General features: G+C 42.9%; 1 protein-coding gene across 2 annotated transcripts; it reads right to left on the bottom strand.

Moving 5' to 3' along the window:
• Positions 1-1765: 1765 nt before the first annotated feature.
• mast3a (microtubule associated serine/threonine kinase 3a) lies at positions 1766-40367 on the bottom strand. 2 transcript variants are annotated; one of them, XM_080010939.1, is made up of 27 exons: positions 39975-40367; positions 36967-37055; positions 33783-33855; positions 30704-30724; positions 30506-30584; positions 24461-24618; positions 22595-22670; positions 22147-22356; positions 20220-20321; positions 19378-19510; positions 15803-15873; positions 15420-15505; positions 15046-15254; positions 12777-12915; positions 12367-12499; positions 12113-12278; positions 11900-12001; positions 11654-11776; positions 10627-10739; positions 9322-9503; positions 7712-7833; positions 7109-7300; positions 6514-6737; positions 6290-6412; positions 4272-4408; positions 3369-3553; positions 1766-2881 (listed from the first exon to the last, which is right to left on the bottom strand). In XM_080010939.1, exons 1-27 carry the CDS (start codon positions 40058-40060, stop codon positions 2076-2078), a joined length of 4140 nt encoding a protein of 1379 aa, XP_079867065.1. In that variant the 5' UTR covers positions 40061-40367; the 3' UTR covers positions 1766-2075. The 2 variants fall into 2 exon arrangements, with proteins under 2 accessions (XP_079867065.1, XP_079867066.1); XM_080010940.1 differs by having other exon boundaries at positions 3369-3550.
• Between the last annotated feature and the right edge of the window lie 11835 nt (positions 40368-52202).

Raw genomic sequence — 52202 nt, 5'->3', positions numbered from 1 at the left:
GATTTATTTCAAGCATTGTGAGATGATAGAAAAACTGACCGTCATGTCAGTTTGCACCGGAAACCCACTGTAGCAAATTCAAATAAGACCAATTTGGAGATTTAGGAGTGGAGTGGAAAGGGCAGGGGGACATTAATTATAATACACACAGTCTGTTGACAAATAATAATAACAATAAAAAAAAATGCATAGAATGCCAATTAAAGCACCCTTTTCAACCAGTCCCCTTGTAATCATACTAGTGGCCTATGGCAAGTAGGCATTGTGATCTTTTTAGGTGGATCGATGGAATAACATATAATAAAAGGAGTGCAGTAAAGATCCCTTAAAGAAAAGATACCTTGATATACTCATTACCAAAACATTTACAGCAGTAGCAGGCACAGAAGAGCATTGTCTAATTGAACCATCTGATAAATCCTTCGTAATTATAGTGAGTTTAACAATAAATTCCGAGCCACTGTCTAAAATGCAACTGTGGTCCATAATGTTAGAAGGTGCTAAATGGCCATTAATTATGATATTCTAAAACATGTTGTCATTCTAACTTTTTTTTTTCTCCCCGGTTTCATTATGACATTAATGTGGACGACAAAACCGTATTACTTTCATGCCTCCGAATGGAACTTTGAAGCTCAACTCCGACGCCGCGCCCGACTCAAAACAAACTCAACGACATTTGTGAACGTTTTTTGAGGAATAGCTTTCCCCCGAACTTCAATGTGGAAGGAGAGAACATGTTAGGGTGGGGGGGGGGGGGAGTCACGACGCTCTACCACTCACTACATTTCTACCAAAAAACGTCCGTCCTCAAGCCTGTCTAACTTATACAAGGTCACTTTTCAAAACACCACCGACGTCTCACATGAGGTCCGTCGTTTCTGTCCAGATTGCGCTCATCGACGGCAAAGGCTGATTCGTACTGCACCATTTCTGTATCAAAACATACAAAAGAGATCCGTCTCCATTCGTCTTCTCATGGATGCGTCGGGGCTCTGGTGGAGTTCTGCCATTCGTTGCCATTATTTTTTCCCCCCAGAATAATTTTACAGAAATCTTGACAAATTCACACATCTACACGTACACTGCACTAAAATTGTAAACATTCATTCATATTACACCCAAAAAACACCCAGGGGAATCCTTTTCTTTTTTCTTCTGCATACACTGTACAATTTTCTTTTTTTTTTTTAATAAGTTGGCTACGACGACATCGGCCTCATGTCGGCTAAAGGAGATTTGAGAAGATTCAGGGGAGACCTCACTGGACAAGCGGGTAGATAATGACGCTGGAGGGTAAAACGTGGACAGTCTGAAGGTAGTCACAAACAGTTATCTCCACCCTTTGGCACAAGAGTGTTTTCCTATGCATGCGCGGAGCCTCATTACAGTACCTGGTAGAAATGGATCTCCTGGCTAGAAATGCGGCAATGGCACCTTAGTGGAACTTTCTGTCTAAAGGTCTTCCGTGGCAAGACACTTGTCACGAGAGGCATCTCTGGATAACACCTACAATGTAACACAATACAGTACATATCGGATACACTGAGATTCTTTTTTTTTTTTTACCAAAAAGGCTGCAAAAACGTATGGAGAAGTTGTTGAATGACGGATTTTAATCTAAGAATGGCTTCTGCCATTCCAGAAATAAGAGTAGGCAAAGCCCTTGAGTCGCGGCACGCAACAAAAAACACAGATGTACATTTAAAAAAAAAAAAAAAAAAAAAAAAAAAAAAAAAAAAAAGTCATAAATAAGTGTCTTCATCTCAATTAAGATATTTACAAAATACGCCAGGTTAGTAGGTGCCACAGTGATTTGAGAACCGAGAGAGAAGACGAACGACCAGAAAGTAAACATCGCTTTTGGAAGCCGCTGTTCTGTTAACGGTGCAGCAGGGTGCAGAAGTAACCAAAAGAAACTGTAGTCTTATACTCTTTTTTTTTTTTTTGATGATCAGCGGCTTGGTCACTGTTTTCTGGACACTCATGCAAGTCCTTCATAGTTAAAATACAGTAGCGGGTCAGAGGAGTCAAGGAGTCTTCATCATCTGTCCGAAATCTCTTCACCAAGGAACCTAGAAGCCCTCCTTCTCCTTGGACTTGGTTTTCTGCAGCTTGGAACCCTGCGGTCCTCTTCCCTCCGGCTGCGGCCCACACTCTGAGGAGGCGGCGCTGATCCAGGAAGCCTTGAAAGCTCGGTACTGCTTGACGGGTGGCGTGGGGCTGGACGCGGCCTCCTTCTCCTCGAGGTCGTCGAAGCTCACCTCCTGCACGGCCTCCTGCTTCTTGAAGGAATCCCGCCGATCCGACAGCGCCAGCTTCCTCATCACCACCACCTCCTTGGAGTGGCGGCCCCCGATGTACAGCCCCTGGCGGCCATGCTCGCCCACGCAGACGAACCCGGTGGCGCTGTCCGCCTCTCCCTCCCCGTCCTCCGGCCCCTCGCCCTCGCCCTCGGACAGCGGCGCCTCCACGGTGTGCCGGCGGGTGGCGTAGGCCTTCTTGTCGCCGTGGTAGCTTCCCCCCGACATCTTCTCCCCGCAGAGCTTCTCCGCCGACTGGACCCTCTTGAGGAGCGGCGAGCGCGGCGGCTCGGCACTGCGCGGGCGCACCGAGTGGCGGGCGATGGTGGGCGGGGACAGGGTCTTGCCGTGGAAGCCGTGCAGGGCCTTGGGGTGGGCGGGCAGACACATGGAGGATGGGGAGCACTGGGGCGAGAGCGGCTGGGGCGGGGGGATGCAGGCCAGCGGGGACGGCGGGATGCTGCTGGTGGACTTGCAGCGGCCGGCCTTGGTGTAGCGGCCCAGCACGTGCAGGGAGCTGGGCCTGGCTTGCGGCACCGGGGAGTTGGGGGAGCTGGAGCATGGCGACGAGCTGGAGTCTGCGAGGGAAGGGGAGAAGAGATGTGGCTGATCAAAATGCATGCTGGATGCTCAGTGAGCATCCAGAAATATTATAGTGTATTGTATATTATCATATAATAGTTATATACAATAACTCTCCTTCCAGGGAGTGTCGGTCAGGATGGCAGAAAAAATCACATAAAAAAAAAAAAAACACAACATTCTACATTTCCCATTCCATTTTGCTCGTGTCAGCTTCATGTGGCTGTGAAGATTCTCTTGAAAAATCTTTACGTGATAACAAAGAGAACAAAGAGCACCTTACGATACAAGATGGAGCAAACATATTTGCGGTTTAGCTATACAATGTTGTCACTGGAGCAAAACTCAATCGTAAGAGGAAGATAAATAAAGACTAAAGAGCGCTAAACACCCTACCGCAAACAATAAAAAAAACCTCAATGGAAATAAGAAATAAGAGTATCGAGCACAAGATCTTATTGGACGTTGACGGTGTGTACCCACCTCCGGAGTGGTCTGGAGCGGGGGAGCGGCAGGGCGTGGACGGCCCAGGGGACAGGGACTGCGTTGGGGAGCCGGAGAGGCTGTCGCTGGAAGACTGGTGGAACCCCGAGGAGAAGCTGCGGCTGCTTTGCATGGGGGCGGAGGGTGGGTGCTTGGAAAGCTTCTTCAAGATGCTCCGCCTCCTGCTGCGGGAAGAGGGAAAGGCGTGTTTCTGGGCCCATCGGAAACATCTTCATGGCAGATTAAAAGTGTCTTTTATTTTTGCCAAACATGAGTGAGAATATTTGGGTGAAACAAACGTAAAAGCAAAATTCTTACTTAAGAAAATGTCTGGTTCGTTCTGACATTACAAAAGGAAATCAGAGCACTATTTTTTCCATTTTCCAGGACTTCACACAAAACAAATATGATCCCTTTTCAATGTTATCATTATTTATCAAAACATAATATAATTTTAATCTCATTGTCTATGTCTATTTATATTAATAAATCTATTATATCTATAGATCTATTATTGATCTCATTGTCAACTACTATTATAAATGTCTATTCCAACCATGCTGGATTACATTTACATTTCCCTGGCATCATTTATGTCATTACGGTTTGAATAACAAAACCTTGGGGAATATCACAGGTTGTCAATGATCGCATTTTTTTCCCCAAAGGGCTTTTCAAGCACCTCAGCACAATATTTTGCCTATTTTCAACGTATTTTAGTACTTACATTTCCGAGGACAAAATTCAAGCGCTCAAAGTACCTCAAGGACCTGGTTAGCACCCTGCCTATGTATAACTGGATATGTGATTCAAATGACCTTCATTAAAGCACAAACAGTCCCCCCCCCCACTCTTCTCAGTGACCATTTTTGAAAAACATGTTTTTGCCTTTTTGTTTTGTACCTGTCCTGTCCCTCCTTCCTCTTGCTCTTTTTGCTGCGTCGCGCCATTTTAGCCTTGTAGCTGGTCTTCCTGGCGGGTCCCACCTTGATGGAGGTGTTCTCCAGTGCGGTGGTCTGCAGCGTCACCCTGTTCCCGCTCTGTTTCAAACACAGCAGCAGTAACGTTCAGTTTCTCCAACATGGCATCTTAATGGGGGAAGAGCTGTTTATAACATACATATAAAAACATCACCTTTAAGGCCAAGTTTGTGGGGGGAAAGTAGCATTATTCTATTAGTATTATTTTGAGACATTCATTTTGACATTATATATATAGCCAAGATTAATAATAATCCTATCAATACAGGGGTTATTTACTCACAGAGTAAAAGTACCCAAACATGAGGAAATGTGCTACCTCCTTGCCTGCATTATTCGGCTCTCCTTATTTATGCGAGTCAGCCTTTTCCCACATGAAGTTTATTAAGTCCAAATAGCGTTCCACCATGACTGATGATCATTTGGAAGCTGCTTGAGGCTGGCTACCAGCAGCTACTGTCCGGACTATGCAACCCTGGCCGACTCCATTCAGTGCAAGTCATCAGAGTAAGGTAGTGTCCATAAATGTATTTAATTGTATTGTGCCGTAAGGGTTCATGCAGTGATGCAAGGTACGCCAACATATATTGTAAAGATATAAATAAATATATTTATTTATTAAATTTATTTGGAACATTATTTTTTTTAATGCAGGTAGATCATTTTGACCTGGTCATTTTTTAAAAGTAGCTCGCAAGCCGAAAAAATGTGGGCACCCCTGGCCTAAGATGTTTATAGGTCCCAAAATTCTCACAGAGTGTGAGAAAATGCATTATTTTTTTCCCTCCAATTATAATTTTGCCGTTTAGTGTTTGGGGTATTAACGGTCACAGTACAGTAGGTCCCCATTGCATATGAGCAGTTTCATGTGAATTTGAGTATCGCACGGTATACTTTTATTACATCCTATAGCGTGGCGGGAGCTCCAAATGGATGATATAGAAATGAGGATATATTTCAAAACTATTTCGGAACTTTTTAATATATCAATCAAATATAAATGTATCAGTCTTAGAAATGTCCTGCGATGGAATAAAACGGATGTCAATGGAAGTGTGTAGGAATAGAATCAGTAACATTGTCGTAAAGTTGGGGTGGAGCCAAATCCACACAATAAAGCACACATTTTTACAAATATTTATTTCTTACAGATAGAGCTCGACTGCAAAGACGAGAAACTGAAACACATCCCGTCTCTACAGGGAAAGGTCTTCATATTGTTAAAATTGATGGTGTTATTTGATAAAAATATCACTCAGACCCTAGACGTGTGTTTTACAGTTAGGGCTGCGGTGCGGGGACATCAGGGGCAAGCTCTTGCCTTGCCCGCCGGCTTCACCACAGTGTGGAGCCGGAGGGAGCGAGTGGACAGTGACCGATAGAACGGGTGGAGAACATTCCTTCTCCGGAGTTAGAGAGTGTAGGACAGGATGAAAATGATCACACCGATTTAATAATATTGGGTTTAGGGTTATTGCGTCCGGGGACGTGGTCTCTGCCCCAACTGGTGGAGGAAAGAGTCCGTCCGGGAGGGGCGGGGAGACAGGAAACAAACTGGATTCTGGTGTCAAGTCTCGTGTGATATTAGACACCTCTCGTGTGAGCATTACGTAATGTATCTGTAACAGTCATCTATGTGGGAACAGACTCCATACAGAACATTCTCCGTAAAGGATGTCAATGTGGGAATGACTACCTACTGCCTTTGCCCGAAATTTTTTATCTAGCAATGTCTAAGGATTCCATACAAATAATGGGCTTTAGATCCATAGACCGATAGATAGATCTGTTCTACATTATGTTAGATGGATGGATGGATAGATTTGCCAATATACATCAAGTCTAATGATTTAAAACAACAGGTAAACAAGAAAAGAGAGAAAGATGAAAATATGAAAAGACCTTCGAAACCAAAATAAAAAACAACAACCGTAAACACACCTTGAGCAGGAGCTCCACCACCTCAGTGTGGACCAGGCCCTGCACCGACTCCCCGTTGACGTGGGTGATGAGGTCTCCGGCCCTCAGCCCGGCATCCTGAGCCGGACTGCTCTCCTCCACGCACTGTCCCCAGAACGACATCAGCGGCACGTCAATCTCGATCCATTCAACAAAAGCGGACAGACACACAGCACAGACTCCGCCCACGGACACCATCAACCTACCCAGACCATGTGGTGCACCGTGTAGACGTCGCTGTCCCCCATGTAGACCCGGATAGCGCGCAGGGCAAAGCCAAACCTCTTCCCCGAGCTGTGGATGACCACGGGCGGCCGGAGGCAGCTGATGCCCAGGCAGAGGTCCCTGCTGGGGGAAGAGTCGCGGGACGAGGGGTTGGAGGATAGGGAGAGCGACGACTTGGGGCTTGTGGGAGGACCCGCTGAGTCGTCTTTGTGGGGAGGGGCAGGGGAAGGGGACATTATAAGGACATTTGTACTCGTCCCGTCACAAAAAAAAATTTGGGTTACACTAAAAACAAAACCAGTAAAATAGGCATAAATAGGACTGAGAACATTTGAATACAAAATGTGAAGAAACTTTTAGAAGTAGAGTAAGTAAACTTTAAGTAGATCTGGCTGTCGAGGGCACTGTGAGAGTGTCAATTCAGTCCCAGCGAATAGCCTCCTCCTCCCTGGATTGTCCAAATCAATAAAAGCTATTTTTATACATGGCTGTAATGACGACTTCAATGCACTTCATTATTATCTTAAAGCTCTTCATTGTAGCTACTAGTTGTCGTCGCCAAGGCTCTCCTCCTACCTGGAGTGATGATGAGGGACAGCCCGGACACCGAGGCCGACTTGGGGACCTTGCAGACAGCCGGGGGACGGGCTTTCTCTGGCGTCTCCAGCTGGTGGGCGATCCGCCGGGAGGCACCCCGCCGGTAGGACGGCCTGGTGCCCGTGCTGTTGCTCCGCAGGCGAATGCGCCGCAAGTTGGACACCATCCCGTCTAGGAGCGTGAACAGACAGAAACAGAATTCAGTGTGTGTTGGCAATGGCATTGGCAATATATGGAAAATGTGGAAATATACTATATAACTATACTATATAACACATGACAATTAACACTAACAAAATAAACAACCTTAAAAAAAACAGCAACAAAATAAATAAACCGGAAAAATTTGGTCATATACCATAACTAATAAAATAAAGTCAGCAGTGAACTAGAAAGCTGAACCTAAGATGAGAAAATTTAAAATAAAAATGGCAATGGACAATAAACCGAATGACAAAAACATGAAATATAAGCCTAAATGGAAAAGGAACATAGAAAACATAGAAAATAAAAACCCTAAATTAAATTAAACAGTAACTGAATAATAGATTTTATATTTTAAATGGTGTGTGTCAGCCTCACCTTCCTCCTCGGCAGAGATGGCAAAGCGAGGCATGATGTCGAGGCTTTGCGTGCTGTTCATCACCAGGGGGCTGGCGCTGCGCTCAGACTGGGACGAGCTGGACGAAGCACGGGGACGCAGGCTGGAAAACAGATTCAACCAGTTTGTAAACGGTTCTTTGTAGGAGGCTAAATTCCTGTTGTGTATATATATATATTTTTTTGTACTATGTTGTACTACTATTTGTTTATTTGTACTATGTTGTTCTGCTCAACAGCAGCACTCTGAAAAGCAGCGCTGAAATGATTATTTTCTTAACTTTGCTGTTTATCACTTTCTTTTGACGCCTAATGACTTTCTGTAGATCTGATTATATTTTTTTGAAGTCTGATTGACAGATGCACTTCGACGTCCATTCTTGTGCGCTGCTGAGATTTTCCCAAATGCATGTGCGCGGGAACGTATTTTGAGCAGGGGGGGGCTCCACTTGATACATGCATGCGCATGACAGCTTATACGCACGCGCTTATTAATGTTTCAGTCCAGACAAAACCCCCGAGCAAAAAAATTACATTTCATCAGTCAGTCACCGATCAAATTTTTTCACGTTTCACGTTTCTTAGTGGGCAGCAGGGCTGCCAAGTTTTAACAAAAGTTTGGAGTGAGATTAGGAAGAAAGGAGGAAATATATACATAGAATATTATTATTATAATTATTATTTTTTAAGCAGTTTTACTTTTTTGGGATCCTTAGCATGAGAACCGGTGAATATGCGTGAGTCTCATGGTCAAAGCGTGAGACTTGGCAGCTCTGGTGGGCAGTGTACGCCAACAGAAAACATATGACATATGAATCAATCTAATGGAGATTTATGCAAGGAGATCCTGACTGGTTGTTGCATTGCATCACAGGTTGGGAACTTTTCACTTTTCTCTGAAGCCGAGTCAGACCGGAGTCAGACCTCCGGTGCTGTCCATCATCCGGTCCAGACTCCCATCACCTTGGAGGTCTATCACGGTTCGGACGGACTCTTGACTCAGTTGTGCTACTCAGCATTTCGTGCTGCGTAAAGCTTAGTTCGAATGGAAGGCGAACACACGCTCCTAACTCGACTGGTTTTAAATGCCCCGTGCAATGCATCTCCGCGCCAACCCCATCACCTCACAGCCTGTCAAGGAACCAAGTCAGGACATTCAAAATCTCGAACAGAGGCGATGGAGGAATGTAAAGCGGAATGTGAACCTTTTCCTTTCCGAGCGGCGGAGTTCCCCGTTTCTCCCACTTTACATCTTCATTATTTGGAGAACAACAATCCGTGAACGCATCCGTTCGTCAGATCCAATATAGGTGGAGGCTGGAAGGGGACTCCCCTCCACCTATTTTGGATCTGATGCCCGGACGCAGATTTTAACACACTCTACCAAGTTTATTTTTTAATTTTTTAAGTTTAAGTTTTATTGCCAAGTGAAAAATGCAGGGGCTGCAGCCACCACTAGGGGTGGCTGCAAACTTTATTTATCATTTATTATATAATATTGCGGCAAATGTTTTTCGCTCATTTTCTCTAAACTCCTTATTTCATATCGGTAGTGGCGATATGTTTTCGCCCCCTCGGGTCTGTGCCCTCACCTCCCCCGGTGTCCTTCCATCCTCCTGTCTCCGACACCGGCCAGGATCTTGTGTCCGTCGGGGGAGAGGACGCCCCGCGGCTCCCAGCGCTCCTCCTTCTCCTCGCTGTGGCTGCGCTCCGATGACGACAGGCTCTGGTTGGACGGCGTGGAGGTGGAGAGGTGCTCTGTGCTGCTGTATACCTGGTGAGGGAAGGCGGAACGGTCAAGTCTATGTTTTCCTTATTCCATCTTATACCGCATACTTTTAACCTTTTTTCTTCTGGATTGGGTCCAAATGTAAAATAAGGGTTTTTACAATGTGAACCACATCTCACAGTAAATGCTTAAAATAATGATTTGAAAAAGGGAATTTGAATTTACAGAACAGACTTGGAAGAAATGGAACATAATGTTCATAAGTATGTTTTAATTTGAGTATAATTCCAAGAAAATAAGAATTGTTGTGTTGGTGTTAGCTTAGAATGAACCGTTTATATCTACATAGGGAGCGGGTCCCCTTTCACGGAGGCCGCCATGCTGCACCACCATGTTTATACAGTAGCCCAGAATGGACAAACCAAGCACTGGCTCTAGAGAGGTCATAATGCGAGTTTCGCGGGCAACGGCTCTTCGACAGAGGCCACCATGTTGCACCGCCATGGGGAAGGGTATTCAGTTGGATATCTGATCTGCAACCTCATCGCTAGATGCCACTAAATTCGACACACTTCACCTTTAAAATACAAAACTGAATGAATCGCACTCCCAACCAAATTTTGGTTGTAGGGTTTAACAGTACTGTTGTTCAGCTCAACCACAATCGTACTTTGTCATGGTAGATTTAGCCAAATATGGAATTGTTTTCTGGAGAATAGAAAACGTAGGGTACAATGGCAAAACCGAATGATAACATCCCTAATACACATATATACGACATTGGTTCTCCAGGAAGTAATGTTGTGTTTTCTATCAAGGATTTCTAATAGGAGTGTGTTTAATTGTACTCAGTGCCATCTGGTCATTATCAAAATATAGAACATTTGTAGCGCAAAAGAAAGTGACATTAGCTCCTCCATTGGTTGGGTTAACATCAACATGTCACACCAGGCTCACACGAAAGTTTTTGAAGTTAAAAAATAGAAAAAAGGCTGCAATGTTCTATAAATATCAAAAGAACAACACTAACATGTACCGGTTTTTAGACCCTTTTAACTTTTTTTAAGAGCATCCGAGGGCGTTTTGAATACCTTGAATTTCCAGAAAAAATAGACATGAATTAACAAGGGAAGTGACAGAACAAAGTCTGGTCAGCAGCGTCGCAGACCTTGCTGAAGCGATGCGCCACGGAGGAGAACTGCCGGAGCTCGAGGAACGACTCCTCGTCGTTGGTCTCATCGTCGTCGTCGGAGCCCAGGTGGCTATAGCGATCCGACCGAGCTGGAAGGGACAAGCAAGTAAACATCACACGTATGTGTCAAGCAGTGGTGAAAACAGTGGTAAAACTAGCTGCTTAAAAAAAAAATGTCTTTTTAAATCAGTTAACAAAGAAAAAGAGGCGTCTCATGGTTCCAGTGTGATGGGGAAAAACAGTAGAGGAGACAGAAACTTAAACAAACAACATAAAACTGTAAAACTTTGGGAAAAAAAAAAAGTACTTTGAGCCGTTCAAAAGAATAGGATTGTTCATGAACGACCCAACACTACAGTAGAAGCAGCATGGATACTCCATACTGCCATACTGGTCTTTTGGCGGCGGGGAGCGGAGACCGGCTTAGGGCGATGCTGGAGTGACTTGGAGCCCGGGGGCGTGGGGGTTTTCCACTGTGGTCGCCATACTCAAAACATTTCATGGTCACCCATGCGGGAAAAAAGTCATTAGCTTCTGATTTTGATTTTGGATTCTAAATGGGATATGAAATGATGGAATGATACGCGGGTATTCCTGTCTATTAATGCGCCAACGTCCGGAACTTCAACGCACCCCGCATGACGCCCGTCAAGGGCCAATATCAGCGGGTGGACCGGGGGGTCCTGTTCACTATTAGAGCCGATTGATTAAAGCCCTTGTCTATTGCCGGGTAATTTGACCCGGGACTGAAACCTGGGAATTTCCTTTCCCACTGACAACAAATGGCAGATGTGAGCAGGTGTTACCGGGTTTTTGGCGCAGTGTGAAAGGGGTATAAGAAGTGGACAAAAAAGAAGAAAAAAGACATGGTGTTTTGAATTCAGGTGAGCCAATTGTCAGCCCTTGAGTCAACAAACTGCCTGTAGTATACTTCCTACTTTATACTGCGTCCCCGGGCTGAGATTTACGAATATGTCCTGATGCAAGTGAGTCTGCCACCTACTGTCAAAGTAACTGGTGTCATCCTCTGTCTCCAGTTGGGGGATGAACTCGGCTTTCTGTCGCAGGAGGCCTGTCCAGTCCAGACCCAGGAAGAAGCGGTGCAACTTCACCTCAGTGGTGCCCCCTGGAAAGGACAAGAAACATGAGGAAATCCGACGACACTCCTTGCTGTCCACCACATCTATATCTTTATCTTAATTTGTCAGTCATTGTTACTTTAAATAGCGCCATTAAATGTCTCATCAACCTGTTCCCAGGCGATCCAGCGGGCTCTGCCTCAGCAGCCTGGTGATCAGGTCCTGTGCGTCGACCGGCAGGGCGTCCTCCCCCTCCGGCCAAATGATCTCATCTGGGACAGAAAAGGTTGGCGGTCATTCACTGAGTCAAACCATTTTCGGTGTCAGTGTGTTTGCCCATACCATAAATGGAAGAAACCTCTTATCTCTATGGATTGTCTTACCGTTGACCACTTGGCCGAAGAGCTGCTCCGGCGTGTCTCCGAAGAAGGGCACGCAGCCGACCAGGAACTCATAGAGAATGACGCCCATGGCCCACCAGTCCACGGGTTTCCCATAGCCCTGTCGCAGGATCACCTCCGGGGCAATGTACTCTGGAGTGCCACACACCTAGAGTTGAGGGAAAATGAACAAGTCAAAAAAGTATATTCAAAGAATAGAGTTGGTATGAAATAGAAGAGGAAAGGAGAGGCCTGACCTGTTTGTCAATGAACTCCCGGGTATCTTTCTCGATATGTCCTTCATACAAATTGGTGGTCATGTTCATGAGACCGATTTTGGACAGACCGAAATCCGTCAGCTTAATGTGGCCCATGGAAGTGATTAACAAACTGGAAGGGGAGGAAAAACAGAGAAATATTTCATAGACAAAAGGGCCAACTTCAAAACATCAACTCAAGCTGAAGAAAGATAATCTTAATGCGTCATTTGAGGAAAAAAAAAAAAAAAAAGCTTAAAAAAATAATAAAAATACTCCGGTCGGCTTGAAGACCAAAGGAAATGATTCTCTTTGAAGTGCACAAGAATGTCACCCCTAAAAAAAAACAAAAAAAAAAACGAGCCACGTCGGTGGAAAGGTTGACATTTAGACTGGTTTTCAGAACTCACTTGTCAGGTTTGAGGTCTCTGTGCACAATGCCATAGTTGTGGAGGTATTCCAGAGCCAGGACGGTCTCCGCGAAGTACAGCCGGGTCATGTCCACGGGCAGGGGGCCGATGTTCTTCAACAGGTTGGCACAGTCTCCCCCTGGAGCACGGAGAAGTCCTCAGCACCAAGCGATAACAGTGTGGGAGAGGAATCCGTGGGTGTGTTTTGTGCAAGGATGAGGTTCATCAAAAGGCCAACGGATTGACAAAGATGTAACTGGAAAATATGTTTTCACCCTTTTATGACTATGAGCGATTGTGTCACAAGGAACAGACCAATACAATTATTGAGAGATGTATTCACAAAGCGTTTGAATGGCTCTTGAAGCCGCTAAACGGGCATAAATAACGTAAAAATCAAACGTCTAATTCACAAAGCACCTGCAAACGGGTAAAATGCACCGCAAACTGTGCTACCATGCAAATACCGTCTTGATGCGCCAGTGCTATTTGCACGTATTTAAATGAGATGCAAATGAGCGGTGGTTTGCAAATAGCGTCCAATTCACAAACACCGGCGCTAATAGACACAAACAGTTAGAGTGATGCTATTACTCTCTGAAGAGACCTGGTGCTAATTGCGCGAGACCAAAAATAAAGGGCAAAAAAAGGGCTCCGCTGTGTGATCATTATCAGGGAGCTGGTGCAACTGAAGCTCATTTATAAGGGTGTCACGCCCAGAATTTCTAGTGATCTGTAAATTATATTGTGACATTATTATTATGTCACGGCATCTGTAGGTAGGGCAATGCGCAGCAGTCCGTGGTGGTTTTCAAAACGCACTCGGTTTTATAATTTTATAAACGGTTTTATAATTCCTATTCGAAAAAACAACTAAAAGTTAAAGGGAATAGTAATAAAGTGGTCAAAATTGGCATTTAACCACTGATGGCATCGAACCTGCAGAACCATGGACAGCTCCGCAGGTCGCAGCCTCAGGGCGCAGCAGCAAAATATATTCAATCAACTGTCATCGTTTCTACATTGTAGTATTAAGATTCAGTGAGAACTGGAATCTCTGTTCAGTAATTTTTTTAATATAGCAGTGCTCCTCACTTTGCGACCAAGTTCCAATCCTACAACCAGGTCGTTAAGCAAATTGGTCAATAAGCGAGGACCCTTACTGTTATCTTAGTCTTGGAGATTGCGAACGCTAGTGTAGTTAATACTGACCGACTGCGAAACGAGACTGAGAACGGTGATGAGATGAGATGCTTGACGCTGAGACGCCGTGGTATTGTACGCAGCGTACAATAAAGACTGGTCAGAGAGCTGGGCCTAAGTCTGAACGGCCATTAAACAGGTAGCTCATTAAGTGAGGAGTACCTGTATACACATTTTATTCATGCAATAAATGAACTGTGTGGGAATAGTTTTATTATAGATTTACTCATACTATTTAAATGTTTCATAGTCACTGCACACAACTATAAAATACTAAGTGAAACCCGGGGTCCCTTGACCCCACCCCCGCCGGACAATTCCCATTATTTTCAAATCACACCGTCAGGATTTGGCGCAGCCCCTCCAAGGATTTCCTTACCAAATGCCACTGAAAAAAATCGAAATACCTACTGATCAAAACAACTACTGTCCGACAATGAAATAAAGTTTTATATTTATTAAAGACTGATAAGTTGTTAAACAAACAAGTGTAGAGCAGCGGCGTAAATGCTAAATGACTCCCCAATAGGGACTCCTTTTCCCACTGACGCACGGATTACTTTCTTTGCCACATAATTAATTGCGATCAGACACAAAACAAGGGCAAAACTTTATGGGCGTGTTTGCACTGGCATATCATTAGTGCAATATGTTTTGGACGCTAAGATGGTGCAGATAGCGGGCACAATTGATGCGCAATTCACGGTGCTATTAGCGGCTCTAATCCATTCTTTGCGAATTTGCCCCTCAGCGTCTTATCAAACAACAACATTTTTGTCCTTTTTTGTTTTCTCAATATCAGGAGAGTGATATCAAGAAACAGGAAATATGTTAAATAACATAAATGTATGTTTTGGTTATATATATATAACTTTTTTACAGTTTGTTTTGTTTAAAGGTAAAACATTTTCAACATTTGAAAAGTGGTTGACAACAGGGAAACCAGAGCACAAAAGGTAGTTGACAAAGGCCCAAATCTGGTTGCCCAGGGCAACCGGACAACCTGAAATGTCAAGCCCTGATATAAAATCATTTTTTGCATGTTGCATGTCCACCCCGACCGTACCTTCCACGTACTCCATGACCATGCAGAGGTGCCTCTTGGTCTCGAAGGAGCAGAACATAGAGACCACGAAGGGGTTCTCCGCAAAGGTCAGGATGTCCCGCTCCACGAACACCTGCTGAATCTGGTTCCTCAGCATCAGGTTCTGCCGGTTGATCTTCTTCATGGCGAAGCGCTGACGCGTCTCCTTGTGGCGGACCAGGAACACAGCGCTGGCGGTCAACAGCAGAGGGCAGGGAGGGTTAAACAAGAAAAATATCGTACCCCAAAGGGGAGATATTGTTCACGACCTCAGTTCAGTCACTTGTGAACCTCTGCTGAGGTCGAGCAACACGCTGAGTCAGCCCAACCCAAACAATGATATGTTTCTGACTCACCCATAGGCGCCGTTGCTAATGAGCTTGATGGTCTCAAAATCACTCTCCAGTGGCTTCCTGCGAGGGGGGGTGCAGGCCGCTCGGCTCTGAGTCACACAGTGCCAAAGAGGAAACAGGAACTTAGCACATAGTTCGCCCCTTCTGGTCCAGACAATAGTAATAATGACGAAGGACGTTGTGGTTCTCTGGTACGCAAGTACACAAGTTGTCATCATAGCGACCGGAGATCATAAAAACCCACCTCGCTAGGGCGGTCGGTGGACTTATTCGGCCCTCACGTCATCAGCCATTTAGCCGGTATTTATCAACTGTAATTCAATGCCTTGGAAATCATTTCATTTTTTTTTTGTTTTTTAAACCCAGAACACCATCGTGAGCCTTACCTCTCCGGCGTCATCTGTCTCTCTGCCTGGAGCCCCGTGACCCGGGCTGGTCTGCTGGAGGTGGACCATCTCTGTGGCGAGAGCGGAAACATCACATACATCCCATTCAACTTCACCGATACCAGAGAGACAATGCAGAGTCCTCAGATTGGAATATATATCTTTAAATCGTCCTGGTTATTAGATCGGGAGAAGGCAAATCTCGCTATCCTCCCCCTTCACATCAGACACTGTAATGCATCCTTATGTCTAGATATTCACGTGCAGATCTAATAAAGATGGATTATAGCTGCAAACAAATAGTAAGGCGGCACAGGAAATTTAATTGGATAACCTCAGCGCTCCCTTCCCAAAACCATTAGTGTTGCTTTTCCCACAGGGTTTCCATCTAGTACCATTCTCCAGACATGTTATTTATTATCCAGGCCGCTTCGCACCGTAGCGTTTTGTATGCACAGTCCTGCTTGTTTACCGGGCAAAAGTGTGTTTCCATTTACACAATTGCCATATGTGGATTTGACACACATTGCGGGAGCACTTTTAGAGTCAATGGGTCAGTTCGTCTCATTCTGCAGCTGATTTGGAAGATCTTTTGATCATTTTTTTCCCTGTATTTCAGAGAGCATTGGCCAGAAAGACAGGCAATATCGGTGTCAAGAAAGCGTAAGTGACGCCACCGATTTTTAGATCTTTAATGTATTTGAATGCACTGACAAATGTGTTTTATTGGCTTTTTCCCCCACCTACAGGGCTCAACAGTGCCAGCGTTTCACTTACATTTGCGACTAAAAATAGATCTGTGCAAATTGTACAATGTATTTAGGAGCACGTCTGCAAATATGAAGTATTACATAATTCAGCCAAAGCAGCCTCTATTTTTTTATATTGTATTTTTTTTTAATAAATATCCCCCTAAAGGCCAAGATGAAGCGCACTTGTTGTTCTTGAAGCCACTGCGCTGTAACCACAGTTCATTCACAACATGTCTTCAAAGTAGTCGCAACATAGCGTGACGTGGCGTAAAGAGAAGTCACGTGGTAACCACCGCCAGCAATCATAGATACCTCATTGGCCGCTACTGTATGTCGCCGCTATGCGTCTGCCATATTGGAGCGGTCAAAATCTGCTCGTAAACAATATGTATTGAGAGATGCCGACTTCTCTACAAAATCAACTGTAATTCGCTTCATTCTGAACCGATTTTCATGAAATTTGGATTGTTATAAACGTGAGAAATTGAACATGATACTGGTTACTTATTGGAATTAAATTCAGTTACTGGGGACGGAACCTAATCAGCTCTTTGCCAAACAAATGTACCTTCTGAACAGCCACAACTTCCTCTGGGAGGAATAGGCAACATCAAGTGCAAATTATTTAGAATTTAGTGAGTTTCTACAAAAATGTAGATTTCTATATGTATTATATTGTTATAAAGCCGCCCGGTTGCTTGTTATTGTATTAAAAATGAAATCACTTCATTAATAAAATAAACTTAGATTTTAAAATGATAATGATGATTATATTATATGATTACAAAATAAATCTTTTTTGTTAATAATCCTCAATCCTTTGTGTCTAAACGGACAGAGCAGACTTTTTTTTGGCATTTAGAACTACTTTATTATAGAGGTGTTCATACTGTTTACACTGTTATACAGTTTAAAGCAGTTTTCAAAGTTTAAAAATTACATAAATATTAAATACAGTTTGAAGCACATAATTAAAAACCTAGTGTACCTTTTTTGAAGATAAATTAAATCATTTTGCTTGTAAATCTGTCCTCGTATCCCTTTGTTCAGGAAAAACAAATTATTTGATCAATTTTCATGGCACCCCTGAAATTCTTTATGCGCTTGCTTGGGGGAAAAAAATAAAGCGTCAAGCCCTGAACTATGTTTCTGTCCAACTTATATTTACCGTTCCAGTCTGATTACCAATGACATCATCGAGTGAACAGGATAGTGAGGAAACCTGACTGGGGGATTTTTTTTTATTTGTATTCCCTCAAGTCGATTTTCTTCGCCGTTTAAATCCTGTTTGCCATTTCAAAGAGCTTTGAAAAACAAATCAACAGGAAACCATCCCGGTGACTTGTTTTTCAAAGCTTCTTTTGACGACAACCCCAAGCCCGGGCCCTTAAATGGCCATGGAGAGCCTCCCCAAATGGGAAAACAGAGATAGTCGAAATGGAGACGGGAATGGAAATCCAAATCCGACTGCCAGACTGGCTCGGCGTGCAAGCGGTCACGCGGAGGTGACACCAGCGTTATGGAACGATAGAGTGACATTCCTTTCAAGATTTGTTTTATTAGGAGTCACCGCCTATCTTTTGAGGTGTAGACGAACAAAGATATCACGGCAGTGCGCGACGGTGTGCCGCAGAGGGAGGTTTTTATTGCCTCCCTAAAAGGGCTCTTATCAGGCGGGCACTGCCACGGGTTCAAAAGGGTGGAGATCTGGGTCTCAGGAGCTAGCGCTTGTGGAAACCCCAGGGGAATTCAACAGCACTGGACGCTTTACCAGGGAAAGCACAAAAGCTAGAGCCAAAGAACTCAGCATTCATTTGAAGAGGAAACACTCTTTGCTTCCTCCTCTTCAATCTAGACAGAACATGTATAATATTCACCAATTCACTAATTCTTTAAGCTTTGGAGTCCTGGTGGCCGCAGCATCAACTTTTGGCAGTGCGGACAAAGGGAGTGAATTACTATTTACGGCAATGAACATTGTCCAGGTGGCATCCATTGCAGCCTGGCTGTCCTGGAAGGGGGGGAAGCAAGGTTCCTTACATTTTCTCCTACAGTTTTTCCTTTGGCGTTAAGGCTCGGGGATGACGTTGATTTTAAGCCTGTGAAACCCTTTTGAGACTTTACTGTGATGAAGGACTAGATCAGCGTGTCCGCTATCCTTTCGGTTCGGTCGGTTTCCTAATTGCCAGTTTTTGACCGGGAAAATCTGTTAAAGTCCGGTGAAAATAATTCCCTCCAAGCACAATTTGAATTAGTGCTGGGTGCACTTGACTACTACTTTTGATGTGAAATAGCATGAAAATATACTATGCTATGCAAAGACATACTGTACCGTCTCCCCGATATGTGTCAGCGCCCTGGACAATACACAGTTAAGCCCATGGCGTTGCCCGTCCCAAGATTCCAGTCCTATTAATCTAATTTAATCACATTAAGATGTTTTACACCCTTTTCGTCAATGCACTGTGTATTGTTCAGTTGTCGCTCCAGGAATTGCCCGTGGAAAATTCCTTCGGTTTTCTTTGCGCGGTGGGCGGTGGTGCCCCGCTAACGCTATGTGGCTGGTTAGCATGCTAGGTAACTTGCTAACTACGATCAGCGAAACAAAATTCGTCGTCTGCCTCGCGAGTTAACGCAACGCTCGCCTCGTTTATTTTGCCCATCAATTTGGTTTCTAGTTGCGCAGAACCGTACAACAGGATGATTCGACGGCGCTAATGTGATAGCTTGCTCTATTTGTGACCCTCCCAGCGGACTGCCCATTCCAAGGTGAATCAGAGACAGAGCAGCAGTTCCAAGCCAGTTCAATTAAATGCTAAATACCTTCCAGGGGATCTCTGGTGAGACCCAGCTGGCTGATGATGTACCGGGGTATATCGGTCTTGACGCCCTGGCCACCCTTGGCGTGGCCCTCGGCGGCCTCCAGGCGATGGTAGAACTCCTCAGGATCAAACTCCTGCGGCACGAGATGGTTCATAACGCTTGAAATATAAACACTAGGCTGGGGCAAGGTTTGGTTTCAGGTACTATAAATGAACATACACAGACCATAGAAAAGAAAAGATGGAAATATGTCTGGCACTACATTGCATTGTCTTCCCAAACATTGAAAGTACATCCAGAAAAGCAGGCTCCAGCATTTTCAATCGAAAGGAACTTACAGAACTCCTAATTCCAACTGTTCTACACATTTACTACCACCGGGCATTACGATAAAGAGATAAAAGCAATATTAACATTGACAATATGAGACAGTGGTGCGGGGGCGGTTGGGTCTAAGCAGCCACACCTGTCTTGGGTCTACGTAATTGGGGTGCCCGGTACCAGGATGGCTGTTGGGTTGGCTGGATTGAAAAGTATCAGTTTCTATTGTAGGAAGCGGGCAAGGTGGAACCAGCGCAGAGCAGATGGAAAACAGGTCATGACAGAGGCTCCTCTCGTGTGTGTGAGGATGGGGGTTTTACCTGTTGCTCGTTGGTTGCTCTAACGAGCAACAGGTGTGCAGCCCCCCTGGTCGCGGGCCCAATCACCCAGAGCCGAAGCAGGCGTGGCTGCTTAAGCCACACCACCCCCACAGCACAGAGATCAAGCCCCAGTATAAACACAACATGCACGCTCCAACTCACTTTTTTCTACAAGCAGACTGCGACCAAACGCACTCTTACCAGACACTCCAGGAGCCGGGCGGGCCTGGAGATGATGATGAGGAGCTTCTTCACTAGTTTGATGATGATGGTCACCTCCTCGCTCTCCGAACGCTCGTACGCCTGTGCCAAAAGCAAAGGAATGCTGAGATCGCAGTCTCGATAGTGGTCGTATCCAGCTCTGAGCAAAAACAGAATGATTCCGATCCCCAAATAGAGCTGACACACACTGGCCGCGCGATACAACCATAGAAAGTCATCCTAACTGCAAACTAAGAGAAATGTGCATTTAGGGAACTTAAAAAATAAGAGTAAAAGTATTGACAAGAATGCAGCAATGCAGACATACTGCACAACTGGTGTGAAGTGACCCGGCAGATGGGAGAAGAACGGGGCATCGCGGGTCACGAGACGAGGCAGGCGCTCACAGAGGGACCGTTACAAACAAACTCAATGTTCCTATAGAAGAAGAGGTTTTTTTTACGATGACTCCCGTTCCCAAAAGGGACTCTAAACAACTCTACTGGCTAACACCGGAGTCGGGAGAAAATGGAAGTATACGTATGAGAAAACGTTATCTATTGTATAGGCCGCACGTGGGTCACAACGGTTCCCGTGGAGAGTTATGTTATGAATCATTATTTGATCACCCGCTAGAACAGAGCGGTACAATAAAACAAGCGCGGCATTATCAGCCGTAATGAGTCAGAACCAGAGGACTGATCAAATCGACAAATCCAAAATGACAAATCGAATTCAATGTTCTCAGAGCAAACACAGCACACAAAGGCACAATAACACAGTTTCCGTGTTATTGAAAGAAAAAAATATTTTAATTCAATTTTAATTCCAATTGCTTTTTTTACATCGACAATACATGAACCGATGACTAGATAAAAAAAAAAATAATAATCAAACGAATACCGTTTACTACGGTTTAGATGAAAACATTTTGTACCCTCAATTTTTACGAGGCACCAAATGTACTGGAAGTTCTGCGAGTTAACGCGATTGTTAAGATCGCGATTGGTAAGATCGGAATCTTAAGTGTAAATGAGCTTCAAGTGAAGAGTTTAGAACAGGGGAGTAATGACACCCGTCCCCAGACCATGTTCTGTGTCCACAGGTGGAAAAAGAGAAACATATTGTATGCTGTAATACGTAATGCAACGATGGCAATAAAGGTAGATCCTGCAAAAAAAATGAATGAATGGAAAACCAGATACGGCAGAAAACTGCCAAATCTGAAAATAGATTAGAAAGCTAGATAATTAAACTCAATTCAAAAAAATAAATGTGCTGGGTAATGGGCATGATCTCATGATTTGATGTAATTTCGATACAAAGGTTCATGATTAGATTCAGTTTGATATTGATGAGATGGCTCACAATCCAATTTCTGATATTTCTTTTATTTCCTTTTTTATTTATTATAAAGCATATATAATGTGCAATATAACAATGAGAATTGCTACCAATTTTTCCATATACCAGGTGACAAAAATATTTCATAGAACAAATTAATTTGTATCAGGACTAAATAATAATAATATTATTATTATTATTAAAAAAGAATAATAATAATAATATTCAATATTTTAATGAATTATGGAATGGTGGCATTTAAAATAAGTGGGAAATGGTTGCGTAACATCCAAAGAAAAGAAACAACATGACAATATTCAAATCGATTCAGAAATTGAAATGGAATTGAGGAAGAGAATAGAACAGTGAATTACAGTATAGATTTTCTTTAACACAGCACTAACAATAAGTTGATGATTCACACTTAAACCACAATTTTTGTCAATGCATTCCACTCTCGAGTCAGTATTTCCCCTTTTTGAGGTCTTTCATGCCTTAATAATGAACTGGGCTTCTCAAACAACCAAAGGGACAAACAAACAAACAAATAAACAAACAACCAAAAACAATAACAACCGCCCACCTCGTGCAGCAGCTTCTCCAGCTTCTCCTGCAGCTCCATGAAGTAGCGGGAGGTGACCAGGCCTTTGTGGGACTTGTCCAGGCAGTCCCTGGCCAGCTCCACCAGCTGGTGCTGGATGAAGCCTAGCACGCCGTCTGCCAGGGGGAGCGCGCTGCCGGGGGAGTACTCGGCTATCACGTCCAGGAGACGGCCCTCCATCTGGGCCGTGGCCTAGGGGACGCAAGTAGAAAACCGTTAGATTGAAAAATGTTTACAACCTGAAACACGAGGGGAATGGAAATACTGGTAAACTTCTAAAGATGGAAGTATATATTGCGTTCATAGAAATTACACTAAAAAACACCAATGAACCTACTTTGAATTCTACTGTATGTAACAAACATATTCCAGTGGAAGAAAAATTTACCATTAAAGCCAACAAATTTTTTTTTTTAATAACTTGGGATACCTTGGGGAAGCGCTCTTTGTAAACGTGATTCATCATAACAATCTCATTGTCGAACGTCCCGCAGGTCCGCCCGGGGCTGGAAGAGAGACCAATAAATAATAATAATTAAAAAAGAAAATAATAAAAAAAAAAATTAATAATAATAATAATAATGATAATAATATACATTGCCTGTGTAGATGAAGTAAATTATTCATAGATTCCATATCTATATTATACAACCCACATGAACATGAAAAAGTGTGTTTTTATTACTTTGACGTTTTTCAAAACTTATTCCAGTCATTTTAGGTGTTTACACTCTCCGCTTTATTGCCTTATTTTACTACAGTTTGGGCCCAAAAAAACATACCGCGCGCGAACCCGATACGTGTGCGCTACAGATCGATTTCTCATCAGCAGCTTTTATGAGCACGTCTGCTGAGTATGAAGATGTTAAGTTGCAAGGGCGTCCCTTCTGAATCACTCAAAGCCATTACAAATCAATGTGCTGTCATCATCGGCATTAAAAATAGTGACCCCGCGCTGCCCAAGGTATTACATGCTGCGATACAATAACACGCATCTCTATTTCGGGGGAACATCAGCCGGTGGCGAATGCTCTTCGCTAACATTGAAGGGCAACATCAACAGTTGCACATTAACATCTCGGGAACTATTTAAGAGCAATGTGAAATGCGGCGCACACCCTCCGGCGCTATTCCGGCAGTTGTTCGTGGGACTATTTCGAGGCGATTGCCAAACCCGATGTGTGGAGTCATTTTAATGTGCCTCTAAACCCCGTGACAAAATGAATGTTTACTCTCTGTGAATAAATTACCTGAACTGCGTAACCCAAACAGCACGTCTGGCCAAATCCAGGAGTGCCGTTTTTTTTTTCCTGGTGAACTGGTTGGCGTGAATCACAGGAACCTGACTTTCACTTTGAAAGGGATACGGCAGTTCTTTTTGAATCCACTTTGTCTATTTTGCCCAGACGAGCGGGTCCATACCAATTAATTCCTGTGTGTCCGGTACGGAGATGAAATGCATAAATAACTCCGCTTTTGAGATGATGGAAGAATGTATTTCCATAATTTTACAAGAGCTAGGCTAGTTGAACCCCTCCGCAGCAATGCATTAAGCTAACAGACTTAGCATGTTAAAAAAACTGAAGTATCCCTTTAAAACAATGAACAATTTCTATGATATCTGCCAACTACTGTGGCCTAGTATCCAAGCAGTCTAGTGCCGCTTTTCTGATACTGAAGTGATAGAGCTGCCTCCAGTTGATTAATCACTATGTTATTTGTAGGTTTAGGCGTATGCGTGAGGAACACAGCATGTGAAAACTGTCTTACCCAACTAATAACTAAAAAAGAACTTTGATTTTAAACTATTACAACTATAGTCCCATGACATTACTTTCCTATAAAAACTTTCTGCTCAAACTTCCAGAACCTTCTTTCAAGCTGACGGGCACCCTCCATCGGAACACAGAGCGCGTTTTAGATCTCGCCACCGCCCTCCCCCCGCAGAAACCTCATAAACGTGTCCAGTGCTCGCTCAACTGGCGACCGCCGGAGCCATTTTGGGTCGCCAAGACGTCTGTAGAGTTTTTACGAGTGAAGTGAGGAAGAAACGCCTTCATCCGCTCCAGAGGTTTCTCCGTCTTAAAAAAAAACGAAAAAACTCCCCAAGTTTGCAGTGACGAGACGAGGGTTCCTCGTCAACCTGCCCTCGGCGACCCATCGAACTTCAATGTTTACGCGGGCGCTGGACGGTAAAATCCCAAGAGCTGTGAACCCTTCCCGAACCGTCCCGGAAGTCAAACTAAACCTCGCGGGCAAACGATACTGAAGCCTTCCGATCGGAACCCCCAGGTACCTGAGGCTGCGGGAGCGGAGGCGGACGGGCGGCGGGGCGTGGCCGCCCTCCTCGTCCGCCACGCTCTCCGTGCTCCGGAAGTGTTTGAACAGGAAGTGGAGGTCATCCTGCGTGGGCTGGAAGGGCAACTGGTGCAGAAGCTCCTGGGAAGAGGAGGACTGGATGGAGAGAGAGAGAGAGAGAGAGAGAGAGAGAGAGATTGTAAAAAAATAAATAGGAGCTTGTAGATGGAAGAGAGTAATGTTTGGCGGTGCAAAAAAGATGAGGATCTGCAGTAGCCACACTGTCGGCTAAGAAGGAGTGCAACCCGTGCTTAATTTAGTTCCACTTTTTCCAAAGCAGTTCTACTTTCGATACCATTTCAAGATGTCCTTTTGTCTTTCTATTCTGTTTGAATTTCATGAACTCTCGACGATTTCCATTTCAAGAAAAAGAAACATTTAATGTTTCAAAATCACTCAGTCAAAAGTGTCCTACATTTAATGGGTGCGATTTGCCGTTGCCTGCTGCCTACTTCAATTGTCCCCCTCTTATAGCTGCTTTGATTTTTGCGCAGTTGAATGAAAAATGTATGCAGCCCCTTAATCTAGTTTCCACTCTGCCCCACATTGGTTCCTGTGGCTTCAAACATTCATGGCATCTCGTGTTATAAACGCCTCTTCCAAGGCAGAGTCACAACACTCAACACTTCCAAGGATCTCCGAGGCTTTGGCGTTCCTCTACAGCAGTGGTTCTCAATAAGGGGCCGGGGCACCACCAGGGTTCCTTCAAGAGGTGCTGAAGGGGTCCTCGATGCAAACTGATCTAATAGTTAAATTCATTTACAGGAAGTCTCCCGATTCCCTTAGACTATAGACACTAAATCAGTGCTAACCCTTCTCAGATCAGGGTCCCAGAGACCAAATGACATCAAATGGGGTCCGTGGCCCTCAAACCGAGGGTCCTTGTAGTCCTTGAAGAGGTTTGAGAATCACTGCTCTATGGGTCTGAATTAGATGTCACGCTGACGACAGTGGAAGACCGGCGCAAAGCACATCATAAACATCACTAATCCCATTTCAGTCCACGAGAAATGCATATACGTAGTGAGCTTTAGTGTTCTGTGACAACCCGCCCCCGCCCCCCCCCGTCCCTCCCACTTAAAAACTGGATTTGTTTATTCCAACGCGGCTGTCAGCGTTGGAACCCACGCGGGCGCGTCAGCTTTCTCTTGCCGAACCGGAATGCGTAACACGCCACCCGGCATTTACGAGGCCGTCCCTATCTGGCAGGGTGAGATCCAGTTTCAGTTTTGGAGGGAGGGAGGGCACAAGGGAGCTCATCTGACCAGAGGAGAAAGAGAGCTAATTTTATTTAGTAGATACGATATATAAATTATACATAATGTATACCAAATAAACCTAAAACAATCATTTATGCAAAGAATTGGACGATTACGCAATATTACTATAATATAGCAGGTCCGGACAGTAACAGTTGCCCTCTGCAAAGGGCACAATTGCCCTTACCAAAGGGGAAAACCTCTGGTTGCCCAGCAAACAGCAAAATGTGCATCCCAAAATAAACCCATTTGTTGTATTAGTGATATTTAAATATTGCTGCTACAGTTGGAAACAGAACGCTACACGTGCGTTGATGCGTTTACTCACGTGTGCGCCGGTGCACACAGGCACCTGCTTTAGAGACAATGGCAAAGCAAATGAAGTTGTTTGACTGTGGGGTGGAAAGTTCGACTAACCCATCAACATCACAAATGAATGTGTCAATGATTTAACTGACAAAGAACCAGATGAACCTGAACAAAAAACAAGAAGGAAATTTGCATCTTGGGAGGCCAATCTGATTTGGTCCAACTGACAAGCTAGAGGACGGATCAGGCATGCAGGGGGTAACGGTCGCTCTATTAACTTATTATAGGCTCATTTATAGAAACACTTTGGAGATTAATGTCCGGTCTAAGTATGTTATATAGTAGGCCTGTAACCGTCGCAGAATCTTGTCAGTCTTATCGGATTTGGCTGTTCAACGAAGATTACACTACTTGTTCAATTTTTTTTTCAATTCGGCACCACACTTAACTTCTATATCAGCCTACATGAGCCTCATGTTTTGCCTCATTTTAATGCGTTTCTTTGTCATCTGTGATGTGAAACATCATATTTCCACACAGTCAGAGAAAGTAAAAGTGTGCGTACTGCTCATAGCTCAGTGATAAAATCCCAGCGCACCACGGAGCGTTTCTCCGTGGTCTCACAGTGGACTGCAGTAGAGGGCGGTTATTACAGTCAGGGATGCAAACAATTCGCTTTTCAGTAAATGTGGCTTTCAGGTAGCGATGCTGCGTTCACAGGCTTGGAAAACTGTAATGCGTGTCGGAAGTGATCATGGGAACTCGGAAAAATGTCAGCTACCACCACAAGTATAACATATAGCCGTTACAATACAATAACCAGTTCTAATCTTTGTAGACATGCAGCATTAATAATCATGGCTCAGACCTCATCTGGTGGAGAGCTACTATGAAAATTTGAATTTACCATTTTTAAAAATGAGGGGACAAACAGGACTGTTGAGATACTTATTGACCGTGTGGTGAGCATATACATGTGGGTGGAAGAGAGAGACAGAGACACAAGCGTAATTGTGAACAGACCAAGTGTGACTAGAGAGGTTAATGTTATCACAGCTTTTGTATTGAATTGTGTTTCTTCCCCTCTGAAGATTCAAATTCTGAAAGTATCAGATAAAACACTAAACTACAAAGAATATTGTTCGGTTACAGTAATAAGGCTCTTAAAACATTCTTTTATCTCACATTTTCATTATTAAGCTGACGTGTAACTGCATAGTATCGTAATTACTCAAAACATAAGGTGACTAAAACTGGCAACCATATTATGAGTTTCGGCAACGAAAAGCTGATGCCTGGTTGCAGTAACGTATATTTTTATATATACTTGACTATTTCTGTTGCCTATTTCAGTATATTTGGTTATAATTCTCTTATTTCATTTCAAATGTTTTATAACTAGAGGTCCAGCCCACAGAGCTATTATTGCTCTGACTCTTTTTATTTGGAATCTTGGGAGTTTTTCTGGTTAAAAGTATCTGAAACATGCAATGGTAGCATGCGAAGACATGGTTGAGTTCGCATTAGAACCTCATTTCAGGAGCGGCCCACTTTGTGACGTCATCATCCGAAGTTATATAGGTCCAAGCTGCGTCTCTCAGAACTCATTTGCATTCAGCCACTCACTACGCAAACAAAGACAACTTGAGCCGATGCTGCACTTAAAGGAAACTTGGAAAACTGTGACACATGCCACATTTTACAGAAGGTGTTGTCCCACTGCAGGAACACCATTGCAGGAACCGACCCTTTCTTTATTGTCCACAGTGCATGATCCAGGAACAATTGTAATTGTTAAAACATCATTTAAATTGAACGACACAAGAGGAACATTCAGTGACATAGGTCCACGTTGATTGGCGAACACGAGCATGAGGAAAAAACACATTAAAAATTGAATATAAATTCCCTGTGTATGAAAACGTACTGAATAAAAAAAAATAGTACATTAAAAAATATATTTAAAAAAAGAAGAAATGAAATAATAAAAAAAATAGAGGAAGCATAGCAAATGTGAGAATAAAAAAAAATAAAAAAAAAACACGGGGGAGAACAAGCCAGAGGAGGTGAAAGAAAAAAAGAAAGAAAGAAAGAAAGAAAGAAGGGCAGAACAGATACCCCCGAGGAGGAAACCGGAGAGGCGTCAGCGCCAAGCAAGCGTGGCATAAAGGCCCAATTGTGCGCCACGGCCTGACCTCACCGTCTCCCGGCCATGTGGTGCGGCCACAGAAAATTGCCGCCGCGACGCGGGACACGTTTATTATCATCCCATCATCCACTGAACTTTCTAGATGCTGTCTCAAACGACGCCCGCAGAACCCAGCGAGCCAACCGCACCGCGCTGATGAGGGGCATAGTTAGCCTAGCTCTATCTAGAACCCCGCCGACTCCACTCTATTTTACTTCTCCCACAAAGGAAGGGTTGAACGAGGATATGTGCAAAGTCATACAGTCCCTCGGGGAGAAATTATGTCATCCCAGGGGGTGCAGAGGGTGTTATTCTAGCGATTATTCCAATGTCTGTACTTCCCCTAGGTTAGTGTGGAAAGGCAGCCTGAACCACAGCTCAAATGGGCCTAACTGAGTAAAGGGTGAAAAATATTAAACTTGACTTCGATAAATTTAAATATAAGAGTATAGCCATGCCTGTTTTGACCAATGTGACCGATACGGATCAAGTAATGTGCAGTTTTTCCACTACATCTGTGGAGACACGCAACTAGACACATGGAGTCAGGGTAAGATGGAACTAATCTTCCTGCTCCATGCCGTAGGGTGAAATATTGTGGAGAAGTTCATACAACCGAGAAAAAATGGCTAAATGTTTTCCACTGCATATCACTTGACTTTCCAATGTAAAATGTGGCAAAAGCTCTTTTCTCGCAGCCAAGGTCCAGTTGGTCTATACTTGGACGAATGAAAAATACTAATTTGTGGGACGTGATGTATTTTGGGATCATGAGGAGCACATGTGGAATATTTTTTCCTTTGCCTTGTGTTTTTAAGTGAGCCCACCGGAAAACATTGCGATCAACTACGCTCTAATAATTTTCTTGAATCTTGATTTTCCCAGAAAAAATATGTCATGCATGCTATTTGACGCCAGAGGAATCCATTAAGTAAAACACCATGCACTGCTGCAGGTTAAATGGACACATTCCAGTTCAGTTCATCAGTCCAAGAGGAAAAATTTCCATGTGAACTGGTACCTTTTTGTGCAGCTTGCCCTCGCCACTCCTTTAAAATACCCAAAAAAACAAAAAAACAGTAACAACCTTGTTTACACAGGTTAATAGAACCAGCTGCGTCTGCCGATTTTGGAAACGCAACTGCATTAGTGCCACCTCGGAGGGTTTTAGGAAACGCTGGCGATCCGCTTTTACCACATTGCTGATTTTCCATGTTTGTTTAATACAAAACCCAAAATACAAAAACGAAAAAAAACGAAAAAAGTCCCCCAAATTCAAAGTTTATGTGTTATTTGTTGTATTTGTTTATATCTTGTTTTTTTATGAAGATAACATCTCAAAACTTGAGGTGAGCAGACTTAAAATAACCGTATCAACCATATAACCAAATGCAGAGAATCTAGTCTTTTAGCGATGCTTTCAACAATGGATAGTGAACCAATTTACCCCAACACGATCCAACCCAAAAAACGGGGTTAGATAAAACTCAGTTGAAAATCCAAGTTCAGAAAGTAAAATTCCACTGCAGGAGTTTAATTAACTGCGTGTCCATGTAATCTGCATCACCCCAGAGGTCCAATTCATGAGTGAAATCAACTGGATCCGTTTAGGGTTGGAGCAAAAACATGACAGGATTTTTTATTTTCTGCACCTCTCATAAAACTTTTGTTGTGTAAATAATTGTCCCAACTTTAATTTTTAGATACAACAAAAAATAAAAATAAGCAAACTACTGGCTGTCTAAGATTTTCATACACGACAGGCAACCAGGAGGTCCTTCTTGGATAGGTCAACCACGATAGACCTCAAGTTCACTAGTTCATGAATCAATACAGCACCTTGTGGTAAATTTCAAACATAGCGTGGGCGGAGAAACGTTTTAATACAAAACTTTTACAACATCCTGATAGGTTCATATTTAAAGCTTGTGTAGAGTTGTTGTAACGTTAGTCCGGAGTCGATTCAGGGGTTTAAAAGGCGTTCTGACTGATTGAAGGACTACAGGGCAGTATTGACGCACAGCGCTAAGGACCCCCACGGGTTTTAAAGAGGGGGGGCTGAATATTTGATGAGGAGGTGGTTGGAGGAGGAAGAGGAAGAGGGCACTTAAGGAACACACGGCGTAACCCAGGTGACGTTGATGCGGACAAACAGGCAGATGGGGCGAGAGCCAGGAGGACGTTTTAGGTATAAAAGAAAGAGAAAAAGAGAGAGAGAACTACTCACAGACACCGAGGAGCTGGGCGGGTTGGTGCAGTAGCCAGAAGAAGGAACCGAAGCCACGGACCACCGCCTTCCGTCCGCTCTGTTCCGATCAACAACAAACGGCAGGGCGGGCGTGAAACGTCTTCAAAACCCTGCTCCTCCATTCCCCTGTCGCTTAGGGTAATGAGAATTTGCTTTGAAAAAGGAAAGATGACCTACCTCTCTGTACGGGCCAGTTGGCTGCATTGGAGGAAGGTCATGGGGCAGAGGGCGAGGTTGGCGGCGCGGGGGGGGGGGAGAGAACAAAGTGTTTAATGATAGTGACAAGTTGCGTCTGGCTGTCACAGGCCTGTTTGTCCTGTCAAAGCTCGAAACAAGCGCTTTTGGCTGCTGAACACCTGAAAAAAGACTGCTTGGTAGCCCTGTGACCTGTTACGCGCGCACACACACACGCACACGCACGCACACACACACACACACACACACAGACACACACCCCTGACACCTTTGCATACCCACTCCTCCCTATCACCAATTGGAAAACTCATCTGGTCTTTTTGTGTTTTGCCTTGCCCCACGGTTTATTTCCACCTGCGCCCACTGTTTAAACATCTCATCCTTTATTCAATGACCCCTTCGGATGTCTGTCTGTCCGTCCGCCCGCCTCGATCCAATATGGCAAGGACCGGCTCCAAGGACATGGCCCAATTTTCTTTGACGTCTCAAAGGGATGGCTTTTGATACCGGGGCTGATGCCGGCATCGCCAAATGTCTCTCATGTGCCAGGTTCGCACTTGGGTTTGGATTGGAAAGGGGCGGGTCGGGTGGGTGGGTGGTCGGGGGGGAGGGGGTCAGCAGTGGATTCATGGGCAACATAATGAAATTGGGAGGAGATTCCGTTGAAAACCATGAGCCCAGGAGGAGGGATTAGTCAGTTTTATTAGACGTGCATGTGCCTCATCTGTTCCATATCCAATATTGCAGCATCCAGCAATGTGTTACTAAAACGTAATTCCTTGCGACCCCCGCCATGGCAGGAATATTAGGTTCCCGCAGAGATTAGGAAAACTGGTTTGGATTAAAACAGAAGACACAATGGTTTGGGTTGTAAAGAAAGAAAGAAAGAAAAATTATACATAAATATATATACTTTTTTTTTTTCAATATGTAATTTTTTGTATTTCTTGCGTTCATTATATATATTCAATTTCCTCCTTGTTCTTATTTCACTACAACGTACCGTAATTCTATTGAATGTTGAAAAATTGATTGAATGTGACAAATAAAATTATTCTTTCTGAAAAATATGAATGATATATATATATATATATAAACACACATACATACATACATACATATATATATATATTATATACTATTTATATTTACTAAATATATATAATATATATTTTGTTCTTTATTTATATATGTGACCCACCATGGATTTTAGCTACATTTGGTGTCGTTTTACTTACTACATTCGGTTCATGAGAATGTTTACATCCCAAAATAAATGCTCAAACAGCAGTGCTTTATGCCGTTTGAATAACAAATTAAGTAACTGGGAGCTCTCGAAGATGTCGTCACAGCATCTGCTCAAGCAGCTTCAAAAAAAGTGCCTGGATAAATTTTGATGAGTCATGCAGCATCTTGCCAAGCAAATTCCTCCCTTCGATCTCTCAAAAGGTGTAAGATATTGGAAGACAGCAATTCCTAAAGCTCAGCACTTCTCAAAGCTTTAAGTATCTCCTTATAACTACAATGTCTCTCTCTCACCATGTTGCTTTGTTTGAAAATCACATTTGACTAATGAAACTCATGGAACCCTGCAAAGACGAATAAAAGGTAAATTCATTTTCAGTATGAACGACACAAAAGTTGAGCGGGGGGGAGGGGGGGGGGTTCCACTCAGTGTTCATTACAATAACAGGATAAAATAGATAGAAGCTTACAAAATGCACAGGGATAACATTTCAATGAGGAATTATGAGTAAAGTATAAGTTATCATAAATATATTTGTATGTGTGTGAATCGTCCGTGTCAGGACACAGATGCGAACACGGCTCGCCGTGCGCCCGACCGCCGTGTCCCGCCCCCCCCAATTAAAACAACTAGAAACAGTGTGGGGACGGGGCACGGAGGAACAGCACGAAGACTGGTTACGATTATTTTCTGCGTATAAAGCACGGAGAGGTGGTGATCCCGAGAAAGTGTCCCTATTATGCACAGTTTCGTTCCATAACATTCCATAAGCACTTGTTTCAGTCCATAAGGAAACGTAAAATAAAATAACCTACATTTAAGATAATAAAAACACACTGTTTTGGAGCGCCGATCCTGGGCACCCCATCGCTGGTTCGCGCATCGTCTGCACCGTCTGAGAGGGAGACAGGTGCGCAAAATGCACCCCAATCGTTCCCTCGCCACATCTCACCGCGCCCTCGACTGACTATATTCTGAGTCGGGTACAGCCCAGAAAACTACCGCTCAATAAAGACACTAGCTCACAAGCTCTCCCAAGCCCGATCTCACTTCCTAACACCATAAATTATTCTCCCACTGGAAAATGGGCGTTATACATTAACGCGGGAACTGGTAATAAACAAAGCAGGTTGGCTCCAACATTAGGCTACGAGCCAATAAAGGAGAGAGAGAATTAACATGGCCACCACTCTCGCAAAAGTGACAAGGTGGAGGATTTTTCTATGTAGACAGCTGACTCACTCAATAGACTTTAAAAAGCTTTATAATGTGCTGTGTGGGATATTTGATTCTGAATGGCAATCAGCGGACAGTTACTTCCAAATAACAACCGCTGTCTGTAAATAATAACCGTTAACGGCGCTTACATGCAAATGTTACAGAGTGGCATAGAAAAACATTTAAACGCTCAAAGATCCAAAAAAACACCGGCTGCAGCCTTTAAGACCAGTCACCATGCATAATTGTGAGAAGCATGATAGCATGAGAGAACAAGCTTGGTACAACTGTTCTACTATCACGGCAGCCCCAAGTGCCGAGCATGCATGGCGACTTCCTGCCTTAATTGGCTTGACAAATACTCAAACCCCAGTCCAGCAAGTGGCCCCGGGGCCTTCTGGCTGCTTGGGCTTACTTCACTTTCTACTTCACAACTTTTCAACAACAGAGGCCGACAGGCCGTGGCAAAGCCAGCTCATCATTCACGCACGTCAATTTCCTCCATTTCAAAATAAAGGAACTCATGGCAAGGCAATAGGATTCACAAAAGGCTAAAACACTTCCAGAAAAACCCAAAATATATTTCTGAGGTCTTACCTGCGGGCAAACTGGAAGTTGGCAGATGTGCTGGCAGAGACATTTCTGGGGCTTTCTGAGGGACTGCTGCCAGCTAGAGGAACACAATAGGCCACAGCGAGCGTCAGCACAGATGTCAGAAACGGACAAAATAGGTCAAATTGGTTCACGTTGTGTGTGGTCTGATACACTTATTTCTCTGAAACTTGAAACTCACAAAACTAATTGACATCCATCATTGTTTATTCCATATTTAATAGAAATCAGACTTAGCTTTTGATTTTTGATTCAACAGAATATTTTACGTAATAAAACAAATGAAAATGACATGGACAAAAATGATGGGACCCATAACCTAATATTTTGTTGCACAACCTTTAGAGGCAATCACTGCAATCAAGCGATTTCTGTAGCTCGCATGAGACTTCTGTACATGTATCTGTCCAAAGGGCATTCTCCCAGAAGCATTGTGGCTTGTCAATATGCATTTAAGCAAATTCCAGTCTGGCTTTTTTATGTTTGTCTTTCGAAAGTGGAGTCCTCCTGGGTCTTCTTCCAGGGAGCTCAGTCACTCAAAAAGCCATGGATGGTGCGATCAGACACTGATGTACCTTGACCTTGGAGTTGAGCTTCTACCTCTTTGGAAGTTGTCCTTGGCTCTTTTTCTACCATTCACACTATCCTTCTGTTTAATCTGGGTTAGATTTTCCTCATGTGGCCGTGTCCAGGGAGGTTGGCTTCAGTCCCATGGACTTTAAAACTACGTTATAATATTTGCAACTGTAGTCAAGGAACATCAAGCTTCTTGGAGATGGTCTTATAACCTTTACCTTTAACATGCTTATCTATAATTTTCTTTCTGATCTCCTCAGACAACTTTCTCCTTTGCTTCCTCTGGTCCATGTTCAGTGTGGTGCACACTATGATACCAACCAGCAGAGTACTATGTGAGTAGTATGTGTACTACTTTTCTCCATTGAAACAGGCTGAATGACTGATTATAAGATTGAAGACATGTGTGATACCAATTAAAGAAAACAGTTTGAAATATCACAATAATCGAATTATTTATAATCTTTTCTCAGGCGTACCAACAAATCTGTCCAGGCCATTTTAGAATATAATTGATCTCTTTGGCAATAATTTATCTCTTTTCACAGTTTCTTTGCTTAACTCTATGACATACCAAAGGCATGCAGGTATACTGGAGAAAATTGTTTTTAATTTTATCACTTTTCAAGAAAAGCCTTTGCAAGGCTGTTATTCAGGCCTCTGGACCTTCCCAACACACAGGGCAAAGGTTGTGGGATTGTTTACACGGTCTTCCTGCTTTAAGCTGCCTATTGATCCTCTGCTCTCCTAGGTCACTATCTGGAGTTGGAAAGGTCACTTTAAATTCACAAATCTGTGTATCGGGTAAACATGACTCCGAATACAGCGTTTTTTGAAGACTGGATCGCAGAATGGGCAGTTTGAAGAAACACGTATCAACTCGGGATGCAACGGTCGCACCGTTCGGTACGCCCCCTACAGTTCAATACGTACATGTGAACTGTGGTATTTCGCTATCACTGTAGAAGTCCACCGGATGCATTGGCGCAGTATATGGACGCGGCACAGTGTGCTGTAAGTGCACACTTCCCACAAATCCATGGTTGGACCTCCACTGGCAACATCAGCCACACGGGGTCTGCTTGTGAAGAGTGCAATCAATCAAGGTGCGCAGTCGGAAAATAACCCCCTGGGATGGCTGTGTCCCTATTTATTACGGACTACTCTTCAGACACTCGCTTCCACTTGCACTAGTGTTGGGTCGTTCACGAACGATCTGATTCTTTTGAACAGCTCTTTTGTAGGAACAAACTGTGTGATGAGCCGTTCTTTTTTTTGTAAAGTTTAACAGTTTTATGTTGTGTTGTTTGCGCCTGGGGCGCTGTTGGCACCGTGCTCCAGGCAGGTTATCTCCCAAATAGGAGCCTTTCTGTGTGGAGTTTGCATGTTCTCCCCGTGCTCACATGGGGTTTCCTCCACCTAACGTCAGTAAGGACCCCCCCCAAAAAAACATGCACACATCATCGTCTGACCAGCGATGGACACTCGTCACCTGGTCCCCGGGCGCGTCCACGTATGCTGCCCACTGCTCCTGGCTGCCCCCCCGGAGGAAGGACAAGCCAGGATGGGTCAAATGCAGAGGCCACATTTCACCAGCCACCATCAAAGCATGTGTGTGTGTGTGCATGTGTTGTTGTGTGGTTTTGTTGTGTGATAATTAAAAGATTCTTCTTCTAAGTTGCCGTCTCCCGCCGCCGGCAAATGTTTCCCCCTCTATGTAATTGCTTATGCTCCTCCCTCGCCTGGAGGTGCCCTGGCTGAGAAGGAGTGCACCCACTGTCACATCAGGTTCACAAAACAAAGGCACACGTGCACTGGTCTGACTGTGAGGTTTTATTTCAATAAGTTATTTTACTATTATTATTTATGTGTGAAAAATACTGTTTATACCTGTTCTACACAAAAATAACTAACAATAGTACTGTTTGTTTTTTTTATTGTGAAATGTTTTTAAAATATTATTGATATATAAATATATATATATATATATATATATATATATATATATATATATATATATATATATATATATATATATATATATATATATTAATGAAAATTAATATTTGAATGATCCACTATGCTGGACACTTCCCCTCCAACCAGATGAACTTATGCAAATTATAACCAATGAAATTGAACTCCCGTCTCCCGTCTCCCCCTCAGTCACACACACAAAGCGTTACACTAGTTTTTTGTTGCAGACTACTATAAAAACATTGTTCACACATTTTAATTTTTTTTTAATTAATTGATTTTATTTCTTAAATATAAGATACCAAAACCGTTACCATGGCCCAGAAACCGTGATAAATACTGAACAGTAGGCCCACCGTACCGCTGCATCCCTAGTATTAACATATTTGGTTGCAAAGTTTGATACATGTGTAGTTTATCTCTTCGGTGTTCAAAGGGGATTGAAAAACAAGTGTTATTTAGGAACCGGTATTAAGGAATCGAGGTATTTATCTTCCAATACACTGCCCTGCTCTGCTAGACACACACACACTTTTAATGAGTGGCAAATAAAGAAGACCCAAATAGGGTCTAGTGATGCCGAGCATCATAACAAACACAAACAACGCACCAGTACCTGTGGCTAACGGGAGAGGCGACAGTGGTCGTGACAGCGTGGGCGAAGGGGTTCCAACGGCCAGACTCCTTCTCTTGTTGTTACGGGCGCTATGGGAGAGGGAGAGGGAGCAAGAGAGAGAGACAGCCATTTTGGTTATGTAATATTATAATAATAAATAGTGTAACCCACAGACCCCACTGTTGGAAAAATTTATGACCATTATCTTGTAATGACCACAAACTGTCAACTAACTGCTGTTCAGTAAATGTGATAGATCAGATCACAAATCAGGTAATTTGGTCGTAACACTATATTCCCATATGCAGTTGGTGTATGTGCATATTAAAGTTAAGGTTTCAGAAACGGCCCCGGCAGTGAAGGTGACATTGGCCAATCCGAATATAAGCTAAGATAATATAAAATAGTACTTTATCACCCGAGGGGGAAATTCAGGAATATGGAATATGGAATGTATCCCGCCTTATGGGTTTCACAAAACAAGAGCATGACCATACTGTACACAAAGGTAATGCTATTTCAGCCTGTACTCCTCACTTAATGACTGAGTTCCGTTCCTACGACCAGGTTGTTCAGGTAATTGGTCGTTCAGCGAGGACCCGCCCCCTTACCGTTATTTCAGTCTTGGAGATTGCGAACACTAGTGCAGTGAATACTGACCGACTGAGACTGAGAAAGGGTGACGCTGAGACGCCATGCACGCAGCGTGCACGCAGCACACACGCCGCACGCAGCCATTAATGAGAGAAATGGACGCCCACGGGCTCAGTGATACGCACGCGGAGCGAAGTCTAGCCCGTCTGGTCCGATCCCACAGAAGAACTAGTGTAGCACAATTGCTGAAAAAGTTAATGCTGCTCTGCTAGAAAGGTGTCAGAACACACAGCGCATCACAGCTTGCTGCGATGCGCTGTGTTGTGTGTTCACAATGGGCGCCTACAATGGGCATGTGAGCGTCAGAACGGGACCATGGAGCAATGGAAGAAGTTGGCCTGGTGGATGTGGTCTGATGAATCACTTTTTCTTCTACATCATGTGGATGGCCGGGGTTAGGGTCCGATCCGATCGAGCATCTGTGGGACGGGTCAGAGCTGTTTTGGCGGCATGAGGGTGAGCTACACAATATTAGTGGTTATTAGTGGTGGTGATGTTGTGGCTGCGCACACACAACACACACACACACACACACACACACACACACACACACACACATATATATATATACATATACTTATATATATATACACACACACATACACATATATATATATATATATATATATATATATATATATATAAAATTAAACACACATATATACATACACGCACACACGTTTTTTTCTTGCTGTGATCTAAAAATGAAAAAAATAACATGAAGTAATGAAATCCAAATACAACAACATGAAATAAGTTAGTATTACTGGCACCAGGAAACCAAAAATATGATTTTGTGAATGCAGATGTTATTTGCTCGACGCAATCGTTTGGTGAACCGTGCAGCATCAGTTACCGCGGTGATCTATCCTGATTAAGAGGAAGCCACCCGTTGCGTTGAGCCGAGAACTTCTCTATCCAATGGCTTCTGTCCCCTGCTACCACCCTCCCCTCCCACCCTCTCCCGCCCCCCAGGCGTGCACTGGTGACAGTTGGGCGAGCAGAGCTGGGTCTTTTTTTGTGTTTGTTTTCCTATCTCCCACAAGGCTTATCCGGTCACATCACACTCTCCGCCAATGATGTCCTTCCAGGCTGCGTTGTCGATGCCGCCTTTTCCCTCTCTTTGGCTCTGGTGATGACCTAGAATAATCCAGGAGCACCGACAACGAGTGTGCCTGACATTTCTGGGTCAGAACTGGGGCGGCGCCCGCCCCCTCCCGCAAAAAACAAAACGACCCAAAGTACCTTGACAGGAAAGATGTCACGAGCCCGAAACCGGTCTCAGTTGGAATTAACTCATCTGGCGGGCTCCTAGATCAGCCTGACACTTTAACCCCATAACCACCGTTTCCCTAACAGAGGCCCATGTTTATCATTGGCATATAAGCAACATGGCATCAAAGGATCACTGTGCTGCGCCAAGGATCATGTGCTGGTGTTATCAACACATGGCAGCGATAAGGCTATTCATGGTGGGGAAGAACAGTGGTGGTCTGTGGGGGGGGGGCTTCCACGGAGAGCCATGTAGTGTTACGAACGCCCTCCACCAAGAGGGCCGGCCTGCATGTGGCTCCTGTGCGTTGGCAGTCAAGGCTTCCATTAAGTCATTGACCATCATGTTCTTGAGTCACTAAAATGGCCACTGCATTGGCATAACTCCCCTGATGCATGAACTCAACACACACACACACACACACACACACACACACACACACACACACACGGAAAATAAGTTAATGGGTATTTTCATGAGTCAAATCAATAACCCCTTGGACGGGTTAGTGGAACTATCAATTTTCATCCACCCTTTCTCAGGGGTAAACTGTGATTCTGTGCTGACCTGTAACCCAATCTTACACGGATAGAGACCTTTTTTTTTTTTTTTTGGGTCCCTTACAGTATTATGTGACCGCTGGCAGCACTTGAAGACAATACACACACACACACACACGCTGCCCCCACAACAGTACACACACACACACACACACACACACACATATACATACATACACACACACTCAGCAATGGCCACGTTTCTGTCTCGGAAACAAAAAAAAAACAAAAAACAAAAAAAAAAAGGGCGGATGTGACCAACACGCACTGTTTACCACCAGCTTAGAACTTACTGAGCTCAACTTTCCACAACAACATTATTATTATTATTATTATTATTATTTACATAGGACGGTGTTTAAGCCCCGCAGTGAATAAAGAACCACATTGCTGTTATGCAAGGGAGGGACAGTCAGAATCAATAGTTGATGATAATCGACAATAAGATATGTCTATATTGACGTTTGTGACTTTCAGGTTGTTGAATCCTAAGAAATGTAACATGAAGGCGCCGTATTTACCCTTTTGTCCGTTTCATCATGGCACCAGTCACAAAACTGGTTTTGTAGCTCGGCAACACGGTCCAATAGTGATTTTGGTCAGACATGATGGAAACTGAGGAAGAATATCGATCCGACCGGGCGAGGTATCATCTATAATCCGACCATGATTTTGCTTTTTTTTGGGGGGGGGGGGGGGGTTGTTTTTTAAAAATCGCTTCCTTCGGGATTATTTTTGGGAGTGCCCGAAACGATACACTCCACGCAGGGCTGGCACAAACTGAGCCTGTACCCCTAGCGACGGAGTCGTCCGGTAGGAGACAGCCGTGCTGGACATCTCGGCGGCGGTTCCCTCTTCGTTTTTCTCCCCGCGGTGGTCGCAATGCGCTCCCGGTCAGTGTTCCGGGAGGGACGTGACGGATCCCCGGACCAGCTCACCGGATCATCGTGGAAGTGGTAGAAAGTTTCCTGCAACAGCGCCCGCGCGACCGTGTCAGCAGCGGCGGCAGCTCGTGGGACAGAGCAGGGGGCGGGGCTAAAGGCAGAAGCAGGAAGTTGTCATTCTGGCACGATTTGGTCATCTGGTGATGAACGAATCATGTTGTTGTTTTTTTTTTGTTGTTTTTTTAATTGATTGGGTTTAATTTTTGTTGATTTATTTGTCTGTTGGTTTTTATTTATTTATCTATGAATTATTTGAAATTGTTATTATTAATATTCCTGTTTGCTTCCCAGCAAACAAAGGCGACAACAACAGTTCGCACTGCTATCCAACCACACACGGTTTAATTGACAAGACTTTGGCGAAGTACAATAATGAGTGTTTTTTATACTAGTTTCACCGTTATCTCCCTAACCAGAGTATAGACACTAAATCATATACAACAATAACAATATAAAAAGATTGGGGTCCCAGAGACTAAATCTTAACCTTTGCATGCCTTAATTAATAGCGCTCATATTCCCATTGTTCATTTATAGATTTTATTATATTTTCATTATATTGCATTTATTTATTCATTTTTTTTAAAGGCATATATTTCCAATGAACTGTATTTTACTTCCCGATGTACCTCAACATCATTGTAAATCCGGATATTCTTCCACCACGGTTTCTCAAGGTGAAATGAAGGTCGATCAGTTGATTACTGTGTCAATCACTGACAAATCTGATTATGTTAACGTAAAGGGTTTCAAATGGAGGGAATTTGACTTGGAACTTTATGTCATGTAACATCAAATTGCATACGGGTCAAATAAATCATTATTCAATGTTAAATTATTATTCAATTATTATTCAAATATTCAATTCAAAGAATTCAATGCTTTGCCGTCGTACAGAGCAAGTGCTGGTTGGTGGCGCGAAGGGATCGACAACCGTCTTCATGCAGCAGATTGTGATTAAATCAAGTTTTCAAAGGCCCGGTGAATGACGTGATCTGCCATGAGCCATTGACACATCTGGCGGGATTTAAAGAGAGTCCTGTATCTTCTATACAGAAAAAGCAAAGTCAAAAACACAAAATCTATTTAAAACCCAACACTGAACAGCTTCCTTTGAGGGAGGTCACTGCTTACTCAAAGGCAGCCAGTGCAGATTGAATATACCATTTTTACATCAGAAAAATTGATTTCAGATTTCAACCCATTCAAAACAGAGGACGGCGGCTATATTATATATTTCCAGAAAGCATGTTGACTTGAGCTTATTTAGGAAAACACCCAAGCCGTCAACAGGACCGCCCTCCAGGATTCTTTTGTTGTTCCGCCATATATTTAACCCAGTCTCCCCACAAAGCCCTGTGTCGTCGGACCTGTCCGGGCAGTGAAGCGAGGCCTCGGAAAGGTCTGGTTTCTCAAAGCTGTGAGACATAAGCCCTCAAGTGACAAACTCAATGAAAAGAGTGAGTGAGAGAGAGAGACAGGAGGGGGGCGGGGGGTAAAGAAGTCAATTACTTACACATTTCCTCTTCGTGGGAGACTCAGTTCTTTCTGAAATGGAAAAAGAAAGATAAGGCCAGAGTGAAAATGGCCGCTGAGTCCATGTTCTTTTCTGACATTCTAGGATGCATAAATGGTTGTTTTGCCCATACTGTATATAGATGTGGCCTTTATAGGGGGGGAAACGGGGGGGGGGGGGGACTGAATTCCACATGATGTTTTCTTGGTCAGACAGTACAGTATGTTCTGGTTTTGGAGATCAGATAAGATAACCCTTTATTATCGCCGGGGGGTCCGTAATGGCTGCTATGGTTCCAAAAAGTCTGAATCAGTTTATTCCACCAGATATATATTATACATTTACATGTCCTAGGAATTTGTTCTGGTGAGGTTTGGCGCGTTAAACTACAAACTATTGGCATTAAAGAAAAAAGCTACAAAAATGGAGAATACATATTCGAATATAATACATATATAAATTATAATATACATTTTATATAGTTATAAAAAAAGAAAATGTCAAATTTATATAAATAGCATAAAAAACATAGACAGAGTATTTTGGGCTATTTATATAAATTTGTCATTTATCTGACATAATAAATGCTGTGTATACATTTGACATATATATATTTTTTTGTTTGCTTATTTATTGATTGGTTTGTTTATTTGTTTATTTTCAAAAGTGGGTATATGGGTAAAACAGCTTCCAAAGTTTCAGTGTTTTATTTATATGTAACACGCCATAATGGTAATGCATTATCATCAGGGATATAACCTCTGCGTCACATCCGTTTTCCCAAATTCCCAGGTAGCAAATAAAGAACAGACGATGAGCTGCGGCGTGGCCTGGTTCCCTGTGTGCCAAGTGGGGCTGAAGGACACGGCTGCAGTTGTATGCGCATGGTTGTCAACACACAAGCGTGTAAAAAAAAAAAAAGATCGATTTTCCTTTAAAAAATATTCATAGACAACGGTCTGCAGTCAGCTCATTGACCCATTGATATTGTGAATAAAATGTCTTTTCACGTCCCTATTACTGAGAATCCCAACACAAGCAGATCATATTTAAAAAAAAAAGGGGGGGGGGGGGGATGTGCAATTATTGTAACGCTCACTTCGATCTAAACGTGGATACTTTTTGGTGTGGGATGTCCCCCCCCCCATTTTTAACAGCGGTGTGATGTTGTTGTGCCGCCATGTCTACGGTCGATAAGCTCAAATACGACAATGATGAAACTATAAACTTGGCTTCGGCCTCGGTATCAAAGAAAGGCCATCGGCGGCGGATGGAAACAACCAAACGCAATCTCTCTCGGGACGCATCTCACGAAGAGACAACGGGGAATGACAGCGCTCCCTATTCGGCGATGCCAAAATGAGCTTTCAAAAAAAAAATCAACCCCCGAATTCGTGCGATAGCCCGTTAATGACACGCGTGACCAGCGTCACAGGATCAAAGCGGTGTGTTTTTGTCGTCCGTCCCTGTCGCCAAGGCAACACGAGGATGGCAAATCTCCACAGCAGACGGTAACACTCACAACATGCATGCACGGTGGATTGTATTTGGCAAAACGCATCATAACAATCATAATAATAAAAATAATACTACTACTACTACTAATAATAATAATAATAACAATACGAACAATAACAATAATATTCATATTAATAATAAGCAATGTCACCCTAGCAACTTGATTTGTCGCAGGGACATCGCAGGCTTACAAGTGTCAATGGAAAAAAAATGTCAAGGCTGCCGAGCCACCACCATCCGTGGAAAAGCCTTCGTGTCTTCCCCCCCCCCCCCCCCCTCTCGCGTCGTGACGGCCGTGTTGACCATCCGGTATCGTACGGGATCAAACACGTGTTACCTGCAGACCCCGCCGTCTCAGGATGTTCGGCTCGTCCATGGCAGACGCAGATTCCCCTCAGTCGCTGGGATTCAGCCCATGGTGCTGCTGCCGCCGCTGCCGCCGCTGCCGCCGCGCCCGCGTCATGTCCTCCACACACTGCAAGCTGGGACGAAACCGGTGGCGAACCACCATCACCACCACTACGCCGCCCTGGGGGCTGCCTGTTATGCCTTGCCTGGTGCTGGAGATTGGAGGAGGCTGGATGGGTGCGCACGGTATGACTCCCGCAGGGGAGAGAGGGTTGGATGGTAGATGGTGGTGGTGGTGGTGTTGGGGGGGGGGGGGGGGGTGTCACTCCCCTGTGTGCGGTGTTAATTCAATATCATAATCGGTCAAAATCACAACAATAATATAAAAAATATATAAATTGTATAATATATAATAAGATAAATAAAAAAAACTCTATTGTTTTGTGTTCAAAATTGTATTATTATTATTCTCATGGGCATTTCTCGGGCTCAGAGTGTCTGGAACAAGACAACCGCTGGACCCAGGGACACGTTTGAGGTCTCGTTAGAACTGGGACGTCACAGACATCTCGTGGTTCAAGGTTCATCCATATCGATCTACACTCGGAGCAGGAAGTAGTGAAAAACTGATTAAATTTGACCGGAAGTAGCCGAATGTTCGTGCTACTTCGTGGGGGTGGAGAGATTTGTTTTTTGAGTAAAATGCTTTGTGACATCCTCATTCAATGTGTGTGTGTATGGCTGTTCTATTGATATTTCATCTCTTGCTCCTTTTGTAAATAAATACTTGTGTATAGTAAAGTAAAGTGAATTAAGGCATTCTGTTCGCATCTCAACCTGTGTTCGATGCGGCGTTGTCCCTCCTTACTTTACGAGCTTTGAGGAAGTCATAATATACAAACTGTGGAAGTCCATGATGCGTTTCATACTTTCTTAGTTACCCGGAACGCATCGGAAAACTAGGACCCGGAAAACCATAACTAATCCGCAGAAAGTTATCACCGCGTCATTACATCCCTCTATCATCGTTGCCGCACATCACATCAAAGTGAGTTATACCAATGACATACCATGATTTACAGCCAACAAGCAGACAGCTGCTTTTTGTAAACAGTATTGTGCTGTGTTTCACAGGAAAATTGTAATATGTACTTAAAACGACGAAACTGGACCCTGTGTATTGCTGCCTGCAGCTATATGCATTATTATTATTATTTTTATGATAATAACATTTGATATACAAAATGCAAAATACTTATATAGTAAGTATATAGTATAGTTATAAAGCAGTAGTGGAAGACATAATCAGACCTTTCCCTTCAGTAAAAGCACAAATACCTGACACAATATTACTCTAGTAAAAGTGAAAGTACTGCAGTGACCTATATCTACTTTCAGGATCAAAAGTCAAAGGATGTGTCATATATAACACAGTCTTCAATATGGTATAAAATCTGACTGTACCTTTTTTCTGCAGATGAGTGCTCATGCATCTCCTGATTACAGTGGTGATAATGGTGGTGTCATTAACATGGATATGGACCTAATGAATCATTCAATCCATCAAAAAAAAATATATTTAGTAGCTTCTTAATGTGTATGGGAGAAATGTTTTTAATGCACTGTGGTGCATTTTGCATTACTGTTTAATACTTCCACCTTATAGGCTATAGCAGCTAGAGGAAATGACGGTTAAATCGACTAATTTCATCCAGAGCTTCTGGATCTGGATCTGATTCGACCTCTTACACATAGCACGCTGAAAGAAGCACAGGCTATAGAGTGACACACTGATATTCAACATGGTGGAATTATGTGTGTGTGTGTGTGTGTGAAGGGTGGGTGATAGTGGGTTTGACGGAGACACACTAGGTTTTGTCCGTATAACAATGGCTTGTCTTGTTTTGTCGCATCACATGTGCATTGATGTAAGGCCAAAAGCATGAATCCTCCCTTTGTCCTTTCTGTTTCAATTTCTATCTGAGCATCGTATATGATTAATTCAGCACTCTCATAACTCACCCAATACTGAGTTTATTTTAAACAAATAACAAATGTGACAACAAAGATTAAGTCGATGGTGTTGTTATCGCTGGCGAACAAAATGTTATTGTTGTCCTTCCCTCTTAGTGGAGGGGTCTAGAAGGAAAAAAAACACATTTGAAAACATATATTTTATTCTGGATAGTATTGACACTTGTTTTTATCTTGAATCCTTTTTAAATATTATAACATAAAAATGTTATATTTTTGGGTTACACATGTATTGTATGGCCCTCAAGATTTAGTTCAGTGGAGAATATATAGTCGTGCATAGAAGCACTAAATTCAATGCATTTGCTTTTATTGATATTGCAATAAATTTTATGCACGTACTTTTATATCCAACACCAATCAATTCCAACGAGATGCCTGTTGATTATATCCCTGGGAATTAATGGATTTATTGTCCTCCTATTTCATCTTTTTTCAGACTGTATATTTGACTGAGCAGAACAAGAAAAGCACCCTATATGCTACTTAGTTGTGCTACCTTATATGTCCCACTCGGCCTGGTTTAATGTTGAACAAATCGAGTAACCTGTCGCAACTTTTTTTTAAACAGAAATCCTCTTCGAGAGAAATAGACGGACGGAGAGGCAGAGAGACAGACAGACAGAGATAGATAGATCGATAGATAGATAGATAGATAGATAGATAGATAGATAGATAGATAGATAGATAGATAGATAGATCGATCGATCGATCGATCGATCGATAGATAGATAGATAGATAGATAGATAGATAGATAGATAGATAGATAGATAGATAGATAGATAGATAGATAGATAGATAGATAGATAGATAGATAGATAGATAGATAGATAGATAGATAGATAGATAGATAGATAGATAGATCGATCGATCGATCGATAGATAGATAGGTGGGTAGATAGATAGATAGATAGATAGATAGATAGATAGATAGATAGGTGGGTAGATAGGTGGGTAGATAGATAGATAGATGTGGAAATATACAATAAAACTGGTTGACTGTACACAATAAAATATGACAATATACACTGAACCAAATGATAAACAACAAAATTAACAAAAAATATAATACTAATAATAATAATAATAATAATAATAATAATAATAATAATAACAATAATAATAATAATAATAAATAAATAAATAAATAAATAAATAAATACATAATAATAATAATAATAATAAATAAATAATAATAATAATAATAATATATAAAAAATATATATATATAAGTGACCCCCGAAAAAAGAAGAAAAACAGAAAAATGTAGATTATCTTCGCAAATGTCATGGGCTTCCGTTTTGGGTCACCCTTATGACCAGTGGAATGCTGAGCGTGGTCTGTCCTCGTCGTGGTTTCATGATCCCATGTGACGTCTTTTCCAACGATCCACGCTCGTTAGTGGAAGCAATCAGGCGTGAACGTCTCTCTTTACCCTCCATGGCCTGAACTCCTCCTTAAAGTCCCTGTAGAGCCACCATAAATATCCGTTCCGAGTTTGTCACACCACATTAAAATGTGTCAATAACCACCCGGCCAGATTGGAACGATCAAAAAAATCGGCAAGTATATAAAAGTTTGGTTCCAAGATCGGGAGAAAAAAGGGCAGTTCCCGCTGATCTGAGATGCTGGGGGGGGGGGGGGGGGTGTTCGCCGAAGACGCAGAAACCACGCCCGATCCCGTTAATCGTGTTAAATGTTTACGCTGGAGTAATTACAACTCCCATGTTTAAATGTCCTGCTGAACCCAGGCCTCTGTGTTGTCTAGTTGCTCACCTCAGAGCGCCGCAGCCCGCTCTCCGGTGCCCCCTGCTGGCTCCTCCACTGGCCAGGTCGGGGCTCCCCGCTCTCCGGTGGCCCCCCTGCCCCTGCGCGGTCAAACCAAGTGGACGGTAATTTTTGTGTTCCGTGCCTCCATCCTTTTACTCCAGGTGTTTATTCCCAAAACAGTGTTTCATCCCAAACTCCAGGCTGTTATATAAGCTTATTTCACCTCTGATGCTCCGATTCCACATCAGCATTATGGTTGCCCTCAAGGGTTGTAACTGTAAGACTGTATAAATGTAACTACTCCTTAACGTATTGTTAAACAACTGTCTCTGCATTTGATTATTATTAATTCAAGTGTACAAATATTCTACATGCATTTACACAAATGTAAAAATATATGTGAGCACATTGCTCTGTGTTATTATAACATTAAATCCCTTTAAATGATCAGGTTAAGAAACCCACATTTCTCCACCAATCAAAGATCAAACTTTTCAAGTGCATAACAAAGAAAAACATCATCAAACACAAATTATTACATCAACTTTGTTGAAAATTTTTTTTTGTCACAGTTGAGAGGCGCAGAACTATGGTACAACAAATAATTGTGAGCTGCTAAGAACATGTGTGACAGATGTGGCATTTTACAAAAACAAATGGCTGCAGACAGCCTTGCAGAGGGCAGACATCCAACTAATGGGATGGTTTTGATGACAGTAAACATTTGGCTGCATAAACACATGCAGCTGTAAACACACTGACTACATTGCTTCACTTACAAAGTAGTATATGTAATTCACTCAAAATAACAATAAGGGCTGTCTCAGTTCACAACTATATTGGTCAAGTTCTGGGTGAAGTCGATGAGGTGACGCACACATTGCAGGTGCGCCATCGGTAGCCAGCCCCACCAACTTTTCCCAGGGCCATTTAGTTTTTTTACGGACCTCTCCACCGCATCAAAAATGTCCCTCCATGGCAGCTGCATCCAAGAGCTCCTCGTCGACAGTGAAGTCTGCCTTCACGCCTCTTATGAAAATGGATAGATGAAAAAGCCAGGTATCGGCGTCTCTCTTCGGCCGTCTGTGTTGTCAGATCGCCGGCGAGTTCCTTACCTCGGTCTGCAATGGTGTTTCTTGACAAACTGACATTTTTAAAAGTCTGGATCTGGTCGGGCCACACCTGCTCACATACCTTTAAGCACGCGGTGCTTCAAAAACGCACCCTCCGAAAAACACTTGGAAGCTCGGGCGATTCCTTCAGCCACAAAACCAGCTCTCACTGCTGCATCATTTTTGGCTGTAGTTTTTGTAAACTTATTCTGCTGCGAGTGCAGTCTGCCTTTTAATTCTTGGACGATTTGATGTTTTTCTGGGAGGCTAGGTTGAGCATACTTGGCCCCGTGTTTGGTGTCAAAATGCCGACGTAAATTGTTTTCCTTCATCACAGACACTGCTTCGTGACACAGAAGACATACCCTGTTTTTTCCTCCTTGAAGCACAAACATGTATTCCCTTTCCCAGCTTTCATTAAATTGCCTTCCCTCTGCATAAATTTTACTCTTGTTGGACATTTTGGGATTATTTGTAGATCTTTTTCAATGCCATCACTTGTTAGAAAAATGCTTTAGTTAAACGCCGATATGGAAACACTGCAATCTAGCGGCAGGATGCCGTTGTTTCGCGGGTCACAAAATCGACATGCACTGTGGGAGATGTAATTTATGGTCACTGTACGCTGTAAAGCAGCATAAACTTTTATTTTAAGATAATGATAAGCCTTTAAGTTCTCGCGGGCCACATAAAATGACGTGGTGGGTCGGATTCGGCCCACATGGCTTTGAGTTTGACACGTGTGTTAGGGGAAGGGCCATGGCAAGTATGACCGCTCCACGTCACCGAGTCATGATTTATCCCCGCTCAAAAAATCCAGACTAGAAAAATGGTGAGAAGCCGTTGAACGGTTTGTTGTGGCGCCGCCCTCTCTCTCCACCGGCTCTGAATCTTTGAGAAAACCACGCCCCATTCATTTGTATAAGAATTGGAAATGTGGCATTATGAAATAAAAGCACCGTGAAATAAATAAAAGGGCATTATGAAATAAAAGTGCCACGACATAAATAAAAGTGGCTTTATGAAATAAAAGTGCCATGAAATAAATAAAAATGGCATTATGAAATGAAAGTGCCATGAAATAAATAAAGGTGGCATTATGAAATAAAAGTGCCATGAAATAAATAAAGGTGGCAATATGAAATAAAAGTGCCATGAAATAAATAAACTAAATATTTAACTATATTTACTAATGTCTACATGTACTGCCTCATTTATTTCAGGATTTATTTCATAGGCATATTAATTTATTTACGTATTCATTTATTTAATAATAATAATGACTCAAATGGTGTTGGTGGTGGCGCTCTGCTATTTGAAGACATGTTTCATAGCCAGACAGAGAAACCAACATCTGGAATATTAACCCACTATTAATTATATTCATATTGTTTTCAATGTACAAATATAAATATATAGATATAGACAGACAGACAGACAGACAGACAGACAGACAGACGGACAGAATCGATAGATAGATAGATAGATAGATGTATGGAGATGTGGTGGGGCTGACTTTGTTAAAATCTTTCGAATGGAAAAAAAGAAATGAAATGACGTGTACAGTACACTGCCACTAGAGGGAGACATAGTTTTATTCAATGATAAAGGTCAACAGAACCACCACAGTAGGCCCATTTGTAGCACACACACACACACACACACACACACACTGTGGTTATCCAGGGAAGGCTAATCTGTATCCTTGAGGCCTCTGCACCTATGGGAACCTGCTATCAGTGGAAACAGACCATTCACCCCGGACTAATTATACGACTATTACCTCAAAGATTATCTACTGGCCCAACAGGAATATCTATCTGTCAGAGGCTCACGCTTTTTGTGACTCCCAAAAATAGCAACTCCCTTCGTCACCACCACATAACATGTCCAGTCCCCAGTGTCTTCGTTGAACCAATTATCCTGCGCAAGCAAAAGGAGGGAGGAGGAAAAGGAGGGTAAGGATTGGAACGGAACTACAGTTCAAGACAGAGTCCAAAAGAGAAAGGGGTATAGGAAAGGAAGTGAGAGCGAAACCTCAAGGTGCAAGAGAGAGAGAGAGAGAGAGAGAGAGAGAGAGAGAGAGAGAGAGAGAGAGAGGGAAAATAAGAAAAGGAACATGTCAAAAATAAGAAAGGGAACCAAGAATCACACCTGGACACCTTTCACACACTTTCACCTACTGAGGTGGGACTGGATCACCCAGCAGGGTACATAGGAGTTTCATCACCTGAATGACTCAGACATTCACACAATGGAGTTGAATGGAATGTAATTATATGTAAAAATGACTATTAAATCTTTATTTATGTTTTATTTTTTCCATTTCTTTTTTATAAAATATTTTTCAATGAAGTTTCACCTAATAGCTCCACCAGACAGAGACATGTATCTCATATCTAGATGACTATAACATTATTCCACAATAAAAAAAAAAATTCTGAATCTGGTGAGACAACAAAAATCATGACAACAATTACAGCGCAGACAAGTTCAACTTCCCCATCAGGGAAGATTAATAAAAACCCTAATTCATACTTGTCACGAGAAACATCTGGAAGAGCAGGGTTGATAAACAGTGTGGAGGATAAAACATTGAGTTTTATCCATTCTATTAACCCTTTATCCATGCAATTTGTTCAGGATCAGGGTTAGGGGCTAGGCATGTTTATATAGTTATATCGTTTTTTACAAACATGTAAGAGTTTGCAACAAATACAAGGAGGGTTAGGGTTCGGGCATGTTTATATATACAGTTCTATATAAACATGTAGGAGTTATCTGATAATTCATATTTTTCATTTGGCCCCTAACTTGAGCATAAATTAGGCATTTGTATGTGTGTGTATGTGACAAATAATCACTTGAACTTGAACTTGAACTTGAACTTGTTCAGGAAGATTCAAGTTAAAGTAGAATATCACTACATTTTCAGAGTGAAAATGGCCAAAACTCTAAACCCCCCCACCCCCACTCTAGGCAGTTTATTACAGAATCAGATTCTATTTTCTGTTGCAAAATACACAAAATTCGCGTGCATTTCAAGTTCAAGAGATTATTTGTCCCATACATATACATAGGGTCATACATATATGCAGTGAAACGTCATGACACCCGGTGATTACACACACTATGCTCTATGAGCTCTATAAATACTCAAATGTGCAAGCAAAAACAAGTGTACATTTCATCAGCCCTGTTCCCTGCGGGGAACTTTGGCCGTTTTGTTGCTGAAAATGGGAAATTCCCTTTAAGTTCGAGGTTGATCCGAAAGACATCTCTGCACAAAGAGAAGGTTGAGAAATACATCCCTGTAGCTGTGCCAAATCTTTTTGCCTGTACTGAAGATCCTCCTCGTGTGCAGCAGCCGTTTCTTCCCTGATCAATATCACATCTGTGGATCTACTTACGGTAAACGCGGCCAGAGGAAGTGAACAGAGCGGCCAAGGGTTCTCACATAAGACCAACGGTGTAAATATAGGAAAATGAAACCAAGAAAATGAGGA

This window comes from Zeus faber, assembly GCF_960531495.2.
Source record: "Zeus faber genome assembly, chromosome: 12".
Taxonomy (NCBI): domain Eukaryota; kingdom Metazoa; phylum Chordata; class Actinopteri; order Zeiformes; family Zeidae; genus Zeus; species Zeus faber.
The sequence above is the reverse complement of the archived record's forward strand: the minus strand, read 5'-3'. Positions and strand labels throughout refer to the sequence as shown.

What these genes read in the sequence shown, in the direction of transcription:
- mast3a (XM_080010939.1), bottom strand. Translation starts at nt 40,060, where the DNA reads ATGTCTGACCAAAATCACTATTGGACCGTGTTGCCGAGCTACAAAACC. An exon ending in CTCCGCTCCCGCAGCCTCAG is followed by an intron (nt 22,671 to 24,460) that starts GTACCTGGGGGT and finishes TCTCTCTTCCAG; the next exon opens with CCCCGGGCGGACCTGCGGGA. An exon ending in TGACACCAGTTACTTTGACA is followed by an intron (nt 10,740 to 11,653) that starts GTAGGTGGCAGA and finishes TGTCCCTTCCAG; the next exon opens with CTCGGTCGGATCGCTATAGC.